Source organism: Delphinus delphis, chromosome 4 (assembly GCF_949987515.2).
Source record: "Delphinus delphis chromosome 4, mDelDel1.2, whole genome shotgun sequence".
Lineage (NCBI taxonomy): Eukaryota > Metazoa > Chordata > Mammalia > Artiodactyla > Delphinidae > Delphinus > Delphinus delphis.
In genome coordinates, this window is record NC_082686.1 from 25,205,546 (window position 1) to 25,277,634 (window position 72,089).

The following is a 72,089-nucleotide window of genomic DNA, read 5'->3' on the forward strand; positions in this document are numbered from 1 at the left end:
TAAAATCTTCAGTATTTATTGTGGTTACACGTTGGTTTGATATAGAGCAGCAGTGCCCTCTAGTGGCTACTTTCATTTAGGAAGCAGCATGGTTTTTTTCCTTAAATAATTTTAACCACTTTTGACTGACTTTTCATAAATGTTTTCTAGTGAAATGTGTCACAAATTATAATTGGATACACATTTTTTTCAAATTATCTATCCTTCCGAAAATATATCAAAACATATACGACCATTAATTTAATGATTTTCAAATATTTAACTTTTTTTTTAACGTGGAAATCAAATCTCTAGAATATTTCTGACAATTTTCCACCCGAACTGGTTTCAACTTCTTGCCAAATATGACTAGAAATTCAATATACATGCGAAACTTTGGGGCAGTTTGAAAAAAATATTTTTCATATATTTTATATATGGCAAATTTTAATATAAAATGGCTAAGGGGGCCATGAGGAAAAGGAACAGCCTGAGAGTAAGTTCAAATATTTACTCCTCCCCTATTACTAAGTTGCCCAGAATACATAAAGATGTTCAAATAACAATTCTTTTCCAGTGGCTTATATACCTAGGAAAATGAGCAGATGTCTATTGCTGTTTAATTCAGTTAAATAAATATTTATATCAGCACTGGGTGGTGAAGATACACTAATAAATGTGCTTCAGTCACAAACAGCATTTCTCCAGCACTTGTTTTATTAAAATAATATCCTGTAGTAATTTCATCTGGTTCTTGGATATCAATAACCTTCCCGCCGAACCAGTAAAACAACTAGATTGTAGAAAGTTCAGAATGTGTCGTAGTGAATTTTGAAAACAGGAACAGAACCCTGGTAGGCATTCAGCATTTAAATCTTAGAATACCTGTCAACCTGTGTGATGTTTTAAAATATATAGTGTTTATAAACACAAGTAGACATACACTTTAATCAAAAATGTGAATAGTTCCATAAGAAGCAAGATTTTTAAAGCTTCCAGGGCAAGTCTATATTGTTGAGAATATGTTATACAAAACTTATGTTGTTTTCATTAACTCCTCAACTCCTTATGAAAAAAGGAGTTGTTAAAGACTTTATTATGCTGGACCTAGTTTACTGATGCCTTCAAACCGCAGAAGTGGCTACAAGTGATTTCCATGAAATAATGTTGAAATTTCATTTTTGCTGGATATCTTTCATTTGAGTTTTCACATCCTCTCTTGACCCTTCTCAACCTTGCTCTGAGTGCCAGAAGGCTGATGTGGATGCACTACAGAAGTGGTCTTCTGGCCTTCCTGTGGCTCCCAGGAGTCAAAGGGAAAGAAGAATTCACTCCCCAGCCTCATTTCCTCTGGGGCTTTGCTTTTTCTCTCACCAACACTCAGGTCCCATCAGGTATCTCTCTGCAAGGTCTTCTCTGTCTCTGGGTTCATGTAACTGCTGCTTCTCCTCATTTCTTCAGGCCTCGCCTTGCCGAGAGCACTGTTATGGACTGAATTGCGCTCCCCAAATTCATATGTTGAAGTCCTAACCCCCAGCACCTTAGAAGATATTTGGAGCAATGGTCATTAAAGAGGTGATTAAATTAAAATCCAACTGTTAGGGTGCGCCCTAATCCAATCTGCCTGGAGGTCTTCTATGAAAAGGAAATTAGCACAGACAAAAGAGGCACCAGGAATGCATGGGCAACTAGGAAAGACCTTCTGAAGACACAGCGGAAAAAGCAGCCATCTGCAAGCCAAGGAGAGACCCTCAGGAATAAAACAACCCTGCCGCACTTACAGCGTGGACTCTTATCCTCCAGAACTGTGAGAAAATAAACTTCTCTTGTTTAAGCCCCCCCAGTCTGTGGTATTTTGTTATGGCAGACCTAGCAAACAAATACCTGCAAGCTTTCCTACACCCTGATCACACCTTTATAAGGAGTCATTTTCTTATATTTTCTTGAATACCCTATTAGAATCATATGGTTCCTAATTGATTTACCCTTATGTATTAGTCCCGTTTGGGGCTTTTCGTTTGTTCGTTTGCTTGTATTTTTTTGTTTGTTTGTTTTCTGTTTTTGCGGTATGCGGACCTCTCACTGTTGTGGCCTCTCCCGTTGAGGAGCACAGGCTCCGGACGCGCAGGCTCAGGGCCCATGGTTCACGGGCCCAGCCGCTCCGTGGCATGTGGGATCCTCCCGGACTGGGGCACGAACCCATGTCCCCTGCATTGGCTGGTGGACTCTCAACCACTGCGCCACCAGGGAAGCCCCTTGTTTTTTTAAGTAGGCAGCAATGATAGCAGTCATTTCCTAGAATAGTTTTGGTGACCAGAAGTCTGAAATCAAGATGTCAACAGGGTTTGACCCCCTCTGGGGGCTCTAGGAGAAAATCTGTCCTCACCTCTTCCAGCTTCTATTGGTTCCAGAGGTTCCTCAGTGTTCAGGACTCCAGTCTCTGCCTGCTTTCACACAACCCTCCCCTCTATGTCTTCCATTTCCTTCTCTTCTAAGCACACTTGTTATTGTATTGAGAGCCAACCCTTAATCATCCAGGATATTCTCATTTCAAGATTCTTGAATTAATTACATCTACAAAGACCTTTTTTTCCTAAGAAAGGTCACCTTTAGAGGCTCCAGGTAAAATTTCTTTTGGAGGACCACCACTCAACTTACTACAGGTAGAAAAAAAAATCTGAAAAGGAACTTAATATCTTCTTATCTGATGTCTTTTATTCAGTGTAGGATCTCTCTTGAGAAGAATAATAGAGAAGTATCATTATTAGAAAGCATAGGATCCCATAGAATTAATATAGAAGTAGAGATTGCTATAATGTTCATCCTTGACTTTCTTAACTCAAAATAAGGCAAAAGTGTACTTGAGCATAGAAAAGTGTTAACTAAAAGAATCTTTGTAAATAGAACATAATACCAGTTAGCACATTTTAACAACTATATAAGGAACCATAGTTATTTAAGAAGAGCATCCTGTTGACTCATTCACAGGGTGTTTTTATGCCTACTATTTCTAAGACACAGCCTTTTCGAAAAAAAGAGAATAGTGGTTCTTAAGAATGTATATTATGAATCATAAAATAATAAGAATTAAGTTGAGAAGATGATTTAATGTAATCATTTATTATACACATGAGAAAATCGAATCTTTATTCATAAAGCTTTTAAATCTTGGCATGGGTTTCATATTCAAATTCCACACCACACATTAACTCTTTCACATTAGCTATCTTACATTTTTTTTTTTTGTCCATTGGGAAAAAGAGGATAGTCATAACTATTCTCTCTATATAAAAATTGATAATATCTTAAGAGACATATAGAAACACACAGGCCAAAATTGAGCTCTTAAAGCTGTACTTGGTCAATTATGGTCAGAAAATGTATCCTTAGGTAGTTTTCACATTTTTATTTTTTTGAAAGAAATCGAGAAATAATTTCTCTCTAAGGACTCATGGTCTAAAGGAGTCCTATCTGGTTTTTGAATATTATGTGGTTAAGAAAGATTGTTTTAAAACCTGATCATAGCATTTAATGAACCCATTGTGCACCAATTAGCAGTTCATAAAAATCTGGTCCTACAATGTTCATGACAGAAAAATGATAACTCTAAAGCATTCTTATCTCTGCTTCTTCTTTCTCTATAGTATTATGCCCAACTTACTTCCCTTTGTTTTCCAAATGGGGTGTAAAGAGAACGTTATTCTCTAATCTCTGAGATGTTTATTTTACATTAGAGTTGATGATGCTTTCACATTTCAATCAGACATAGCCTTTTACATTACAATTATTTTGAAAAGAATAGATTTGGCAGTTTTTGAGGAATGCTTAGTATTGCTTCATGACTACCTGACAGTGTAATTATTATATAATACAAGTTCTTCAAATAAAACTATCTTTTATCAATTTAAAACTTCTTTTGAAGATAGTAAACTTCATGGTGTCATTCCAAAAAGTAACAGGTTTAAGATATTTTCATTTTTATTTTATTTTTATGTGTCCCCTAAACATTTCCTTCCTCTCCAGGAGAATGAGATTCCAGCACTAAGCCAGTTTTATGCCTGATGCTTCAAGAAATGACCAGGCAAAAAGAAAAAAGTCAAAAGAAATCAAAGAATTTCCTCTTTGGTTTATATTTGATTCATACACAGATTCAGGCATTTCTATTACATTCATATTCATCAAAATGCCTGCTGAAAACCGATGCAAACGTTAAATACTGAGTATTCCACAGAAGGTTGCAATCCACATCAGGCGCTTGGTGCAGTAACTTTTCATGCTTAGTGTGACCCGTGGCTCACTAGGAAGGTGCCACATGATGATGGAGTCATTAAATTCTTCGCAACTGGACATGTGAGTTAATTTCATTCTTTATTTACAAAGAAATATGTCCGTTTAAGGAATTACTACTAAAGATTTGAAATCCAAGGATCTTAGAATGCAATCATCTATGTAGTAATAGAGATAGATGCCATCTTTAGTATCAAAACCAAGACTATGTGGACAGCCATGGAAGTCACTGATGCATTGAAAAGTCAAGGGCATGGAAGACATGAATCAAACAGGATGTCTTTCTTTTTCTCTATTATTTCGTAAAGTAAACTTTGCAATGATGAATGTGCAGAAGATACTTATTTCTGGAGGTATACAATGAGATGTGCTGAATATCTAAAAATTCCACATCAAAGCTAAGTGTCTGGCTTTTCTTCATCGTACAATGCAAATTGCAGGTAGGAAAGTTGCAGCTTTACCTTAATTGTGAAACTCAGGGTGTAAACACAGTTCACAAAAGTTGTAAGAGAATAGGCACATCTGGGTTAGTGACTTATACATTGCTGCACCATGCCCTGCAAAGACTCTGCAGCAAGCTTCCTGTTTTTCTTCCCAATAATGCCTGCTACTGGTTGTAGATATATCATTGTCCTCTAACTCTCTAATCAAAGTTAACAATTTCCTTCCTTTTGCTTCTACTTTCTTTAAGTCACTAGCAAATAATTATATACCCTGAAATAATTAGTGCTTATATATTTCTAAGTGTGTCTTTGTCTCTTAGCGTGATGCCTAACACAATGAATACTCAATACATTTTGCTGAATTGCTAGTAAACCTAACCATGATGAACTTTAGAGTTTGCTTTTATCTGAATGTTGTCCATAAGCAATTTTTGCACCTTGGGCAAGTAACTCATTTTCTCTAGAGCAAGCTCTTATTCAGCAAAATAAATTGTTTTAACCAGAACTAAAATTCTACAGGCCTAAGTTTTGAGCACCACAATTAAAAATGTAAAGAAATAGTCTTAGAATTTCAAACACAGTAGAATCTTGGTCTTTGGAAAAAGTATTCAAGATTGAGAAAAAATATTTTGTCTTTAAAACCCCGGAGAAAATCTATATCCTTAACATGGGTGCTTAAAATCAAAGGCCTAGTGATCATTAAAACTAGTAGCTACATACGCATTACATAGCAATACAGTGAAGGCTAATTGGTTTGGGAAAACAACATTTGATCATAACTGCCAAATGCATACGATATACAATGATGAGTGAAATAAACCTAGCACACGCTCCGTTCCCACTGTTTAGCTGTAATTATTAGTGGCTGCCTACCACCTTGCCCCCAGCGACATCAGCATTGCTACAGCCCCTGAACCCATTTACTCTCCATTCACTGTTTGCCTTGCTGCCTGCAGCTGTATTAATACATCACAGAAGAATTTGTTCCCATCAATTATAGTAGCAGCTATAGTCACTGTTCTGTGACACATCAGCACTACTTCAAGCAGACAAAAATGTATATAAAATAAATAAAATAAAAACAGACTCAGCTCATGAGTTAGTACAATTAAGATGCTGAGATATGAGTAGAAGAGAAAAATAAAAGACACCTCTACTTTACAAGATGAATTGATACTTAAGATATTGCTAGACAGAGTTTAAGAATGATTTCTGGAATAACCAATGCATTTAGGGTTAGTTAAATTTTCAGAGTGAGACTGGACAATCAGAATGAAAGATGTACAACACTGGAGAACCAGACTAATTATTTTGAGTCCTTACTTGTGACTCCCCTGAGTTTATTCTTAGAAGATTACTTTTTCTCTTTGGAATCTCTTGTTAAACTTGTATTCCTGCTACAAGAAATTATTTGTAAACAAGAAATGCCATGACTGATAAACATTATGGTGTTGCTAAGATTTGAATAATAGTCCTAGAAATAAAAAAAAACACTTTATGCATGTTTATTACTATGATTACTTATGACTTATATGGACTCACTGAATTTTAAAGGCCAAAGAAAATCTGGATTCACACAGCTACATCAATTCATTAATGAAGAAACTGAAATACTTTACCTGGGTACTAGAGGAAATTAGAGCCAATCATAATAGTATATTTAATACTGTAACCTGCTCGTGTCTCCCTGAATAACCCCGATCTCCTTGACTTCTACCTACTTTTTTTTTTGACTTACAAGTTTCCAATATCTTATCAACTCTACTTATTTATTATTATTTGTCCCTTCCTCCCATTATAATGGAGAACAGGTTCCTGTATCTATTTTATTTGTGAACATATACAAAATATTTGGTGTAGTATTAATACACAGTATTATGCTGAATAAATAATAAAGGAATGGGATACTTCATGGAAAAAAATCCTTTAAGGAAGTAAAGGAGGAAATACTCTCAGACACATAAGTGGAAAGACATTTTTACCAATAACAACAGAAGAATGAATTTATATAAGGGTAATGTGGCTACAGATGGGGGTCTTCATATTTCAATATAAAAAGTTGGTAGATTTTTGTAACCTAGTATTGTTTTATTTCAAAAGAAGTGGTTGGACAAGAATATTAGCTAAAAGTGAGAGTTGAAACATGGAATACAACCCTTGAAGAGCCCGTGAAAATTAAAATAAATAGCCAATGAGAAAATAGGAAAGAAATCTCCCAGTGAGTAGATCCCTTTAAGAAGCACTGAGAGGGTGGAAGATGAATATAGAGTGTCTGCAGTTCAAAAAGCTCTTCGATATTTTTCTGTATGAAAGCAACCCTTCCTGTGTAGTTGTAGAAAAGACAATCAGTACTGACAAAGACTCAGGACTTTGCTTTCCTCATATTGTGGAGATCAAAGGATACAGATGCTCTAGTGAAAATGGTTGATGTGGCCTTGACACTGAAGGCTACACTGCTGTCAAAGGAAATCTGCACTGGATGGAGAGCAATGATAGCTGCAAAGGGGGGAGGTTGTATTGAGAGCAGGATGTTGAAATTTGAGATAAGAAGTGTAAGAACCAAGGTTAAAGCAAGATACTTTGTATTTGTCTCTTCCTGGTCCTTTATACTTCATCCCATAAAAGCTTCCTGCCTTCTGTCCCATTTTGCAATTCTGTGAATGGAGACTGTCTGCTTCATGAGGTTCAACAATAACGTTTGTATTATATAAATCATCTTTAATCATTTTTCAACAATTTATACAAAATGCTGTGAAAAAGTCCTTTTTATCATATTAAATATATACCTCTTTACCTTGATTAATACCCCTTTAACTCTGTCAATACTTCATTTTGTCATTTTTTCACTTTATTTATTGAGATATAATTGACATATAACATTAGTTTCAGTTTTAAAACACAATGATTCTATATATGTGTCTATTGTGGAATGATCACCACAGTAAATCTAGTTAACCACACATAGTTACATTTTTTTTCTTCTTGTGATGGGAACATTTACAATCTACTCAATGTTTTCATTTGACAGATAAGGAGACAGTGTCTATAAAAATGTGATCTTTTACTAACTACCTGTGTAACTTTGGGCAAGTTGTTTGTCCTCCTTAAACTCCAATTCCCTGGGTTTTTAAAATATCGCTAATACCTCATAGAGTTTCTATATAGATGAAATAACATAATCCATCTTAGTGGTTTTCCTGCAACAAAATAATACCTCACTATGTTACCCTGTAACATTTACTACAAGTAGTAGTTTAAAAACTCTGGTCCAACCCTAGAATCAGAAGGATTCCCTGGAGACTTCTATAAGATATTTAAAGAGGAATAAATACAAATATACAAACTCTCCAAGTGTTTTTGCAAGAACTTCCAGAGTTCTAAAAAGTTATGAGACTAGCATCATCTTAATATCAATATCTGAAAATATGTGACAGGAAAGGGAACTACAGATTTATCTCATAAACAAAATATTATCAAATATAGCACAACAATATACACAAAAGATGATAAATTATAACAAAGTATGGTTTATTTCAGGAATTCAAGGAAAGTTAAAATTCACAAATCAATTAATATTATTCACCATGTTAACAGAATAAAGGAGAAAACTTAATTATTTTAATAAGTGCTGAAAAATGATTTGACAAAATTCTGTACTCATTCACAATTAAAAACAAGTAAAACAAGCAAAATAACTTAGCACATAAGAATAGTGTGGAATTTCTTTGATATGAGAAATGGTACCTACAAAAGACCTATAGCTAAGATTATACTTGATGACTCTTTGCATTGACTTCAAGAATAAAAAATAGAATGCCTGCTATCATCCCTATTTATTCTTCATTATAGTGAAGGTTTTAGAGAGTTATAATATGGAAGGAAAAAAATACATAAAGATTTCAATAAATAGAAAATAAAACTATCATTGTTTAGGGATGAACTGATTCTGTACATAGAAAATCCAGTAATTTAGCAAATGTATGGGATACAAGTCAATATGAAGAAAACAATTATACTGATTTTGTTTACTAACTACAAACACATGAAAACTGAAATTGTAAAAGATACCATTTATAATAGCAACAATATACCAAACAAATTATACACAATTTTAACAAAATGTGTAAGAACTCTATATTAAAACAGAAAGAGAGAGAGAGGGAAAAGAGAGGGGAAGAAAGAAAGAAAGAAAGAGAAATAGAAAGAGACAAAGAAAGAGAGAAAGAAAGAGAGGGTGGAAGGAAGGGAGGGAGGAAGGAAGGGAGGAAGGAAGGAAGAAAAATACGACTTAAGTAACTCAATATATTGGAGGGCTTCCCTGATGACACAATGGTTGAGAATCCGCCTGCCGATGCAGGGGACACAGGTTCGTGCCCTGGTCCGGGAAGATCCCACATGCCATGGAGCGGCTAGGCCCGTGAGCCATGGCCGCTGAGGCTGCACATCCAGAGCCTGTGCTCCACAATGGGAGAGGCCACAACAGTGAGAGGCCCGCGTATCGCAAATATATATATATATATATATATATATATATATATATATATATAGAAACACTCAATATTATAAAGGTGTCAATTCTTCCTAATCCGATATGCAAGCCCAATTAAAAATCTCTCATTTATGAGGAAGATGACAATTGATTCTAAAATTTATAAATTAATGCAAAGTGTTGAAAATAGGCAAGATAATCTTGAAGAATAAGAACAAAAACAGAAACATGCACACTTGCATATATTTTAAAAACATAGTAATTAAGACTGCATGATGATGGTGCTAGATAATTATGGTAGAAATAGATAATAAAAACAGAATATAGAATATGGAAACAGACCAACACATATATGATCACCTTACTTATGTCAACGACCTGCAGTATAGTGGGGAAAGGCAATTCTTTTTAATAAATAGTGCTGAGTCAATTGGAAATCCAATTGGAAAAATATTATATCTTGATGTCTATATATATCATATTATGCATAAAAATATACCAGATGGTTTGCATATCTAAATATATAAACCTTATGAATGAATGAATAGATAAATAGACAAATATAAATATTTTTCTGCATGAGAAGGATAGGGTTAAAATTAAAAGCAGGTTTGTAACCTATTTTCTTGCTTTACTAGGACACTTGAGAAATAGTCTGATCAAATCCTCTTGCAATTATGCCATTAAACAGATGTACTTGTAAAGTCATTGCATAAGCATCTCATGTTAAATCCAAACCAGAGCATGTCTGAATACAAGAGATGAAGAGCATTTGGGGAGTAACATTGACAATTTTGGACCTTCCCAAAGCCTAGTCATGTCTTTTGCTACTTCCTGTATCCTCTGAATCATTAGTAATTTGGTACTGGGTAAGATTTTTTAAAAATTATATTGCATCTGATATGACAATTTGACCCTTATTGTAAGTGAAGACTTCTTAGTTCACCAGGTAGCAAATCCCTTCTAAGAATAGATAAATACACTATGTATAGTCACACATGGTATACTACGCAGAACATGAATGAATACATTCGTGTATTCGTGTATACAACCATATGCAACAATATAGATAAATATTACAAAGATAATTTTTTAGGAAAAAAAGAAAAGGTAAAAAGTCATATATACTATGATTCCAATTATATAAAATTCTAAATCAAGGATTAGTTAAGAAGATTAATCTTTGGGGTTAGATGTCAGAATATTGTTATAATTGAGGATTAGCTACTGGATGTGGACACAGGAGAAGTTTCTGGCATGCTGGTAGCAGTTTCTCTATTGGATTCTGCTTACTTGTGTGTGGTCACCTTGTGAAAATCCATCAAGGTATACGTGATGATTTGTGCATTTGGGGGGGGTATAAATGTCATGCTCCAATTTAAAAAAAAAAAAAGAGTTAAAAAAACAAGATCTAGAAAAGTGAGGTGGGTTGTTAATAATCACACAATTGCTTTAAGGAAACAGGCTGAAATAATATCAGCCTGGTCTTGTCCTACCATTTTAATAATGAACAAATATGAATAACACACACCTACTATACAAATTCACAAATCTTCAAAGAAAATTTGTGTATGCAACTTTCTAATAATTTTGATAGGTTTGCTAACTAAAAATATTGTGCTATATAAACACTACTAAAAGGGAAAAAGTTACATAGAACACCTTAAAAGACTTGCCCAGGGTTTCAAAAATATCATGATGTAGCAAATGTTAAAACCAAAACTCTGACATTAGAACCAAAGGAATGAATCACAAGCAGTTGCTAAACATCAGAGTACAATCTGTTTTAGTTGAGAAATAACCCAATGTACAAAGAACCTAACTGCTAACTTTGGAAAAGTAATAAATAACAGTGACAAGTAAAGACTACCTATGCTTTCCCCTGCTTGAAAATCACATTTCATCTGGACTCTAGTGTGCTTTGAACAAAATTATTTTTAAGAATTACAAAGGAAATTAAATGTTACAAATAAAATACTAATAAATTTAGAAGGGAATGTAGAAATTTTATGGTAACTCTAATGAGGTAAATCAGGAATTTCTATGATTAAAGCCTATCTGGTACTATAGATGCTAATAGTACTAACCATGGCTGTTTGAAAAGAATGAACTTTTTGCTATTTGAGGCCCAAGACTTTAGAGATAATCTAAAAGTATGGAGAAAAATAAAAAGTGATAGAAGCACATTAGGATAAAATAAATTATTAATGAGAAAGTATTTAAGTTGAATTTAGGAATTACTCCTTATAGAAAAATATTGTATATTGAGATGTTAAATTGGAATAAAGGGGTAAGTATTCTTGAAAGAAAATAAATATAATTCATAAAATTCCAGACCAGATTTCAAATATTTTTTTAATATTTAAATGGGTTTGGAAATGCTTACCTAGTTTATTTATTTAGCATTTGGACTTCAGAGGGATAGTAAGAGAAATGAGAAAGAAATACACTGAGTCACAAAACTTTAAACAATCTTCATTCTAGACCTTTTAAAAGAATCACATAAAATATTTTCCTTGGAGTTTAAAATTATATCCTTTGTCTTATACACATTCCAACCAAAATTGCAATTACCAAAAAAAAAAAAAAAAAAAAAAAGGAGTAAATATAAAACTGAATAAAATTAGGAAATCTGATTTGCAAATATATTCTCTCATTAGGTAGGTTATCTGTTTGTTTTGCTGATGTTTTGTTTTGAGTTTTTTTTTCAGTGCAGAAACTTTTTTGTTTGATGTAGTCCCATTTGTTTATTCTTGCTTTTGTATCCCTTGTCTGAAGAGACATATCCAGAAAGACATTGCTAAGACCCACGTCAAAGAGCATACTGCCTATGTTTTCTTCTAGGAGTTTTATGGTTTCAGGTCTTAACATTCAAGTCTTTAATCCATTTTGAGTTGATTTTTTATGTGTGGTGTGAGATAGTGGTCTCGTTTCATTCTTTTGCTTGTGGCTGTCCAGTTTCCCAGTACCATTTATTGAAGAGACTATCCTTTCTTCATTGTATATTCTTTGTTATTTGCAAATCATATATCTGATAAGGGGTTAATATCCAAAATATATAAAGAACTCATACAACTCTACAACAGAAAAGTAAACAACCCAATTAAAAAATGGAGAGAGGAGCCTAATAGACATTTTTCCAAAGAAAACATAGAGTTAGAATGGCTATTATCAAAAAGGCAAGAAATATCAAATGTTGGGGAAGATGTGGAGAAAAGGAAACCATTATATACTATTGGTGGGAATGTAAATTGGTGAAGCTGCTATGGAAAGCAATATGGAGATTCCTCAAAAAATTTGGAATAGAACTACCATATGATCCTCCTATTACACTTCTGGATATTTATCTTAAGATTACAAAAATACTGAGTCAAAAAGATATATGCACCCCTATGTTGATCACAGCATTATTTACAATAGCCAAGATATGGAAACAACCTAAGTGCCCATGGACAGATGAATAGATAAAAAACAGATGTGATATATATATCTCACATATATGTGTGTGTGTGTGTGTATATATATATATATGTATATATATATATATATACATATATATATCACGTATGTGTGTGTGTGACAATACAGACAGAACCTGAAGGTATTATGCTAAGTGAAATAAGTCAGGTGGAAAAAAACAAATACCATATGATTTCATTCATTTGTAGAATAGAAGAAAGAAAAAGAAATAAATAAACAAATCAAACCAAACAAAAACAAACACGTAGATACAGGGAACAGAGTAGTGGTTACTATAGGTGAAGGCTGAGGGAAGGGTCAAATGAGTAAAGGGGTCAACTGTATGGTGATGGATGGAAACTAAACTTTTGGTGGTGAGCATGCTGTAGTATATACAGAGGTCAAAATGTAACATTGTACATTTGAAACTTATATAATGTTATAAACCAATGTTACCTCAATAAATAAAGCTAGGATAAAACTTATGTTTTTAAGAATATATGGTTATTTGTAAACACTTTGTGATATACTGTTCTTAGAAGTGTGAAAATATTGATTTAAATACATACTTTCTGAAATCAAATTTATAAGGGTGTCATCAAAATCAGTGTTCAAACTGGATAATTGTTAGTTAAACTCAGTTTATCAATTATTTACATTATGATTCAAATTCATTAATATTAATAATAAAAAGTGAATAAAATAAACTGAAATAATATCAGTTTAGTTTAAATACATTCACAAGTGTTTATATATAAAATTATTGAAATCATAGCTATCATAGATAAAATTACAACATTAATATAGTTTCCAAAGCAAAATAAAATAATAATTAATTGTATTACACAAAAATTATTAGTATTTAATTATATCTGAAGAAAAACATGTTTAACTTATGAAACAAGTATTTTCTCAGAGTTCACTTTCATGATTTTTCTTTTTCCCCCACTGCATTTGATCAGATATATTAAGATTAATTCCTACTGGAACCAGATCTGCCTTGTGGTTATAAAGCCTTGAAATAGGCCCTTGATTAAATGATATTTGTATTGTTTTGTCTGCCTGTTGCTGCTATACAAAGTTCGGGGACGGTTGTTTTAAGTTAAAATAGGAAAAAAGAATAAAAAAATAATTAAGAGATTATAAAGACAGAACTGTATATAGGGCTGGGAAAATGTCAATGATTAAGGCTTGACTTTTTATTTTATCTCAAGATAAAAATTTTTATTTTCTGATCTATCTTCCTTAGTTTTGCTTTTGACAGGTTGATAATTTGAGTACAAAGTTCATGAGACAACACCCCTCACCTTTGACGTCAAGCAGGAATCAGCAAAAGAAAACATCAAGGAGCAACATAGATTATCCTACAAATGAAAATTATGTGTAACTTAATAAACCAGATCTTTCTTCTTTGATTTATTAGGATAAAACAGATTATACATAACACCTGTATAACCTAGTGAGTTCGATTAGGAACTTTATATACTTTATTTTATTTCATCCTCACAAATATAAATTGATGCTATCAAAGTCAGTATTTCATAAATGAGCAAAAGGAAGCTCAGAACAGTCAAGAAAACAGACTTAAGTCATCTGACTGATCAAACAAGAGAGGAACTGTTTACAATACTACTTTATACATCAAAAAGCAAAGTCTCAGAAAGGTGAAGTAACCTTCCAAAGGCCAGTTATCAAATAGTAGAGCCAGGATTCAAATCCTGATATGTAATTTGACCCCAGAATTCACTACAATTGGCCCTCAGTATCTGCAGATTCCGCATCCTTGGATTCAACCAACCACAGATGATGTACCATGTTTAGGTTCTGTGTTGGCTGAGTCCAAGGATACAAAAGGCCAACCATGAGGCTTGAGTATCTGCAGATTTTGGTATCTGAGGAGGGTCCTGGAACCAATCCCCAGTGGATACCCAGGGACAACTTTATATCAGGTGTTACTCTGTGCTTCTTCCCATTATATTTCTCTTGGGATTGACATGTACACACTGCTATAAAGATACATGCACCCCAATGTTCACTGCAGCACTATTTACAATAGGTAGGACATGGAAGCAACCTAAATGCCCATCAACAGAGGAAAGGTTGAAGAATATGTGGTACATATACACAATGGAATATTACTCAGCCATAAAAAAGAATGAAATAATGCCATTTGCAGCAACATGAATGGTCCTAGAGATTGTCATACTGAGTGAAGTAAGTCAGACAGAGAAAGAGAAATGTATGATATTACTTATATGTGGAATCAAAAAAAGGCTACAAATGAACTTATTTACAAAACAGAAATAGAGTTACAGATGTTGAAAATAAACTTACAGTTACCAGGGTGTAAGAGTCGGGGAGAGGGACAAATTGGAAGATTGGGATTGACATATACACACTACTATATATAAAACAGATAACTAATAAGGACCTACTGCATAGCAAAGGGAACTCTACTCAATACTCTGTAATGGCATATATGGGGAAAAAATCTAAAAAAGAGTGGATATATGTATAACAGATTCACTTTGCTGTACACCTGAAACTAACACAACATTGTAAATCAACTATACTCCAATAAATTTTTTTAAAAAATAAAATAAAATAGCTAACGAACAAGGACCTACTGTATAGCACAGGGAGCTCTGCTCAATACTCTGTAATAACCTAAATGGGAAAAGAATTTGAAAAAGATTAAATACATGCATATGTATAACTAAATCATTCTGCTGTACACCTGAAGCTAACACGACCTTGTTAATCAATTATACTCCAATATAAAATAAAATATTTTTTCATTTTTGAATCCAAGACTATAATATTCAGACCTGATTAAATTCTATTAATGGGACTACTGATGACTCATAATGTTAATTAGAATTAGTCATGTTTCATTTTATTCTTTCATTATGCTATCTTGTTGATAAGAGTCAGTCATTTTAGGAATAATGACTGGATAGGTAACCTCCACCAACCCTTAGTAATATAACAAGAGCACATGAAAATGAGGTAAGAGTTAATATTCTTTACCTTGTTCACTTGCTTTGTGTTTAGTGTTAATGAAGCAGAGTCATGAATTTAAATCCCATTTGAGTCACATAAATTTTCTAGACTTGATAGCTGTCTATTGCCCTCTCAGATCCAAGCTAGTCATTTGTTTTCTGAAAAATAAGTAAGGCTGGTCACAAGAGATGCAAGATAAGAGATTATAGATGAACCCTCATCATCACACTGGCCAAAGAACTAAAGTCCATCCATCGATGTCGTTCAGTCATTTTATCTTTACTTAAAAACTAAACTTGTAGGTCTTGGTAAAATTCAATTCTACTTTAAGAATATGTCATATATGCCTTCAAACTTTTGTATATGCATAGTTGACATGACATAACCTGGCCTGGTTAGACTGTAGAAAGCTTATTAAAATCTCCTGGAGAATCTATTGTAAAAAGCTGTTATCAACTTAAAACGTCACTCAAAAGAGAGTCAGAAAGACAAGTAAGCACCCAAGATGAACTGGACTGAGAAGTTTCTCAGGGTGTGAGAATCCCAGTGCTAAAAGCAGCATAGTCCAGCACTGACTGGGACGGCTGGCCACCATATTATTATGACGAGCAGTTGAAAGAATTGGAGAAATTTAATGTGAAATAATTCAGAGAAAACCGATGCTGGATTAGTTTCCTCTGGTTGCCATAAAAATTACCACAGACTGGGTGACCTAACAGAAATTTATTTTCTCACAGGTCTGGAGGCTAGAAGTCTGTGATCAAGGAGTTGGAAGGTTTGTTCCTCTCTGAGGTCTCTCTCCTTGGCTTGCAGATGGCTGACTTCTCCCTGTGTCTTCACATGGTCATTTCTTTGTGCATGGTTGTCTCCCTTGTGTTCAAATTTCCTCTTATAAGGACACCAGTCATATTGGATTAGGCCCAATGTAAAGGCCTCATTTGAACTTAATCATCTGTTTAAAAACCCTATCTTCAAGTACAGTCACATTCTGAAGTAATGAGGTTAAGGATTTCAATATATGAATTTGTGAGGAACACAAGTTAGCTCATAATAAAAACCTTCCAGTATTTGAAAGACTCTAATTTTAGATAGGTTTTTAAATGTTCTTTTAGGCCTCAAAAGTGAGAACTGACCATGAGAAAAAATTACCGTAAATGTATTTGTGACTCAAAACTATACAACTTAATATGCTTCCCTGTCAGGTAGTTAACAAATTTTAATCACCAGATACTTGGCAACCTGTCACAGAGCTGTCTTCTCTAAAAGGAAATTTTGACTTATTTACCAGTACTGTCATTTCCTAAGAGTTAGTGAATTCTGAATAGAACACATCTGACATTAAAAGTCAGGGTATACATGTTATGGGGTTTTTGTATAAATGTATGTATATGCATGTGTTCAATCATACAGAAACTTCAAATTTAAGGGCCATTGATATATGAAAGCATTATACAAAGAGAAATTATAGCTTAAGATTGAAGCTGATATATGTAAAGATAGAGATATAGAGATAGCCATACTTTCAGAGAAGGGAGTACTGAAAGGGAAAAATAGTAATTTTACAGTGAAGAAACCTGAAAAAATTACCTGAACCAAATGATGAAGGTTAACATCGCCAGTAATTTTATGACAAAATCCTGCATTCCCTGATATTACGTAATGAGATCACTTCGTATCTGTGTCATTCTTTCCAAAAACCCATAACCCCAAGTTAACCATGAGGAAAACATAAGAAAAAATCCAAATCTGGGGATATTCTATACCATCCCTGGCCAGTATTCCTCAAATCTGACAAGGAAATGAAGAAAGACTGAGAAATTCACACAGACCAGAGGATGTTGGAGATACATAACAGCTAGATGCCGTGCGGTATCCTGGAGTAGATTCTGAAACAGAAAGAAGGCATTTGTGGGAAAAGTGGTGAAACTCAAGTAAAGCCTGGAGTTTAAATAAAGTCATGTATCAATGTTGATTTCTTATGTGGTAAAATGTACCGTGGCCAGGTAAGATGACACTGAAGGAAACTAGTTGAGGGGTACACCGTGACTCTCTGTATTACCTTAGTCATTTTTCTGTAAAGTTAAAATTATCCCAAAATAAAGAGCTATTTTTAAAAATCTGATAGCCTATAAAATAGATAATAGAAGGATTAAGCTTAATGAGGGGGAGGCAAAGCAAAACCCAGATGAGAGATCATGGAATTCGTTTGGGGTAGTGTGGAGGGAGGGATGAAAATAATTCATTTGAAAGTTAAATGTTACAAAGGACATAACTCAGTGACACTGTGGTTTTTCTGGTTTTTTTTTTTTAATATTTTCAAAAGCCTCATTACTTTTTCTAGCTAATGTATCACATGGTTAATGTATATGGAATTTACTTTGGAAAAAATTCATTAGCCTTTCCACAATCATAAATCAGAAATTTCAACATCCTCTATAGCTACAGCTGCATTTATGAACTCAAGTATAGGATCAGATATTACCCTTATGAATTCAATTCCTCATGGATAACTTTACAGATTTGAATGGATATTACTTACTTTCATCACTCAAATCCATCCACTGTTGTCCTGGAAAGAGGACCTCTCCCAAATTATGAGTGGTAACCACATCTCCCCCATTCTTAAGCATGGAACTGGAGCATAAATCCAGTCTAAGAATGGGCATGTAATTTAGACCTGAGCCAAGCCATCTAAAACAATATCATGGTAAAGATGATTAACACAGAAAGGATAAGTGACCCACCAAGGCATACAATTTTAATCATACTCTTAGGAAAAGGAAAATAAACCTTGTATTTCCTCTAGACCTGCACTTTAGTAAATGAAGTCCTGGAGTTCATAGAAACAAAATGCCATGACTGAAGTCTGCATGGAAAAGAACAAGTCAAGAGAGACCATCTACAACTGTATCACTTAATGCTTCTCAAATCCTACAAGACCTGATTTATGTGATTCACTTTTCTTTCCCTTTTCTGCCCATACCAGTTCAATCTTCATGTTTGTTACTTGCGACCAAAAGCCCTAAAGGATAAATGATATCTACGATAATGAACTCTATCATTTTATGCACTTCATATCTGTAGATTTGATGGCCTTTTATGACTCCTAATTCTTTATTTAGATTATGAAAAAAATGTAGAAAAGCCCAGAGATCAGTGAGAATTCTGAGATGAATGATTAGAAACCTCACTCATTCATATCCAGCCTCCAAGAATGAATCATGACCGGTGTAAGTCAGTGATTTTCAGACATAATACATAAAACTACCTAAAGATCTTGGTTATCCTCTGCAGACTCCAATGCCGGAGTCTCTGGCAGAGAATTGGTTTGGGACATGAGAATTCGGATTTGTAACAAGTTCCTAGAGATGGCACTTTGAGAACCACTGGTATAGGCATATAATTTTTATGTTGGGACTTCATTACTCTCTGTAACTCAACTAGGGGCTTTCCAGGAACACTTTTCACTGATTTAAGAAAGACATAGGGTAACAGAGCCCTCATTTTCAAGTTGTTTTCTTCCAGTGTTGGACACTGTGATGAGAGATGTAGTGCTAGGAGTTGACACAGTCACATGGGAATCAAGAGACAAAGCCAAGGGAATTACATCTACGCAATGCCCTGACCAGCCCTGGGACTAACATCTTTCAGAGTTCTTGTTAGGACAAGCAAATCAATGTCATTATTATTATCTAACCATTAGTCAGGCACTGTTACTTTTAGCTGAATGTTCTGCTTGAGATGCTTATAATGGCCTGTTTGTAGGGCAAGAATAGAGACATAGATGTAGAGAATGGACATGTGGACACAGGGGGCAAAGGGGATGAATTTGGAGATTAGGTTTGACATAAATACACTACTATGTGTAAAATAGATAGCTAGTGGGAACCTGTTGTATAGCACAGGGAGTGCATCTCGGTGCCCTGTGATGACCTAGATGGGTGGGATGGGGAGTGGGAGGGAGATCCAAGAGGGAGGGGATATAGGTATACATATAGCTGATTCACTTCATTGTACAGCAGAAACTAACACACCATTGCAAAGCAATTTTACTCCAATAAAAAATTTTAAAAAACGAAAGAATTCTTATGGTTGTAAGTTATTTTAGTGCAGCAATGTTTTGCTTTAGATTCTATAAACCCACAGCACACAGCACAATTTCTTTTTTTATTTTCATTTTTTTATTAGAGTAATGGATGTACATGGTTTGAAAAGCCAGTTAATATTGTAAGGCTTTAAGGAAACCCAGCAGGCCCTGCCTCTCTCCTCACTGCAGAGCACAATTTCTTGAACACAGTAGAAGCTCAATAAATATTTGCTAATTTAATGATAAATGACAGCAATTGTTTGGCTTCAGTCTAAAATAGTTTGCAGTTTTAAGCATGAAAATTTTTTATGTAATATTTTTTTCTATCCCTCCCATTAGTTACACAAAATTGTAAAAATCATTTATCTGTTTCTGATATTGTAGTTCATTCTCCCTTTTGAGAGTATTTCTCTCCCACAAAGATTTGAAACACATTTTCCTACCACATATCTAAAAATAATTTAATATGGGGAAGAATCTGGGGTTGCAGTTTGAAGTCATAAAATAATGCATGCTAAAAATGTGGAGTATATGTATCTTTTCTTATCATGGAATATTTATAAATGCCACCTACAAGGACATCATTTCTCAGGATGGTCTAAGGCCCTAAGTCAGCTATTTAATGGAGAAGAATACTAAGAAATATGATTCAGATAAAATAGTTTTATGGTATATAATTCTTTTCTCATACATAATTTCTTAATATTGTGTGCATGTTCCTATAATTCAGACTTGCACATGTTACATCAAACACTTTTTTGGCTTCTTTGCAGCAGAGTAAGATACAATTTTCATTAATACTTAACTTACTATAATCTGCATCATCAAGCTTTTTGTAATTAATGTAGCATTTCTAGAATTCTGTCAATAAAATTAAATCTTATATTTAATAGATGTAGATAAGGATCATAATTTTATGTGAGCAAATAAAATCTGTACAAAGTCCAAAAGTGATCTTGTTTAAAAAAAAAGCCAGAAGTTCAAACTATTACAAGCTATAAGTCAAAGCAATTGCTCCCTTGTTTGTAGTACATGTGCTTTATCTTAAAAGTTATAGCACTTGCTGGTAGTGCCTGATAAAGTTAGCAGTTTTCAGCCTAATAGCACTGCTATCATTATTCAAAATAATTTATAATTTATTATCACTTATTCAAAATCAGAAGAAAAATCAGCATTTTTGAAATTAAACCTCTTCTCTTTTCCCTTCATTTTGAAGTGATTGGGAGGACAATTATATTTTAAGCATAAAAAAAATTGATACTAATTCACTGTTTTTACCTCTTTTTGTTTAATAATAGCAAACATTCTAAAGACAGACTTTTATTTTAGCTTCCAGTTTGGAATTTTTTTAACATTTGTGTGAACAAAAATAATAATTTGGAATTGGCATTTATACATGGTTCAAATCAAATTAAAAAATGACTAATTTTTCTACTGGGCTATTATATGAGTCCATAATAATTTACAGCCTCTATTGGAAAATAAGGCAAAGCAATACACTTAGGTTTCAGCTCCCTTAGAAATAATGTTGCTATTATAAGGGTCATTATGAGTGGCATGCTCACATGGAGACACTCTACACCATTGTCTCACATCTTTCCAGTCCAGGTAACTGCATGGTCTCATCCTACTCACATGAAGCAGGTATCTCTGGGGAGGCTGCCGAATTCATCATGATTTCAATTCTGTGACAGGGCATACTTGGGCCTGTGTTTGAGCTCCATGACCTTTGCTCCTCTACCACGGAAGATGAAGGTACATTTGTGTCTTAGATTAGGCTAATCTGCTTCTCCCCACTCCATCCTATGAAATAGACAATTGGAATGGAGAATCATGAACCCAAATAGTGCTAAAACCTAATAACATCTTTTGTTGACACTATGAAGAGTCTGTGAAAAGCTGTTTTTGGTACCTCCAGAACTTCCCTCATCCTTGACCTTTCTAGCGCTTGGCTAATTAGCTCTTCCTAGTTTCTCTGCAAAATTCCTTTTTGTTGATCACAATAGCCAGTTCACATATCGTACATCATATCCATAGCAAAAATATATATCTTTCTTTATATTGTTGCCTACATACTTATCCATGTACCTCTGTTGATATATGGATAGATGGCTAGATGATAGGTAGGTGATAGATTATAGGTGACATATGGATATCTTTATATCTCTGTATATATGATATATATTGATATATATGACATTTTATATATTTCATAATACACATAGGGTTACAGTGGACTTAAGAGCTGCCCCTTTAAAAATAAAATGTCCCTGATCACATTGAATAACTTAATGGTCATTGGCTTATGACCTCTGTTTAATACCATCTATCTGTACCAAAAGACTCAATCACATGCCAATGAGGCTTTGACCAAGATAGCACAAATTCGTGAGAGCAACCTAGCTGGTATAGTCTAGAAAAAGTAGATAGTAAATTATATCAATAAAATCAACTTTCCTGTTCATTAATGAAAAAAGTACATTAACAAGAAGGTTGCCATTTACAAAAAATTGCCTTACTCAATAATTAATTATAATATGCAGTCAATAAGATGGAAGAGAGAAATTAGGAATGGATATTCTCAAGGTGTGAAATGCGTAGTATAATCAGTTGTATAACCAGTTTTCTTTATTAGAAAGAGTACTTGTCTTGTCCAATTCCCTGCAGCTGCTATAAGAATATTTCCTAGATAAAGATTGATTTATTCAAAATATTTATGTGAAGAACAGATAACTAAAAAGGGATTAAAACACACAGACACACATATGCATTTACAACAGATATGAGGAAAGAAAAGATAGTGAAAACAATACAAGATTGTTGTAAAAAAAAAAAAAAGTCATAGCTGTGCCTGTATGGATACAGCCTGCAGACTTTATCAATTAACGCAAGGACAAATTTAAGGATCATAATCACAAAATGCACATTTTATAAAATAACATTCTGCTAACCAAGCTGACCTGAATTTTCAAATAAGCATAATATTCCTTCCATGGTCAATGACCTCTCTTGTCTTTTACACAAAGTAACTACTCAAAGGCAGAGAGAAACGTGTGCTTTGATAAAACTGCTCATTCTTAAAGAGCTTCCGATTTTTATGCTGCACCAAAAACTCAGCTTTAGATAAGAGTGTTTTATTTCCATTTAACTTATTTATTACCTTTCTCCCTTGGGACTTGAAAAATTAGGCTAGAGCTACAACTTGGACAGATAGATTCCTTACCTAGCCCTTAACATGATTTCGATAGAATTTTATTTGGATACAAACAACATCCATCTCATAGTTCTCATTACTATAATCACATGCTTTGTTAAAATAGTCTTACCAAACTTATATGTTACTGTGCCCTCTTATTGAACTGCCTCTAGAATTCACATTTTCAGTGAGGTCATTCATATTCTAAAGTACTTCTAGTGTAGTTTTTCTTATTGCCCCAACCTCACACATTCCCATTTATTGATCTAAACATTTATGCAATTTCTTTTTCTTTCCCCACGGAATTACTGTATGTAAAATTTTGTGTATTATTCCTATTGAATCTCTGGGCATATTTCCTCTTCCTAACTCCTACTTCTTGTCATGAGCTGCTCTATTATTGGTTTCATTTCTTGGTTGTTTTGTGTGTGTGTGTGTGTGTGTGTGCTTGTGCCATTCGTTTAAATTCATCTAATACTTTATTTCGGTGCTTTGTGACATAATTTTGAGCTACTTTGCTATCATGAAGCTAATAGAAACCTAGCCAATTAGATGATTAGATATGTATCACTCATTTAGCTTTAAATTTTTCACATTACCCTGTTTTCTATGCTATGAGAAATATCACACCAATAATTGACTGAGTTGAGTTCCACACATGAAAAGAAATAAGTTCACCTCTAGAACATGACCCATTTATTTATTTTCAGGCTAGTTTCTGTTAGAATATGATATATAAACTGTGAGACTTATTCATTATTTTTACCTCCAGATTTCTTTTCACTGAGAGAAAATGTTTGTTTAGTGATATGAAAATAAAATTGCAGGCAATCACACAAACGGTAAGCATCACTCATTCAACAATTATTTCTTAATATTTAATCTAAATTTTCTATCCTTGATAGTTATTTCTCTATTGAGTGATACCCATTTCCAAAGCAACTTCTGACTGAAGCAACAATATCTTCAGAGAAAGATGAATTGTGCTGTCTCTCTCTAGGAGCTTTATTTTACTTCCCATTTTATCAGTTTGTTTCAGCCACGGTTACACAAAGGACAACTGCCCGTATTGCCTGCCCTTTGCTCTCACCCCAGCAGGCCGACCACAGTGATTGTGTTGTCTTGACCCCCATAATGTTACTGGATGTATTTAATTCTCCTGTCTGTCACGCTGATAAACTTCCTTGGCTTCTGCCTTGCAGAGCGAGACCTCAAAAATCTACCCTAGCTGAAAATAGCAGCATAGATACTACAGATAGAAAAAAGGTATAGTTAATTCATAGACATGAGATTCCAAAACCACAAATAGAATACTAAATTCTTTTTTTTTATATATATATCAAAACAGCCTAACTTCTTTTAGGAGACAATGTGTAAACTTGATACTGTTCTATTGAACTTCAGACTACTGAAACCCAACATTTCTGCCCTTGACAGTAAGAAAAACTGAGTTCCATCTCTTCTAGTTCACTCTGTAGTGTGTTCCACTATAGACAATGGTGTCCGGGTACCTGCTTTTGTATATCAATCATCCCTGGAAATAGAGATTTAAGAAGTCTTAAAAACAATGATGCTAACTTTTACAAACTTTGTGATTTCTCTACTTCCAGACTAATCTTTTTAAAGATACAAAGATTTGTTTCCCAGAAAAGCATTTTGTGGGTATTTAGCACTAAAATATCTATTAGTGGAAAAGCCTTATCTTATACCAGTACATTTCAAGTTTTTGAAATAGAGGAAATAAAGCCTCTCTGGCTTTGTTTTTTTTACAATGTTAAATACTTGAGATAAGATTATTTACCCTTTGTTTCCCCCATTCTTTCATATTTCTTTTCCTCTCTTCCAAAAGCCTTAATATTAATACAATAAAGTTTATCACTATTGGCAACTTCTTCAAAAACAAAAAAAGAAAAAGAAAATAAAGAATCTGTGCAACTCAAGTGAGACATATGTGAAATCAATGAGTAGAACTTATTAATTTGCATTATAAATGAACTTTAAGACTTTAAGCTCTTCTTTTTCTGCTTGTTTTATACACGTTGATCACCTTCACAAAGAGATATAGGTCAGTGTAGTCTAGGCCTAGAAGCACCACATGGTAATATTGAAATGTGTAATTCTTAGTCACTTTCTACAATATTCTTAAAATTTTACAAGAACAAGGAAGCCCTTAAAAAAGCATTCTAATTTTTGTTTTGTATATGAGAAGGGAATATATGAGACCAAGTATTGGGATCTGGAATTATATGTAAGAAAATCATAGCTAAGGATGACTTGGAGTCACAAAGAAAAGTTGGAGGGAAATGAAAGAAATGGAGAGTGAGTAATACAGGTGCTTTAGTGTCACTTTCTCTGGGAGAGGACAAAGGATATTCCCTAACTAATCCTTACTTGTTCCACAAAGTAGAACGATGACTCTAGTAGATTTGTTCACCTGAAAATTTACTAAAACACGCAGCTACCCTTTGTTTCAGACCCAAGTAAATAACAAAATAAAATATATTTAGGACAATTTACCAAATTTACTAAAAGCTAACAATGTTTCTAGTTCAATTTTAGTTTTCACGGTAATTGAAAATTCAGAATCATTTTACTTACTGTAACATGAAAAAAAAACAAAGTTATCTTTAACTTTAATAAAGATACAGGACTATACTGCATTTGCAGAGATAGTATACAGTACTGAGTCTGAGTTAGTCCTGTGACTAAAAGAAATAAGACTGATTACTTAAAATTTTACGGCATACTTGTGTTGTCATTCCCACAGGATTACAGAACAGAGTTTATAGGAGACTCTCCAAATTAATTCTGCCTATTAATAACATTAAATTCTCACCAAAATCTGTTAAACTATGTGGCTCTTGCACTATATACTTCCTCCCTTCCTTATATAAAGATTTTAATTATTATAAAGAATATTATAATAATAATTTATGAGGAACAAAAAAACAAAGACCCAGATGGAATTACATGGTGATTTATTACACAGGATCCAAGATTTTCACAAAATTTTTAAAATGCTATGTATAAAATTTATTTTTTGTATCTCCTGACAAATAACAAATATTAATAATTTATCCCAGTGATTCTTTTTTTATGGTAAAAATGCTTCAAGGCCCAGGAATGCAAACTGAATTTCAGGGAAATTCCAGAACTTAAGGTATCAAATTATGTAGTTAAATTGAGATAAGAAATTATAGGGGGACGAGGGGAAGATGGCGGAAGAGTAAGATGCGGAGATCACCTTCCTCCCCACAGATACACCAGAAATACATTTACACGTGGAACAACTCCTACAGAACACCTGCTGAACGCTGGCAGAAGACCTCAGACTTCCCAAAAGGCAAGAAAGTCCCCACGTACCTGGATAGGGCAAAAGAAAAAAAGAATAAACAGAGACAAAAGGATAGGGACGGGACTTGCACCAGTGGGAGGGAGCTGTGAAGGAGGAAATGTTTCCACACACTAGGAAGCCCCTTCACGTGTGGAGACTGCGGGTGGCTGAGGGGGAAAGCTTCGGAGCTGAGGTGGAGAGCACAGCAACAGGAGTGTGGAGAGAAAAGTGGAGAGATTCCCGCACAGAGGATCAGTGCCGACCGGTACTCACCAGCCCAAGAGGCTTGTCTGCTCACCCGCCGGAGCGGGCAGGGCTGGGAGCTGAGGCTTGGGCATCGGTCGGAGCGCAGGGAGAGGACTGGGGTTGGCGGCATGAGCACAGCCTGCAGGGGCTAGTGCGCCAGGGCTAGCCGGGAGGGAGTCCGGGGAAAAGTCTGGACCTGCCGAAGAGGCAAGAGACTTTGTCTTCCCTCTTTGTTTCCTGGTGCGCGAGGAGACGGGATTAAGAGTGCTGCTTAAAGGAGCTCCAGAGACTAAAAGCGTGGCTAAAAGCGTGGACCCCAGAGACGGGCATGAGATGCTAAGGCTGCTGCTGCCGCCACCAAGAAGCCTGTGTGCGAGCACAGGTCACTATCCACAACCCCCTTCCGGGGAGCCTGTGCAGCCCGCCACTGCCAGGGTCCCGTGATCCAAGGACAACTTCCCCGGGAGAACGCACAGCGTGCCTCGGGCTGGTGCAACATCATGCCGGCCTCTGCCACCGCAGGCTTGCCCTGCACTCAGTACCCCTCCCTCCCCCCGGCCTGGATGAGCCAGAGTCCCCGAAGCAGCTGCTCCTTTAACCCCGTCCTGTCTGAGCAAAGAACAGATGCCCTCCGGTGACCTACATGCAGAGGCGGGGCAAAATCCAAAGCTGAGCCCCTGGGAGCTGTGAGAACAAAGAAGAGAAAGGGAAATCCCTCCCAGCAGCCTCAGAAGCAGCAGATTAAAGCTCCACAATCAACTTGATGTACCCTGCATCTGTGGAATACATGAATAGACAACGAATCATCCCAAACGGAGGAGGTGGACTTTGAGAGCAAGATTTATTTACTTTTTCCCTTTTCCTCTTTTTGTGAGTGTGTATGTGTATGCTTCTGTGGGAGATTTTGTCTGTATAGCTTTGCTTCCACAATTTGTCCTAGGGTTCTATCTGTCCTTTTTTCTTTTTTTTTTTTCTTCTTCTTTTTTTTTTAAAAAAAAATCTTTATTCTTAATATTTATTTTTTATTTTAATAAGTTTATTTTATCTTTATTTTATTTTACCTTTTCTTTCTTTCTTTCATTACTTCCCTCCTCCCTTCCTTCCTTCCTTCCTTCCTCCCTCCCTCCCTCCCTCCTTCTCTGCTTGCTTTCTTTCTTTCTTTCTTTCTTTCTTTCTTTCTTTCTTTCTTTCTTTCTACTTTTTCTAAAAATCTCCCAGAGATCTCTATCTCAACACCAGCACTCAGCTTCACTCAACAACCAGCAGGCTACAGTGCTGGACACCCTATGCCAAACAACTAGCAAGACAGGAACACAACCCCACCCATTAGCAGAGAGGCTGCCTAAAATCATAATAAGTCCACAGACACCCCAAAACACACCACCAGATGTGGACCTGCCCACCAGAAAGACAAGATCCAGCCTCATCCAACAGAACACAGGCACTAGGCCCCTCCACCAGGAAGCCTACATAACCTAATGAACCAACTTTAGCCACTGGGGACAGACACCAAAAAAAATGGAAACTACGAACCTGCAGCCTACAAAAAGGAGACCCCAAACACAGTAAGATAAGCAAAATGAGAAGACAGAAAAACACACAGCAGATGAAGGAGCAAGATAAAAACTCACCAGACCTAACAAATGAAGAGGAAATAGGCAGTCTACCTGAAAAAGAATTCAGAATAATGATAGTACAGATGATCCAAAATCTTGGAAATACAATAGACAAAATGCAAGAAACATTTAACAAGGACCTAGAAGAACTAAAGATGAAACAAGCAATGATGAAAAACCAATAAATGAAATTAAAAATACTCTAGATGGGATCAATAGTAGAATAACTGAGGCAGAAGAACGGATAAGTGACCTGGAAGATAAAATAGTGGAAATAACTACTGCAGAGCAGAATAAAGAAAAAAGAATGAAAAGAACTGAGGACAGTCTCAGAGACTTCTGGGACAACATTAAATGCAACAACATTCGAATTATAGGGGTTCCAGAAGAAGAAGAGAAAAAGAAAGGGACTGAGAAAATACTTGAAGAGATTATAGTTGAAAACTTCCCTAATGTGGGAAAGGAAATAGTTAATCAAGTCCAGGAAGCACAGAGAGTCCCATACAGATAAATCCAAGGAGAAATACGTCAAGACACATATTAATCAAATGGTCAAAAATTAAATACAGAGAAAACATATTAAAAGCAGCAAGGGAAAAACAACAAATAACACACAAGGGAATCCCCATAAGGTTAACAGCTGATCTTTCAGCAGAAACTATGCAAGCCAGAAGGGACTGGCAGGATATATTTAAAGTGATGAAGGAGAAAATGCTACAACCAAGATTACTCTACCCAGCCAGGATCCCATTCAGATTTGATGGAGAAATTAAGACCTTTACAGACAAGCAAAAGCTAAGAGAGTTCAGCACCACAAAACCAGTTTTACAACAAATGCTAAAGGAACTTCTTGCGGCAAGAAACACAAGAGAAGGAAAGACCTACAATAACAAACCCAAAACAATTAAGAAAATGGGAATAGGAACATACATATAGATAATTACCTTACATGTAAATGGACTAAATGCTCCCACCAAAAGACACAGTTGGCTGAATGGATACAAAAACAAGACCCATATATATGCTGTCTACAAGAGACTCACTTCAGACCTAGAGACACATACAGTATGAAAGTAAGGGGATGGAAAAAGATATTCCATGCAAATGGAAACCAAAAGAAAGCTGGAGTAGCAATTCTCATATCAGAAAAAAATAGACTTTAAAATAAAGACTATTAGAAGAGACAAAGAAGGACACTACATAATGATCAAGGGATTGATCCAAGAAGAAGATATAACAATTGTAAATATTTATGCACCCAACATAGGAGCACCTCAATACATAAGGCAAATGCTAACAGCCATAAAAGGGGAAATCGACAGTAACCCATTCATATTAGGGGACTTTAACACCCCATTTTCACCAATGGACAGATCATCCAAAATGAAAATAAATAAGGAAACACAAGCTTTAAATGATACATTAAGTGAGATGGACTTAATTGTTATTTATAGGACATTCCATCCCAAAACAAAGGAATACCCTTTCTTCTCAAGTGCTCTTGGAACATTCTCCAGTATAGATCATATCTTGGGTCACAAATCAAGCCTTGGTAAATTTAAGAAAATTGAAAATGTATCAAGTATCTTTTCTGACCACAACGCTATGAGACTAGATATTAATTATAGGAAAAGATCTGTAAAAAATACAAACACAGGGAGGCTAAACAATACAATACTTAATAATCAAATGAACACTGAAGAAAACACAGAAGAAATCAAAAAATACCTAGAAACAGGGCTTCCCAGGTAGCACAGTAGTTGGGAGTACGCCTGCCGATGCAGGAGACACGGGTTCATGCCCCGGTCCTGGAGGATCCCACATGTCATGGAGCGGCTGAGCCGGTGAGCCATGGCTGCTGATCCTGCACGTCCAGAGCCTGTGCTCCACAACGGGAGAGGGCACAACAGTAAGAGGCCCATGTACCACACACACACAAAAAAAAAAACCTAGAAACAAATGACAATAGAGACACAACGACCCAAAACCTATGGGATGCAGCAAAAGCAGTTCTAAGAGGGAAGTTTATAGCAATACAATCCTACCTTAAGAAACAGGAAACATCTCAAATAAACAACCTAACCTTGCACCTAAAGCAATTAGAGAAAGGAGAACAAAAAAGAAAAACCAACTTTAGCAGAAGGAAAGAAATCATAAAGATCAGATCAGAAAAAAATGAAAAAGAAATGAAGGAATCAATAGCAAAGATCAATAAAACTAAAAGCTGGTTCTTTGAGAAGATAAACAAAATTGATAAACCATTAGCCAGACTTATCAAGAAAAAAGGGAGAAGACTCAAATCAATAGAATTAGAAATGAAAAAGGAGAAGTAACAACTGACACTGCAGAAATACAAAAGATCATGAGAGATTACTACAAGCAACTCTATGCCAATAAAATGGACAACCTGGAAGAAATTGACCAATTCTTAGAAATGCACAACCTGACAAGACTGAATCAGGAAGAAATAGAAAATACGAACAGAACAATAACAAGTATTGAAGTTGAAACTGTGATTAAAATTCTTCCAACAAAAACGCCCAGGACCAGATGGCTTCACAGGCGAATTCTATCAAACATTTAGAGAAGAGCTAACACCTATCCTTCTCAAACTCTTCCAAAATATAGCACAGGGAGGAACACTCCCAAACTCATTCTACAAGGCCACCATCACCCTGACAAAACCAGACAAGGATGTCAAAAGAAAGAAAACTAGAGGCCAATATCACTGATGAACATAGATACAAAAATCCTCAACAAAATACTAGCAAACAGAGTCCAACAGCACATTAAAAGGATCATACATCATGATCAAGTGGGGTTTATTCCAGGAATGCAAAATTCTTCAATACACACAAATCGATCAACGTGATACACCACATTAACAAATTGAAGGAGAAAAACCATATGAACATCTCAATAGATGCAGAGAAAGCGTTTGACAAAATTCAACACCCATTTAAGATAAAAACCCTGCAGAAAGTAGGCATAAAGGGAACTTTCCTCAACATAATAAAGGCCATATATGACAAACCACAGCCAACATCGTCCTCAATGGTGAAAAACTGAAAGCATTTCCACTAAGATCAGGAACAAGACAAGGTTGCCCACTCTCACCACTCTTATTCAATATAGTTTTGGAAGTTTTACCACAGCAATCAGAGAAGAAAAGGAAATAAAAGGAATCCAAATCAGAAAAGAAGAAGTAAAGCTGTCACTGTTTGCAGATGACATGATACTATACATAAAGAATCCTAAAGATGCTACCAGAAAACGACTAGAGCTAATCAATGAATTTGGTAAAGTAGCAGGATACAAAATGAATACACAGAAATCTCTGGCATTCCTATACACTAATGATGAAAATTCTGAAAGTGAAATCAAGAAAACACTCCCATTTACCATTGCAAAAAAAAGAATAAAATATCTAGGAATAAACCTACCTAAGAAGACAAAAAGACCTGTATGCAGAAAATTATAAGACACTGATGAAAGAAATTAAAGATGATACAAATAGATGGAGAGATATACCATGTTGTTGGATTGGAAGAATCAACATTGTGAAAATGACTCTACTACCCAGAGCAATCTACAGAGTCAATGCAATCCCTATCAAACTACCACTGGCATTTTTCACAAAACTAGAACAAAAATTTTCACAATTTGTATGGAAACACAAAAGACCCCGAATAGCCAAAGCAATCTTGAGAACAAAAAATGGAGCTGGAGGAATCAGGCTCCCTGATTTCAGACTATACTACAAAGCTACAGTAATCAAGACAATATGGTACTGACACAAAAACAGAAAGATAGATCAATGGAACAGGATAGAAAGCCCAGAGATAAACCCACACACATATGGTCACCTTATCTTTGATAAAGGGGGCAGGAATGTACAGTGGAGAAAGGACCATCTCTTCAATAAGTGGTGCTGGGAAAGCTGGACAGGTACATATAAAAGTACGAGATTAGATCACTCCCTAACACCATACAAGAAAGTAAGCTCAAAATGGATTAAAGACCTAAATGTAAGGCCACAAACTATCAAACTCTTAGAGGAAAACATAGGCTGAACACTCCATGACATAAATCACAGCAACATCCTTTTTGACCCAACTCCTAGGGGAATGGAAATAAAAACAAAGATAAACAAATGGGACCAAATGAAACGTCAAATCTTTTTCACAGCAAAGGAAACCATAAACAAGACCAAAAGACAAACTTCAGAATGTGAGAAAATATTTGCAAATGAATCAATTGACAAAGGATTAATCTCCAAAATTTATAAACAGCTCATGCAGCTCAATAACAAAACAACAAAAAACCCAATCCAAAAATGGGCAGAAGACCTAAATAAACATTTCTCCAAAAAAGATATACAGACTGCCAACAAACACATGAAAGAATGCTCAACATCATTAATCATTAGAGATATGCAAATCAGAACTACAATGAAATATCATCTCCCACCAGTCAGAATGGCCATCATTGAAAAATCTAGAAAAAATAAATGCTGGAAAGGGTGTGGAGAAAAGGGAACACTGCTGGTGGGAATGTGAATTGGTACAGCCACTATGGAGAACAGTATGGAGGTTTCTTAAAAAACTACAAATAGAACTACCATATGACCCAGCAATCCCACTACTGGGCATATACCCTGAGAAAACCATAATTCAAAAATAATCATGTACCAAAATGGTCATTGCAGCTCTATTTACAATAGCCTGGAGATGGAAACAACCTGTGTCTATCATTGGATGAATGGATAAAGAAGATGTGGCACATATATACAATGGAATATTACTCAGCCATAAAAAGAAATGAAATTGAGCTATTTGTAATGAGGTGGATGGACCTAGAGTCTGTCATACAGAGTTAAGTACGTCAGAAAGAGAAACACAAATACTGTATGCTAACACATATATATGGAATTAAAAAAAAATGTCATGAAGAACCTAAGGGTAAGACAGGAATAAAGACACAGACCTACTAGAGAATGGACTTGAGCATATGGGGAGGGGGAAGGGTAAGCTGTAACAAAGCGAGAGAGTGGCATGGACATATATACACTACCAAACATAAAATAGATAGCTAGTGGGAAGCAGCCGCATAGCACAGGGAGATCAGATCGGTGCTTTGTGACCACCTAGAGGGGTGGTATAGGGAGGGTGGGAGGGAGGGATACACAAGAGGGAAGAGATATGGGAACATATGTATATGTATAACTGACTCACTTTGTTATAAAGCAGAAACTAACACACCATTGTAAAGCAATTATACTCCAATAAAGATGTAAAAACAAGAACAAGAAATTATAAACAATAACCTCTCAATATATGAAGGCTATATTTAGGCATTCAAACACTTAAGAAGGAAGTGACCTCTTTCTTTTATTACAAACATTTATTTACATCCAAAAGCATTCTGTAATCACCCATGTCCTACTCCTGCCTCCGAACTGTAGTCGACAAATAAAAGGAAACTGCTGGAAATGCAACTGTAGTGAAGCCTATGTTCATTAGTCAGGTGGACCCGAGAGCCAAGGCTTTCAGCAGCCAGCTGCAATTGCTTTTTCCTCTGACATTTATGTTAAAGCATTTGATTTTCTACTTTATATACATGCAAATGTTATTAGCACCAGAATGACTTCCATTCAGAGGAAGTCATAACTTAAGACATGCCTGAATACTCCGTATTTTGTTTTGCTTTTTCAAAATGAAAGTTATTACTAGAACACATTTACTGAACCTTACAGGGTGCAGCTTGCTCTGTGAAAGGTAGAATTACATATGGTACCACCTGGAGGTCTTGAGAGGGTAAATTAAAAGGCAGGGAAATAAGTATACATACAAAGCATATGAAATACAGTTACTCATTTATTGTAAATGAAATAAAATGAAACACTGACTGTGGGTAAAGGAAGCAATTATCCACTTATGAAGCAGGTCTTATATTTTCAAGCTTTGCCTCATTTCTCAATGTGTAACTTAAATATGACTTATAAAAGTATATAATGAAAAAGTTCTTAGAAATAATTGATGAAGCAGATAAAAAGTATGCAAAACTCTCATTGATTACCTTTTTGATAGAAGGACTATATGTTTCCCTGGTTTGTTCTGTTCTATATATGCACCAAAATTAAAGGTTCCAGAGAGCTTTGGAAAGGAAGCCAGTAAGAGACATTGCACCCAGTGAACAAGAGAAATATCTCCTTCATTAACCAGCAATTACATAGCAATTATATATCAATCTGAATTGGCTGGTGTATTCCCATAATGAAAATAAAGCAATTGTTTATTGTTTACAGCTTCATTGAGGTATGATTGGTAAATGAAAATCATATATATTTAGGCTGTATTACATGATGTTTTGGGTTTTTGTTAGTGTATAATGTGATTATTTCATATACCTTTCCATTCTGAAATGATTACCACAGTCAAGTTAACACATCCATTAACTCACATAGTTAACTTATGTAGTGTATGTGTGTGTATGTGTGTGTGTGGTGAGAATAATTGAGATTTACTCTCCTAACAAATTTCAAGTATGCAATACAGTATGATTAACTATAATCACCACGTTGAACATTATATCCCTAGAACTTATTCATCTCATAACTGAAAATTTGTACGCTTTGACCAACATCTCCTAATCTCTCCGACCACCCAGCCCCTCACAACCATCATTCTCATCTCTGGTTCTGAGTTTCACTATTTTACCCTCTGTATGGAAATGACATATGAGAATATTTGTCTTTCTTTCTCTGGTTTGTTTCACTTAGCATCATGTCCTCCAGGTTCATCCATGTTGTTGCAAATGGCAGGATTTCCTTCTTTTTATGTTTGAATAATATTCAATTGTGTGTATATATACCACAAAATGGCCAATGGTACATGGTAACGTGTTCAACATCACTAATCATCAGGGAAATACAAATCAAAACTACAATGAGATATCACTTCACACCTGTAAAGATGCCTAGTGTCAGCAAGACAAGGGGTAACAAATGTTGGCAAGGGTGTGGAGAAGAGGGAATGTAAATTGGTATAGCCATTATGGAAAACAATATGGAGGTTCCTCAAGAAATTAAGAATATAAATACTATGTAATCCAGCAATCCCACTTCCAGGTGTATATCCAAAGAAAATGAAATCCATGTGACAAAGAGTGATCTGAACTCCCACGTTCATTGCAGCATCATTCATAGTAGTCAAGATATGGAAACAACCAAGTATGGGTACATGGATGGATAAAGTAATTGTGTATTTTGCCAGTGAGTGTGATAGCCTGGAAAGAGCATAGAGGAAAAAAGCTATAGCACTAAGGCTAAATCACCCACTGAAAGGATTCTCTTTTTTCATTGTTTGTAAATGAATGGGTTCGAAAAGAGAAGGTCAATTATCCATATACGCTTTCTAAATCTCTAAAGAGCTAAAAATGAAAATAAAATCTCAATTTTGTAACCACTGTGAAAATAGAAATCTGTAGAATTTGTTTGAATTACTCGTGTATATTCTATAATTTTGTTATTTTTATGTAAATATGTTCTCATTGTAATTCACACAATTGGCCTGAACTTTCCAGTGAAACTCTCACTCGTTCTTTTTCTCTTTTTCTCCTTAGCCATCATCTCTCTCTCTCTCTCTCTCTCTCTCTCTCTCTCTGTCTCTCTCTCTCTCTCCCATCTCTTTCTCTTCTGTCTTAAGAAAACTAAAATTACAGAAACTCTGGATTCTGAAATATTTTCCTTTTTTCTGGGATTATCCAAACATAATCTTCCTTTTCTGTTTACTCCCTTATCTTTTTAGCTTAATTTATTGGTAGCATCCACAGGGCAATATTATGAAATAATATCTTCATCATATTGTCTTCCTTGAAACATAAATCTTACATCCTGGTCTTCTGGTCCTGATTGACTCCCATCCTCCTCTTCATACAGACACAGGACTTCTCTCTCATGATTAAACCTGTATTTCTCAGGTTCAAGAACTCTACTCTGTTCCTCCTCTTTTCAACTCTACTCTAAAACATTTTCCAAGAAAAAAAAAAAAGACTTTTTTCAAACCCTGGTACATTACTTATTTTGTATTAAATTAATTAAAGGTAAATTACTCTGTGTCATATTTGCATCTCAACATTGGATTCATCAAGGTTTATTACTCAACAGATTAATTGTTCTCACATTTTAGCTCCATGATAGGAAAGTAAGAATTTGTTTTCCTTTAACCTGAGATTTTAAGCTGTGATATTTAGGCAAACATTTCTCTTTAACTGAAAGCTATTTCTACAATCAATTTTTTTTTCTTGCTGTCACCTCTCATTTTTATTTTCCTTAGACCAAGTTCAAGTTCTCAACATCTTAAAAGGTAAATTTTAAGTATATTCTACCTGTTTCAAAATTTTTATTTTATTTTAATAATGTGTGAGACAGCAAGCAAAGACTATGGTGTTCTTTCTGTTCTTTCCTCATATGTGACCATTTACAAATACAATAGTTACTTGATTGTGTCTAACAGTGATTTTCCTCACAAAATGGATTTCCTTTCTAGGTATAACATACCCCCTCAGGTGAGAGACCTGCATTAGAGACGTCATGGATAAAACAGCAAGTCCAAGCAGAAATTGTGAGACTATATCATACTCTGATAGAGCAAAGGTTTATAGGAACAAACTATTAGAATTTATTGTAATTCACCACACTGTGTTTTATACCGCTATTGTACATAATCATGAATAATATTTAATGCAACTTTTAATCTTTTAAGACTTCATTTCTCAAAAACTCAATTAACTGCAGCATTCTATGACCTTGAGTGCTAGCAATTTTGGCTCTTTTTAGGGTGGAAATGTATTTTCTTTGTGTTATCAACACTGTAACAACATTAGTTGTGACTCTTTCCCTATCACTTGAATGTGTACAACTGCATTAGGAAGAATAAATCCAAGTCATATCAGAATTATAAACAAAAACAGAACAAAATATAATGACTCTCACAAAAACTTAACTTTTAAAAACAATATATTTGACCAAGGCAATTTTGCATAGGAAGTTTATAAAATTTTGCAAATAATTTTAATAAACAAAGATATAGAAAGAAATTCCTCTTCCCAGAAAGGAAGTTTATGCCTATTTTAGAACACATGGAAGTAAATTCCAGACAACCCCAGTAGCGAAAGATAATTGATAACTTTAAAAGGGCACTGAAAATAATTCATTTTAAGTTATGACTAACATTCCATAGTAAATAGTTAAAAAGAGGGGAGGGATGTCTGAATGAAATATTATTGTAAAAGAAGAAACTAAAAATTATGAGACATTTTATTTCATAAGCTATTTCATAAAATTTTGCTTAAAACAGAAAATATGTATTATATCTGAGAGTGGAAACAGCATTAATGAAATGTTGATTTTTCCTTCCTATAAAAAGGGAAATGTTGGAGATTTTAGTTTTTCATGATGTCTAGCTATTATTAATGATACAATCTACATAAGGTATATTAATATTCTTTTTTCTTAATTGAGGTAACATTTATAACATTATATAAGTTTCATGTGTATACACTACAGCATGCCCACTACTGAAAGTTTAGTTTCCATCCAACACCATACAGTTGACCCTCCTTTACCTACTTCACCCTCCCCCCCACCCTCCTTCCCCCTGGTAACCACTACTCTAGCTTGTTTTTTTTTTTTTTTTGGTTTGATTTGTTCATTTACCTTGGGTTTTATTTGTTTGTTTGCTTATATTTTACATATGAGTATAATAACACAGTATTTGCCTTTCTCCCTCTGACTCATTTCACTTAGGGTCATCCATGTTGCAAATGGCAAGATTTCATCTTTTAATGACTGAATAGTATTCCACTGTATATATATATACCACATCCTCTTTATTGATTCATCTATTGATGAACACTTATGTTGCTTCCATATCTCGGCTAGTATAAATAATGCTGCAATGAACATATGGGTGCACATATCTTTTTGAATTAATGTTTCTGTATTCTTCAGATTAATGCTCAGAGTGGAATAAACACATCATATGGTAGTTCTATTCTTAATTTTTTGAGAAATCACCATAATGTTTTCCGTTGTGGTGCAGCTATTTTGAGTTGACTTTTGTGTATGATGTGATATAGTGGTCTAGTTTCATTCTTCTGTATGTGGCTCTCCAGTTCTCCCAGCACCACTTACTGAAGAGACACTTCTTTCTTCATTGTAGGTTCTTTGCTCCTTTGTCATAAAATAATTGTCTGTATACGAGTGGGTTTATTTCTGGGCTCTCAATTCTCTCCCATTAATCGATGTTTCTGTTTTTCTGCCAATACCATGATTACTATAGCTTTTTAATATAGTTTGAAATCAGGGTGTGTGATACCTCCTGCTTTGTTCTTTTTCTCTCAAGATTGCTTTGGGTATGCAGGTCTTTTGTGGCTCTATATAAATTTTAGGATTTTTTGTTCTATTCCTGTGAAAAATGTTATTGGGATTTTGACAGGGATTGTATTGAATCTGTACATTGCTTTAGGTAATATAGACATTTTAACAACGTTAATTCTTCCAATTCATGAGCACAGAATAGCTTTCTATTTATGTCTTCTTCAATTTCTTTCAACAATGTCTTAGTGTTTTCAGTGTACAGATCTTTCACCTCCTTGGTTAAATTTATTCCTAGGTATTTTATTATTTGTGTTGCTATTGTAAATGGAATTGTTTTCCTGATTTCTCTTTCTTCTAGTTCATTGTTAGTTTATAGAAATGCAACAGATTTTTGTATATTAATTTTTACTCTGCAACTTAACTACTCATTTATTACTTCCAAAAGTATTTTGGTGGAGTCTTTAGGATTTTCTGTATATAAAATTATGTGATCAGCAAATAATGACAGTTTTACTCCTTCCTTTCCAATTTGAATGCCTTTTATTTCTTCTTCTTGCTTTTTGCTCTGGCTAAAGCTTCCAATACAATTTTGAATAGGAGTGGCAAGAGTGGGCATCCTTGTCTTGCTGCTGATCTTAGAGGGACAGTTTTCAGTTTTTCACCATTAGATATGATGTTAGATGTGGGTTTGTCATATATGACCTTTATTATGCTGAGCTATGTTCATTCTATACATATTTTATTGAGAGTTTTTTTTTATAATAACTGGATGTTGAATCTTGTCAAATGCTTTTTCTGCATCTATTGAGGTAATCATGTGATTTTTTTATCCTTCATTTTGTTAATGTGGTGTATCACATTGGTTGATTTACAGATGTTGAACCATCCTGGTATCCCTGGAATAAATCCTAATTTATCATGGCATATGATCTTTTTAGTGTATTGTTGTATTTGGTTTGTTAATATTTCATTGAGGATTTTTGTGTCTATGTTCATCAGAGATATTGGTCAGTAATATTCTTTTTTTGTGCTGTCCTTGTCTGGTTTTTGTATCAGGATAATGTTGGCCTTGTAAAATGACTTTGGAAGCATTCTCTCCTTTTCAATTTTTTGGAAGAGTTTAAGAAGGATAGGTATTATTTTTTTTTTTTTTTGAATGTTTGGTAGAACTTCACCTGTGAAGTCACCTGGTCCCGGACTTTTGTTTTGGGAGAGTTTTTAATTACTGTTTCAATATCCTTCCTAGTAACTAATCTATTCAAGTTTTCTATGATTCAGTCTTGGAAGTTTGTATGATACTAAGCATTTGCCTGTTTCTTCTAGGTTGTCCAATTTGTTGGCATATGATTGTTCATAATATTATCTGATAATCCTTTGTATTTCCTGGTACTCCTTGTTATTTCTCCTCTTTCTTTCTGATTTTATTTATCAAAGCCTTCTCTCTTTATCTGTTAGTGAGTCTAGCTAAAGGCTTGTCATTGTTTTTATCCTTTCAAAGAACTAGCTCTTGGTTTCATTGACCTTTTCTTTTGTCCTTTTAGTTTCCATTTATTTCCACTCTGCTCTTTATTATTTCTTTTCTTCTACTGATTTTGAGCTTCATTTGTTCTTCTCTAGTTCCTTTAGGTGTAAGGTCAGATTGTTTATTTGAGATTTTTCTTGTATCTTGATATATACCTGTATTGCTATAAACTTTTCTCTTCATATCACTTTTGAGACATCCCACAGAATTTGGAATGTGATATTTTCATTTTCATTTGTCTTCAGGGAATTTTTGCTTTCTCCTTTGATTTCTTTGTTGACCCAATAATTGTTTAGTAGCATGTTGTTCATTCTCCACATATTTGTGATTTTTCCAGCTTTCTTCTTGTAGTTGAATTCTAGTCTCATATCATTGTGATCAGAAAAATGCTTGATATGATTTCAATCTTCTTAAATTTAATGAGACTTGTTTTGTGGCCCAACATATGGTCTGTCCTTGAGACTATTCCATGTACAGTTGAGAAGAATATGTATTTTGCTGCATTTGGATGGAATGGTCTAAGTAAATCTATCAAGTCCATCTGTCCTAATGTTTCATTTAAGGTTGCTGCTTCCTTGCTTACTTCCTGTCCAGATGATCTATTGATTGATGTAAGTGGGATATTAAATCCCCCTACTATTATTGTGCTGCTGTCAGTTTCTCCTGTTTGATCTGTTAATAATTGCTTTATATATATTAGATCCCCAATGTTAGGTGCATATTTATTAATAACTGATGCTGTGAGTTCGTCATCAAATTGAAGACCTCTGTTAAGCAAGAAGGAATTCTGTAATACATAGCCTTCAGACTTGAACTGCAACATAGACTCTCTTTTGAGTTTCCAACTTGGTATCTCACCTTGTAGGTTTGGGACTTGCTGGTCTCCATAATTATGTGAACATATTCCTTAAAATAAATCTCTCAATCTCTCTCTCTCTCATATATATACACACACACACACACACACACACACACACACACACACACATTCTATTGGTTCCATTTTTATGGAGAAGATGATGAATACATAGTGTAAATAAATAGTTTAATAATTTAAGTAAAATGTTATAATGCTATTACAGGGGCTTATTCAAAGAACCATTGAATTCATCATCTAAACAGAATAAAAAACAAAAATCATACATTCCTGTCAATAGATAGAGGAAAAAATATGTAGCAAAATTCAACAATTTATTATAAAAAAATTTAGTGAATTTAATTTGATAAATGGTATCTATGAGAAGCCTACTGTTATACCATATTTACTGGTGAAGTATTGAACTCATCCTTGTTATGACTGAGAACAAAACAAGGATATCTTTCCTTACAATATATTTTTCAACATTGTGTTGGTGATCCAATCCAATGCAATGAGGTAAGAAAAAGAAATATATAACGTAAATATCAAAAAGTACTAAAACTCCTTTTGTGTAGTGCATTCATAGCCATTCAGTTCTACAAGTGTTTTAATTTCTATTATGATTTTCTCTATGAACCATTTAGGAGTACTTTTTTTTCTTTCCAAACATTTTATTCTTGAATTCTAATCTTTTTTATCCTGGGCAGAGAACATGTTTTATGCATTAGCTGTTCTTTGAAGTCATTGAACTCTCTTTGGTGATGTAATATGTGGTCATTAAAAAGAAAAAAAATATGTGTACTTGAAAAAAAAAAAAAGTAGTAAAACTATCTCTGTCCCAGAACACATAATAAAAAAAAAAAGAAATCTATCAGGAAACTACAGCAATTAATAAGTAAATTTTTAAGAGTCACAGAAGAAAATGTCAAACTTTAAAAATCAATTATATTTCTTTATGCTATCAATAATGTATCTTTTTAAAATTCACATATAAATAGCATCAAACAAAATTCTTAGAAATCAATTTAACTTATTATGTGTAAGACCTCCAAACTAAAAATTACAAAATCTCTCTGAGCTAATTTATGACAAATTAAATAGATGGAGAGATGCACCATATTTATAGATTAGAAAAATCAATATGTTTAGTTGTTAATTCTCCCCTGATTGATTGATATAGTCTCACCATAATTCCAGCAATTTTTAAATAGAAATAGGAAAGCTGATTGTAAAATTTACATAGAAATTAAAAAGACCAAAAATATTGAAAACAGAGCAATACATGGGCAGGATTTACACAATTTGATAAATATTTACTTTAAAGCTATAGTAATCAAGAGATGAGATATTAGCTTAAGGATAGACATATAGATAACTAGAACAGATCGGAATATCCAGAAATCGATGGATACTTATAAGATACAATTGGATACAATTTTTGATAATGTACCAAGTTCATCAGGAAAAATTGATTTTCAACAAATCATACTGAAAAATGTATATCCATGTAGAAAAAAGCAAACCTGACTTTATACACACTATGTACTTCACACCATGCACACATTAAAAAAAAGACATATTATTGACATAAACATAAATGATAAACTATAAAGGTACTAGAAGAAAACAAAGGAGACCATCTTCACCATTTGAGTTAGACAAAGAAATAAGACAAAAATTCAACAACAAAAGAAAAAAATGATGAATTTGATTTTGTGAAATTTTAAATGGTACAATTTTCCATTATAAGATGTTTTCCACTACAGAAAGCTTGCATGATCAATAGGAATACTGCTCATGATATTTGTGGCACCTGTTTCAGTCTTCATATTTCTCAGTTAAGAATTTTATTTTGAGAAAAAAAGTCATGGTCTGGTAGGATTGAGTCTCTTTTATAGATATTACAGAGGTGACATTCAGAGATCACCCTTAATCCCTCCCTTGACTATGAAATGTATAGCTTTTGCAGTAGGATGTTAATTTTGAGGCTTCCTATTCTTAGAGATAGGTTCACTTCTCACCAGTTTATCTACTGCCACATGTCAGAAATTTCCTGAATGGAAATTTTGTCCAACCACTTTCTAAAAACAGTCCCAACTCTTCTGAGCACTACTCTGACATTTATTAAAAGATATCCAGCTACCATTATTCAACTTCATCTATTTAGTAAGTGCTTGAGATTTTTATTTTGAAATCTGAAAGTTCTAACAGCTCTGGCTCAGTGTGCATTCAACTTTTCTGAGTCAAATGTCTAAAATTTCCCAACCTGAACATGGATGCCAAAAGTAGACTTTATCATGCCTTCCCCATGGTACCACTCTCAATTTTTGCTGGAGAATGCCCGAGCACTTCATTACCTCTAATTCTTTTTTTTTCCTCATGCAAAGATTCCAATAGCCATTTCCAAATAGTGTCTGAATTAGCTAAATGACAAAATAAGAGTGGGGGAATAGCTTAATCTCAATCCTCCTTACCCTGTCATTCTAACTGAACTGCTTTAATAATATAAGCCTATTAAAAATAGGTTTATTTGCTTCTGATTAGTGAACAAAGAAAGAGGTAGCTGCACCAGCTATACTTCCATTAAACTCCTGGCCTTAGTCTCAAAGCAGTATCCTCTCTCAGTCTGGATTAAATCATTTTTAACAAAGGATATTACTGACAATATAAGGACATAATAACAATGTAAGTGGTCACTTCTCTAGAATCAAACATTATAATTTCGGGGCTCCCAAACTAATTTGGTTGTCCAAAGTTTATCCAAGTGTTCAGGCTACAAAATGTTAAACAAAAAAATGGCTATATCAATTATGGCCCCATCCATTGATAAGGATTCTTAAAAGTTGTCACCTGCATCGTTAATATCTATCCTCACTAGAAATGGAAAGCATAAACTTGCTGCCTGCTTACTATCAAGTTCTTCACCTTAGAAGTGAGAGCCTACTTTTTAGCCCAAATGTTTTACCTTCTTTACTGAAACTAAGTTTTGTACTTCAGGATTTTAAACTCTTGCATTATTAATGACTAGTATAAGATTTTTACTTTCAAAAATAAAACAATGCTAAGCACTGTTTTATACTCCTAAACCTCCAGGGTGAGTGGTTGTGAAGCAATCTCCTGTGCATAGGAGATACTATACCACCTAAGGTTCTTAATCAGCACCCATTCCAAATTAAGTGGAAGCATAAAAAGTTGCTTATGTGTGCATGTTCTGAGACATAACTCTATTCCTCCCAAGGGAGTTAGGGTAAGAGAGAAACATATGTGTCTCCAATAGTGGCCTAGTTAAGGAGAAAACACTCAAATATTCTAAAGCTGACACTATCCACATGCTTACTTTCCTTCTTCATGTGTAATCCTGTATGAAAAATCATTGTGATAGTAGACCACACAGATTGAGGCATTTGGTATAAACACAGTGCTCAGCAAGTTACATGTAATTTTCCCAATGCTTTCAACAATCTTATGAAATAGTTACAATTACTCTACAATTCACAGTGAGGAAACTGAGGCTTAAATGAGTCAGGTGCTTTACTGAAAAGGTCACACAGTAAGGAACACAAAACAAATTCATGTGCAAATCTATCTGATTCCAGAGCTCACTTTCTTAATCACAACATGATATTTCCTAAAAGTGATGGGCTAAAATATAGAATATTTTATTGCCTAATTCAGGCTACTTAAACATTTTATTGTGAGGAGCAATATATCTTACACTAAACAATGTTACTTATCTTTTGTAATAACTGTTCACACCTTTTTTAAAGAGAAAAATACAAATCTCTGGGGAAATCTCTTTTAATTTTGAAGTATGTGTATCAAGGATAATATGTTTATTCCAAGTATAAACTTTGCTGACTCTTATAAGCAGCAGTAGCACTACTTATGTATTAAATTATTCATTTATGATTTAAATTCATGAACAATATCCAGCTCTAATTAACAATTCTAAACAGCTCTGCAGTAAGAATCTTGCTAAATATTTGTACTGTTTCCCCATGCTATTTTAAACAAAGATTATCTTAATTTAGTGATTTGAGTATCATATTGGAATTTAGAAAACTATATAGCTCTCTTCAGCTCCATTACTAAATTTCTCCTAAAATATGAAGTTGTTCAGTTTAAATGTCCTAAACACTGAGAGATGTAGCTGGCAGAATAAGTGGACTTTATTTGCTGTATATGTCTTATTAAACTGAATTCTAAATGACATAATTTTAATTGTTAACTTTTTAAACCCTATTTGACTAACAATTTCTAAGATAAAAATAAATTTGCCTAAAGAGTTGCTCAATGAAACTGAGTTTGCACAATCATTCCATTTTAAGATTTGGAAATAAATGCTGAAGTTCTAAGGAATCTCTTGTAATAGAGAGTTAATCCCTGAATGCCCTGTACATATTTTACTTAGTAAAATTTCCTTCTGTGGGCTCTTTAAAGTTATCTATTAAATAATTCTGTAGTATCTGTTCAAAAAGTAATTGCAGTAATTTTATTTCTTTGAAGAAAAATAATTATTTGACTTTTCTAATTAAAGGATTTATTTCCCATGTTAATTATATTCATTTGATTGTATTCAAGAAATTCATTTTACTTTAAATAATTTGCAAAAGGATTCGTTTATTCATTTTAGTGATCTACAAGTAGCCAGAACTTAATGCTTCTGAGGAAACCAAATCAAATTGTGTCTAGATTGTTATTCAAAACTATACAAGAGGAGACATTTTACTTTTACTCCCCTTTGGTCCTGATTTCATCCTCTCAATTGCTAAAATTAGTAACAATTATTTGTTATCTCTTGTCTCCTAAAGTATTTTATTGAGTTAAATGACTATACTTCTTTCCCCAAGACTCACTGATTTTCACTTTAATAACTGACATAAAGCAAGAGTCTCTTGCTGAGGAATTTAAGGAAGTCTTCTCTCCCTAAGCACAGGACTAAAGGATGAGCAGCCATTCCCTTGTAATGAGAAAATGTTCAAAAGTGAATTTTGATAAATGAATAATTTCAAGGTATGGGAAGTTTAATAGGGATTTAGAAACTGAAGTTCTGATATTTCTGGTAAGTAGAGGTCATGACTTCACCAGATCAATTATTTCCTAATAGCAGATATATTTTTTAACTAACTCACATTTTGATGAGGAAATATCTGGAACATATCTAAATAGCTTTCCATGAAGGACTACAATTACACAATTCCATTGGCAATAATGAAGCCTTATCAAAACATTAAAATTAATCTCACATGCTCCTAAGAAGAGCCACGTATTTTTATATTAAAATGGCTTTGGGGGCAAAAGACAATATTCTACCCTAATTGAAGAATTTAATCACTTGTAATTCCAATTGAAGGAAAAAATCGCATCAGGATAAAATGGTATTACATCAACAAGGGGAAAAATATGATGCATTCAACATCTAACCAGTTTTTCTAGAAAATGATTTTCAGAATGCCCAAATTTCTAATTAGAGTTTATTTCATAATTACGAGTATCCTCTTTGAAACTTTGCAAATTGAGTTCTTTATATGAAATTGTCTCCATTATAGAATAAAAGACTTCAGATATTCCAATATTAATTTTCCAATACTCACATTTCTACCTTTGATAACTAGGTCTCAAGAAACAAAGGATAAGTTTGAAAATGCTTTCTGCTGGCTTAGAGTATCAACTCTGTATTGAAATTTTATCAATTAGTTCACATTTATCTGTATTCCTATTCAATAATACAGCACTCAAAATATCCTACTGAATCATAATGTTGTATAATATGCACCTTCTGTGTGTGTGTGTGTGTGTGTGTGTGTGTGTGTGTTTGAGTTGTAAGCAGAGAATAACCTAAACAAGTTATTGCTACTCCTCATACCTATATGTGCTAATTTCAACAAACCATGCTTAGGAAATTGTAAATCCAAAACAAAGAATCCCAAAGTATGGGGAAAAGCTTAACTAAGTTGCTAACTCATTCAGTCCCTATGTATTTGGAAGTGTCATCACATTAATATTAGCTCATTTATTGCCAGCTGATCTCTCTCCAAGAGCCACAAAGTAGGAGATAGTTTTTCCATCCTGCACTGGTTTCCAGAAGTCCAGAGACAATTTGTCTCAAGTAAAAATCATAACAAATTTTTTTTTAATTCAATTGCCTCAGTTGGAAGCAAAAATCACAATGAATGTATAAAATCACAACTAGGAGAGTGATTGCTTTGTGCATGCCATGTGTGTGAACCTTGACATTGGATTGACAGTAATGATTGCCTCTAAATTCACCTGAGCCAAAACTTATAGCCTGTTATTCTGTTTTCATCTTGAACTGCCATATGAAAAGTGAAACTTTTCCTTCAGGGGAGTATACAAAGCAGAGTGGAAACAAAAAACAAAAGTAAATTTAATAACAAGTAAAATATGTTAGTGTCTAGAAAAGCACAAGCTCTGCTGCAAAGATTTTTTTGTAATTGCAGAAAACTGTTGTAAGGAAGACAAACCAGAGCCTAGGTAAGTATATAGGACTCTGTTTGTTTAGGAGTTTTTTTTAAATTTTTATTGGAGTATAGTTGATTTACAATGTTGTATTATTTTCTGCTGTACAACAAAGTTTATCAGTTATACATATACATATTCATTCTTTTTTTAAGATTCTTTTCCCATATAGGCCATTACAGAGTACTGAGTAGAGTTCCCTGTGCTATACAGCAGGTTCTTATTAGTTACCTATTTTACATATAGCAGTGTTGTATATGTCAATCCCAATCTCCCAATTTATCCTTACCCCCACCCCTATCCCCTGGTAACAATAAGTTTGTTTTCTACATCTGTGACTCTACTTCTGTTTTGTTAATAAGTTCATTTTTCCCCTTTATTTTAGATTCCACATATAAGAGATATCATATATTTTTCTTTCTCTGTCTGACTTACTTCACTCAGTATGACAATCTCCAGGTCCATCCATGTTGCTGCAAATCGCATTCTTTTGTTCTTTTTGTGGCTAAATAATATTCCATTGTATGTATGTACCATATCTTCTTTATCCAGTCCTCTGTTGATGGACATTTAGGTTCCTTCCATGTCCTAACTATTGCAAACAGTGCTGCAATGAACATTGGGATGCATGTATTTTTCGAATTATGGTTTTCTCCAGGTATATGCCCAGGAGTGGGATTGCTGGGTCATATGGTAGCTCCATTTTTACTTTTTTTAAGGAACCTCCATACTGTTCTCCATAGTGGCTGTATCAATTTACATTCTCACCAACAGTGTAAGAAGGTTTCTTTTTCTCCGCACCCTCTCCAGCATTTACTATTTGTAGATTTTTGGACTCTTCTACACTGGAGTCCCCAGTTAGCTTGAAGACCTCAGTGTGGCATATTGGGAAACCAAGATTTATCCATCTTAATTAGAATATTGGCTTTCATTTTGAGGAGTTTACATCTAAACAAGATTATACATTTGCAGTTTTGTACAATATCATGACTTAACATCTTATAAAAGAGTTGTGGCAGAGAAATCCATGATCAATCCACTAAGATTAAAAATGGACATTTAATTCAGTAGGTTTTTTGGTGAACTGCCTGCAGTTAAAATAACTTCATAACTTTCGGTAACCTTATAGTAGCATTTGGCACATTATTTCATCTTACCTTTTTCGTTTTCATCATGGACCTTTCATTAAGAAATGTCCTTTTACATAGGTCCAAACTCCCAGGAAACTGAAGAACTGTATTATAATAAAATTCCTAACAAAATCACTGCATCAGAAATGAAAAAGAAGCATTCAGTGTTTTTTGAAAAGTAGGTCAATCATCTGCATAAATTTGATAGAACATTGCACTGTAATGTTGTGCCAGTGATTAATTGTGGATTATCTTGAAATGAGTAGGATAGAAATAATCAGCCAATTTGTAATGAATATCACACATAACTATAGAATTTATTTTACAGCTTCAAATATTAGAATGTCTCCCTGGCTTTGTTATTGTTTACCATGTATACATGGACTAAATATTTATAATCCAGGTCTGTATTAACTTCTATTTCACCTGACAGATGTAATAACTTCCAGTATTTTATTTGAAAAGGCCGGAATTTATATATACACATGACAATCTAACCCCTGAGGCTGATACCAGAGGGTGCCAGGAGAATACTGACATTCAAGGCTGCGTGGATTTTTTTCCCAGCAGAAGGAGCATTTAAGTGGGTCATGGCCCAAAGGTATTGAACTTCTTCCCTGGCTGACAGCTATTTACCAGAGCACAGTAAAGTAAAGGAAGAGGATTAAAGAGCTCCAATTGATCAGAAAATAGCATTAAAAGTTGAAACCTGTCTCTACTCCCAGGACTCAGCTTTTGAAAATCTTTTAGTGAAACCATTGTCAAGGGATGGCATAATCACAGAATGAAGTAAGAAGATTTAAAATTCTTAAGCAGACAAAAATGCATTGAGAGTCTTAGTTTTAAGGGCCCGTAGGAAAATAGCCTTGTGAAACTGAATCACAGGGAATAACAGGGAATCATTGATCCTTTCAAACTATGACAAAAGATTTCAGGAGAAAATAGATCCTTCCATTTCACAGCCCCAGATGGAATAGAATGTTAGAGAAACATGTGAAATAATGGAATATGCATTTTATTTAATTTGAAATAATTCATACAAGCAATAAAAAAACATAAGGTTATTTTCATTAACTTGAAAATGAATATGCATTGTATATAAAAGAATGCAAAAAGTGTATATAATGAACTATTTTCTATGGCTGTATATTCCCATGGAGTTTCCATTCAACCAATTTCTGCCACAAGTTGAAAATGAAAGACTTAAATGAAATGTAAGTGATGGAAAGCTGAAAAGTACATGTTTTAAGAAAAAATTGGGTGGAATCTTATAAATGATATATATCTTATTTTGTATTTTCTAAGGGTTATCATTCCAGTTTGCGTGGATTTGTCTTTGGGAAGAGAAGATTGGTGAGTTTCCTGGGTCACCTCAGAGTAAGATATTTCCCATTGAAGCCTATGTAAAAAAATCTGAGAGTCGTTCAAAGATTTCAGTGAAGGTCTGGACATTTCTCATTGCTAAAATACTCATAATTTTGAAAGTTTGGTTTAAAAAATGAAATGACAATAGTAAGTGGGAGGCATTGAGTGCTAGTCATGTGCCAGGGACTTTTCTAAACACTTTACATAAATTGACTCAATTACAGTCACAAAGACCTATGGAAGGAAGTTCAATGAGTAGCCCCATCTTATTCAGGAGGAAACTGAAGTACATAATAGTTCAATAATTTGACCAAAGTCACACAGTCAGTAAGTGGTAATATCAGGAATTGAACTCAAGAATGTTAATTCTTGTTTACACAAGGGAAAAGGATATTGATAGAACTTGTAGAGTGATCCTGAAGTAAGAAGACACACATGCATGTAGTACTTTGACAAATCACCCCAACTCAGAGCTACTTTTCACCTGTGAGATTGCAACTAAGCAGGACCCTATGGGGCCTTCCCGAGACAGACCCCTCCCCCATATCTTCTGCTTTAGCTTCCCTCTGAAGTACCTAGATAACAGTATCTGAGGCACATTTCCTGAGCTGTTTTACAGATGCTAAAACCATCACCAAATGGAAGAAATTAACTACTTGATGACCAGGAGCACATAGAGCCCCCCCACCCCAGACCTACTGATGCCTAAGGATTGATAATGTTAACCCTTGTGACACCACCCTGGTACCTCACCATCAACAAATCAGAGAATTGTGCAGGAGCTGATCACACACCCTGGGACTCTCCTATCTCACCTTGCCTCTAAGAATGCTTTGCTGAAACCCATTCGGGAGTTCAAGTTTTTAGAGCATTAGCTGTCCTGCCCACACTCTTTGCTTGGTGCCTTACAATAAATGCACTTTCCTTCACAACAACCTAGTATCAGTAGATTGGTTTTACTGCACCGGGGTGAGAGGACCCGTTTTGGTTCATTAACAAAATGGATTAGCAGTCTCCATCTCACAGCATTACTACATGCATGAAATAGAACAAAATACATGAAAGGTTGTTTTTTGTGAACTGTTAAATTTTGTATAGAAATTCTATTTTTTGTATAAAATACATTTTCAAAAGCTCTTGGAATAAAGTCATAATTCATTTGATAAATATTAGCCTCTTCCCTTCCTTTTCCCAAATGAAGGTACGAAAAGAGCAGCAACTCACCTCAGTGTGACCTTTAGGTCAGAAAAGCAAATTATGTTTATATATTTTAATTACTCAAACATCTATTCTTCATTTACCAAATTGGCTCATATAACTCACCTATACAAACAGCATAATTATCAAATATATTTTGAGTCAGTTTTGTTTAAAAAAAAAGAATAAGACATGCTCCATATATTGTAAAATTATCAGGCAACTTTCAAATCATTGATAGAAATCTTTTATTTATGTTAATATGTAGTAGTTAAATTTTATCTAAACAATAGTTTTTGACATTTATAAATAAAAATTGTAAAACAAATGCAAATATAATGGATTCTGGGAATCTGAATATCATAATGGGACAACATTACAACATGATATTTAAAATTATATAAATATATCATGTTGTCATTATAAGGCATATACTAATAAATTTGTTTTATCATATTCTATACTTAGAATTTTTTCAAAAACCAACCAAGCAAAAAGAACCAAACTTTACTGATTCCTCAAAATGCATTCTTAGTGTGTTGCATCTATTGCCTTATTCAAACAGCAAATAGCTTTATTCAGAAGGTGCTATTATTACCTCCACGGTGAAGATGGTGGAAATGTGGCAGGAAATTTACCTAATCCCCCAAGTTCCCAAAGCTTGTGTCAAATAAACTGGGCTGTGCAATGAGGAAATCTGGCTCCAGACTCAGCATTCTTAGTGACCCTCCTGTAGTAAAGTGTATTAAGATCTAAGATCAGTTAGACACAATGTCATAATCCTTTTTGCTGATGCATAGACCAGTATTCTCAAAATATACTAAGAAAACCAAAAGACTGTGGACCATGTTGGGAGACTGTGTTATAAAGCATCTTCTTGGATCACCCAGGGCCAATGAAATCAGAATCCTTTGTGATGAGTCTAGATATATTTTTTTTAACCTAACTTTAACGAAATCCCCAAATGATTCTCAAATCCATGAAACTTGAAGAAAACTGTGTGCTTTTTAAATAGGATACAGTCTGTGTTCTCAGCCCCTAAAACAGACACAGTATGCAAGCTCAATAAATATGTTAAATAAAATAAATTATAAAAGGATAAATGTGTATCAACAAATCCTTTTCTGCACAAATCAATAATAAATAAAAGCAAACATATTTGCCATAGCAGACACTCCATGCACATACGTTCAAACCAGCCTTCTTGGTTTCTTTCTTCTCTCATTTTGCTTCACCTGTTCCACCACTCTGACAATCACTCCTGCACACCATTCTAGGATTGATGAAATATAAGTGTGAAAGACTTTGGAATTTTCTTAAATGTTGGTAACTGCTTTGAAAAACAAAAGAGAAGCTCCTGAGGAGCTTATATATGTCCAAAGCACCAAACTTAGTGTTTTTTTAGAATTAAACATAGAGAGGGAAAATATAAATATTCTCATTTTTAAAGATAAAAATACTATAATTTTCACTGTCAACTTTCTCAAGCAACTAACTGTGTTCCTCATTTTCTTTTCATTTCTCCAATAATTCCCAAAGTTGCGTTTACATATACAACTAAGAATCCCAATACAAAAATGTCACATGACTCTAGGTGGTAGCTCTAGGCTTCTGTGATAAAAGAACTGTTCCCTTTCCCATTAGATATTTATGTCTGTTTTATATGGATGTTTATTATGCTATATTGATAGGCCACATATCTATGGTTATCTGTAGCTTTCCCTAAAAGTGATTGGGTTAATCATATGTTAGATGTTGTGTGAAGACAAGGAAATACAAATTTGAAATGCCAACCACGGAAAAACTGTTTCCCTAGATAATGGGTTTGAGTATCAAAGATGATTCTGCTTGTGCCCAGATGGTATTGATTAATGACAGCCTCTGGTTACCTGGCCATGTAGATTTTCCTTTCTTGAACTGTAAGTTTAAAATAGTTGCCTTAGACTGTTCAGGCTGCTACAAATAGTGAAAGACCATAGTCTGGGTGGGCTTATAAACAACAGAAATTTATTTCTCACATTCTGCAGGCTGGAAAGTTCAAGATCAAGACATGTGCAGATTATGTCTGGTGAGACCCCCTTCCTGGTTCAGGGGTGGCTGTCTTCTCCCTGTGTCCTCACATGGCAGAAGGGATCAGGGAGCTCTCTGTGATCCCTTTTACAAGGGCATTCATCCTATTCATAAGGGCTCTACCCTTATGACCTAATCACTTTCCAAAGTCCCCACCACCAAATACTATCATGTTAGGGAATAGGTCTCAACATACGAATTTTGCATGGACACAGCATTCAGTCTATAGCAGTAAGTTATTTAAACCAGATAATTCTCTTTGAGAAATTTTGTGTTAAGCTGCTGTTAGTGGCTATTAACTGTTATGTACAAGTTCTAGACTTAAGTTGTGAAATACAGTGTTAAAGAGCTGCTCCCCTTGAGGCCAGGTTTGATGGTAAGAGCAGCAATTAATATTCAGAGGAAATTAGCCAAGGGAGAAGGGGACTCATGGGACAAATTGAGAATCTTCCCGCATTTCCAATAGAAGCTTTGGAACTTTATTTTAGAAAGACAGCAGTCTTGTATGTTTTTTCCCCTCTAGCTTTAGTTCTTCCTTTTGTCTCTTCTCCTGTTCTGTTTCCTCATTTCTTATTTTTCTACACTTATTTAATTAGAGTTAGCTTGATGATTTATTCTTTTTTTTTTTTCTTTTTTGCGGTACACGGGCCTCTCACTGTTGTGGCCTCTCCTGTTGCAGAGCACAGGCTCTGGACACACAGGCTCAGCGGCCATGGCTCACAGGTCCAGCCACTCCGCGGCACGTGGGATCCTCCCGGACCAGGGCATGAACCCGTGTCCCCTGCATCGGCAGGCGGACTCCCAACCACTACGCCACGAGGGAAGCCCCGATGATTTATTCTTAATTGTAAATATACACAAACAAAATGTTCATGGATAGTCTTGGGGTAAAGGTCAGGGATACACAAGGCCAACATATTTGAACTTAATTCTTACCAACATACAGAGTCACCTGTTTCTCCTAACCTGTTCAATAACTTCTTTCATAATATCTTGTGGTGACTAACTACACTTATCATCTCCAAAGTTGATTTTTTTTCAGCTAAATAGAATTTATAAATTAGAAACATAATAAAATATATTCTACTTTTGCACTTATTTTATTCGTTCAGAACATTGTCTTTGTGGACCCCAGAATGAAATAGTCACAATAAACGTTTTGATAAACACTTTGATTTTAGCTTAGGAGGAATTACCATTGACTACCTGGATAGGAAAATAAACAGTAATATTTTGTATTCTTGCTCAGCTAGCTGAACAACTGGAGAGCCTCATAAGCTGTCCCAAACTCACTCCCAAACTCACTCTAATAAGAAATGCTATTTTCAGGGTTGTGGGGCTTTGGCCTTGTGTGATGGAGGTGAGTTTCCTTTCCCAACGATGCCTAGAGAAATTGTGTCATTAAAGAAAACCTAGTACTGATGAATTTGAATAATTTCTTTAAAATTTTTACTATTTTATAGCTTCATTTCCATTTGGAATAAAAGTTTGAAAGAGTGAATGAAAAATACATATGAGGAGAAAAAAGCACAGAAAACATTTGTTTGTTCACATAAACAGTCATGTAGTGCCAGAATGTTTTATTACTTATAGCAGATAATCTGCTAGCAAACACATCAAGCGTGTCCATGCCAAGAGCTAATGATAGGAAAAGTAGGATAAATATAATTCTGGGAAAGATTTGTATTTGATGGAGATGAGGCAGGAGACAGATGGGCCCTCAGGGAAAACGGTTTAAGTTCGTTCCCTGTGGACCGAAACTCTGAGAGGAGAATAACAGGACAGTTGAGAGAGGAGGCTGAGCCCTGCCCAGATAGAAGATAAGTGACCACATATTCTCGAAGTCAGGAGACCTACCCAACTACACATGTGCAGAAAGACTCCTTGGAGGTCAAAAGGGGAGTGATTCCATCTGATGCTCTCTACTCATAGGCCTCTTCGGTAGAATCCATCTTGGCTAACAGTTGCATGCGCACACATGGGAAAATCCTGAGATACACAAAATATGGACTCTGAACCAGGCAAATCAAAATGATTGGTCAAAGGAAACATGGAAGAAATGCCCCTTAAAAGTGATTCAAACTGCCACGAGGGTGCGACTACTCTCTGAGCTCACCCATGTGTCTATCCACATGTACTGTACTTCTTTTTTCCTAATAAATACTTTACTTGTTTCACTACTTTCCGTCTTTGTGGGAATTCTTTTTCTGCAAAGCTGTAGGGCCAGGGCCTTGTCACTGATGACTGGTCTAGCGGCCAGGATTCAGTGCTCTCACCGCCTCGACCCAACCTCAGTCACTGGCCAGGAACTGAAACCCTGCTTGAAGGCGCTGCAGGCCGAGGCCACCCAAGAACAGAGAGAGCAGAGAAGATGTGGGAATAATTTTTTTAATGAAATTAATGAAAATAACGCTCAAAATAACTAAGAAAGAATGCTCATTGATATTAAAATTTAAGCTGTATCATTAGAGAGATAGGAATTTTAATAACAGAAAAGACAATTGTAGTGAAGTAAGAATACAGGAAGAGGAGGATAAAATGAATAGGAGATTGGGTTAAACTAAAGAAGAATTTGCTCACTGGAGGAGGGAATTTAGTAAAATCAAGGTATCTTAAAGCTGACAACTTTTATAATCTCACTTTTCTGCAAGAGTCTCCTGAATGTTCAATTGTTCAAATAGTTCATCTTAACTCTTGCTTTTGGGCAGTGCCTTGATCATTTTGCAACATAGAAATAGTTACCATTTAAGCAGAAAAAAAAACATATTATTATCAATCATTATAGTACACTGATTTCCTTTCTAATCAGGTCCTTAAAGTATGGCAGAAAAGATATTACAATGAACGCCTAGCTAACATTCATATGAATAGGTCATGACAAGAATTTAACAAAGCATTATTTGAAATTTTAAAATACACAATTATTCAAAATGCATGAATATTGGCTGCTTGTTTAAAAAACTGAAGTGTTTTTATTACTTAATTTCAAATTTAAACATTTTAGAATTTAAAAAACATACATCCAGGATTCTGATATACACCAGATCTGTGAGTTGGCAAGGAAATGCAGGTTCCAAGTGCTCATAATCTCAATTCTTTCTCCTATCAGGTTATACAAACTCTTTGTATTGACCCCCATAGAAAGATGTATCACCACAGTTTTGTCTAAGTAAATCCACATAGGTAAGATTTGTCTATAACTTTCCCTAAGCACTTTCCCTGGGAACCTAGCAACCCCATGCTCTTTAATTACAGGACTTCATGATAACTCCCTGCCCCCTTCACAGCTATCCTACATGAAAATATTCTGTGCCATTTAAGTCATTATCTCAGACCTCAACTCTCAGTTCTTAAGTGATTTCTGGCTTTGGATAAACATCTCTGAACTGGGTTGCACTGCTATCCACTCAGAATATTTTACACTCTAATAGGAGATTTAAAGATGATATCGTTTCTCCCCATGCTATAATTTTCTGCCTTTAAACCTAACTAATCTGTTCTTGTCCACCTATAAATCCTACTTAATATACACTTCTCCTTAACCTGCCTTACTGTTATTGATTGTTGCTCCTTTGATCATGATGCTTTTATAACTTACATCCTTTCAAAACCCTATTTCTCTAAGAAAATATGATGAATGTTATTTGAATTGGAAAAAATAATGCAGTAGGTGTGAAAATTCTCAGCTCTATATTTTATACTCTGATAACTCTAATACTTTAAAGTTTTTTATTAAAATAAAAACTGCATTCACTATTTTTGTCCAAAATTCTTTCAAAACTTTATTGAACATACTGAAAAGAATACTGCTTCAAAGAAAGAATGAAGACTTCTGAAAAATAAGTGTTCCTGCCTTGTTATCATCAACTAAATTATTCCGTTGCTGACTATCTCTTGGTACATCTTTTAAACCCCCCGAACTACAGTTTCTCCATCAATAATATGGTCACAGAAATCATTGCTTCCTTTTGGAGATATTAGCAGAATTACATTAATTTTTAAATGTAATGAACTATTTAAATGCAAAGCATTATAACGAAAAAGGCCATTTGCTGTGGGTAAATTTGTAAAAGCAAATTCAGAGATGAGTATGTGTAAACCTCAAATGGCCAGCAGTAATTCCTGAGAAGCATATGAGAAATTTTATCTGGAATTGGATATAAAGGGAGAATTGACTTTTTAGAGCAGATTGCTTTCAACATTAACCATAAGAAAAAAGATTTATGAGAAAGAATGCAGAACAGATTAATTAAAAGATTTCAGAGAAAACCATATGGATTTAAGGGCTTCGTGACTCTAAGAAAGAACAAATGAATGATCTACAACATTCTTCATTAAAGCATTCTTTCATGATGATTTGAAGTTGTTAATTAAATCTAGTTCAGTGTTCTCCTAGTGAAATTTCAACTTCCTTTAAATGGTGGCTGCAAAAAGAAACATAAGTTGATGTGCATCCATGCCTGACACAGAGGTTTTCTGCTTTAGATTTATTTTCTAGGCCAATGCTCACAGTGTGTCAATTTTCAATACCACACTACCCAACCAAATTTCTACCAAAAAAAAAAAATTGCATACATGTATGCACATGTATTTTGTATATAATTAGAGTGTGATTTGTTATTATTGCTGTTTCTGTTAAAATCCCTACTGTGACTCAGAACCATGTTTATAGTGTTGGCAGTAATTTTTAGTAATCACTGATATGAAGGTCCTTGAAAAAAATAGCATAAAGCACCATACAAATGTAAAGAAATGTTTATGGTTTTTGCTTAACCACTTTTCTATCCTACAGCTTACCATGTGCTGGTAAAAGGGATAATCTGAAGAGGAATTAGCAATTATGTTTACCTTTCCTTGAATAACTGTAATTTTTGGATTTTATTTGAGGAAAGTGGGATAAAATGATGGACAGATGTTTTCAAATGTTCAAAAGGAGAGAAAAGTTAATTACAAAATTTCTGCAAGACTCCAGAACAAATTGTTAAATCACAAGGTTTTATGAAAATGTGTAAAGTTAATGTCAGTGACAAGAAGGTACATCGGAATGTATTTGGCCCTTATCAAAATCAGAGGTAATTATCTTTTGGGGAAGATAGGCTAAATCTTTATTACTTTTAAGAGAAATGATGTGGCAGAAATTCCAGAACATTAATCAAAGAGTTTCTCCTGCTCCTTTATTTTCAACATGAGAGTGTGCAGCATGTGGATAGAATCAAACTAGTTTCATTCCACTGTTCCTGAAATCTCTTCTTGTTTTATCAGTTGGGGGGGATCAGACCACTCGTCCCCATGAGTTGGAGTATTGGACGGCTCTAAAATTAAAAGGACAGATATTCCTGGCAATGGTAAGGTCAGACAATATCTCCATTGTCCCACTGAAGGCAGGTCTAGTGGGCAAGACACTCCTTATTATTTAATATTAACATTTTAAAGAGTAAATTTATATCTTTTATGAATTGAGGTTTTCACCAGGTTGTTTTAAGTTTCACATCTTCAATTTCTTTCCAGATAAGAACTTTGTCTTCCTAAGAAAAGTACACAGAAATTTTTGTGTGACTTACTTGATAAAAATAAAGTCATAAATAATTACTCCCAACTTTTTTCTAAGAGAAAAAAAATTTGTGATAATTTATTGGTATAAAACAATAAAAGAATCTGACTATTTCCATAATACCTAAGATATCTAGATGTATCAGTTTCCTAGAGCTACCATAACAAAGTACCACAAAGTACGTGGCTAAAAAAACAGAAATTTATTCTCTTCTTCTGAAGGCTAGAAATCCAAAATCAAAGTGACAGCTAGGCTGTGATCTCTCCAAAACCTCTGAGGGGAGGATCCCTCCTTGCTTTATCCAGCTTCTGATAGCCTCAGGCATTACTTGGCTTGTGGCAGCATAACTCCAATCTTTTTCTCTGTCTTCACATCATATCTTCCCTGTCTCAGTGTCTTTGTATGTCCATCTTTCTTATAAAGACACCAGTCATATTGGATTAGGGGTCCACCCCCTCCAGCATGATCTCATCATAACTTTGCTATTTACATCTGCGATGACCTTATTTACAAATAAGGTCATACTCTGAGGTATTGAGGTTAAGATTTCATATCTTTTTAGAGGTGAGACAATTCAATCCAAAACATGACACAAAACTAAGCTTACATCCTTTTTAAAGGTTATTAAATATTGGATAATTAGATCAGAAGATTGATGAAGACATAGTGTCTCCAACTAATAAAAGAGTTCAGAGAATTCTTAGCAGAGGAGAAAATTATTGAAATATGTCTTAAAGAATACAAGGAGGGTTCTAGTAAGGAAAGAGTGTGTGTCATGGTCCAAACTCTGAAAAGAATTTCCAGACACAAGGTAGAATGTAAAGAGGATAGAATTTATTAGAGGGAGTGGTCGCTGCCAGAACAGCAGGCTGACTTCCTAGTAGTCTGGGAGAGCCGACCCCGAACATATGCTATTAGTCAGTTTTTATAACCAGAGAAAAAAAAGGAATAGTCCGAGGTGAAAATTTCGTTTACTGATTGGTCGAGGCACATATACCTTCCTTCTATAGTCTGGGAGTGGGACAGAGCATATGCTTTTCCTTATTTGGGATGAGAGAGGAACAGGTCCTGTTGCCCAGGTGGGCTCAGGTATTTCGTATCCATCGTAACAAGGTGGGGAGGGCGATGAGAGTCTGGTACGGTGTGTAACGCTGAAACTTTTTCAGGCAGGGTTGTCCTTTGTTCTTGAAGCACCATTGCCCTTGGAGTGCCACAGAGTGGAGAAAAGGATAGCTGTAGACTAAGAGAATACTTTATACTAAGGAGTGATGTCGTGAAAAAGCAAAATATGTTCATGAAACTACAAACTATTCAGAACTAAAATTTCAGATAAGTGGCAGGAGCTGAAGCTTAAGATAAACATAGGAACACTTATTAAAATTCTTTGCATCATATTCCAAATTTTTCAACTTATATTTCTAAAAGCAATGGAAATTCATTAACACACTTCAAATAATGGAAATATAGGTTATCTTTGTGTTATAAAAATCCAATCTTGTAGAAGTGCCAAGGATTAACTGGAAAGCATGTTTATCAAATATTCAGAAAATATACTGTGGAAATATTGTAGACATCTAGTAGGTATTGCTAATTATGTAGATAAAGCCTATGCTTTCTAAAGAGGAAGAACTTATAAAATTATATGGAAATTGCAGTAAGTAATATTATATATATGAAACTTTTAAAAATAAATTATTCAAGTTATCCAACAATGGCTCAGGTTGCCTCATATGATGAACACTTAAATATATTTGGGAAAGTTTTCTTATTAAAAAAAAGAAGGAAAGATGTACACAATAATTAAAAACAAAATTTTAATTGCTATTCAGGATGGTGGTTTGAATCGATCTGTTTACTCTCCTTGAATATTGTCTTTAAAAAGACAAAAAAATAAAGAAATGGGTGGAAAATTCTGAAACTTTTACTTGAAAAGGATGTAATCAAGGGAGAGAACCATAAAAATACTTTACATGGTATTGTCAATATAAGACTATATTGAGGAACATGTCAACCTACTGAAATTCAGCATGTGCAGGAAAACTCTGTCTGGGTTGGAAGGGCACAGGATCTTTAACATTATCTGAGTCAGGCCAGGATAAAGCAATAAGATCCTAGTCTAGGCCAGCTCTTGGGGCACTTGCAGCCCAGGTGGATCACATATTTCTATTCCATAATTTGATGCAGCAGGTATACAACCCTTTATCTCTCTTTACTGGTCATCTACTCAAAAAAGAAAGGAAGCCACCTGGACAATTTTCTTCTAAACACATTAATAAAAAATCAAAGGATAGCCTTGCTACTGGAGAGTCCCATCCTATAGACTACTTTGAGATAGATTGATGTGTGGTAGGACTGTGTATGGTAAGCAAATCTTGTTTCTATGGATATATGGAGCATTGCTTGGAAAATGTCACATAAGTTATACAGCTTATGAGAATCAAATGGAGATGTTTCAAGATCAAAAGAACTCTCTTTTGTGTAAGTAATGTAACTGCATACATTATTAGAGATTTCATATACTAATGTGGATCAATTCTTCTGATGCAGCAAGAAAGCACTACAGGTGTTGCACTGGTGACCCAGGACCTCTCCCTGCTTTGCTTGTGCCTCATGATTACATGTATCCTTGAAATTATTAGGAAACCTTGAAAGTAGGTAAGATGCTAAATGTGTGTGAGGCTGATTTTGACAGTCCAATAAGGTGTTATCTCACCAGAATATAGAGCAGCAGATTTTGACAATCGTGATCATCTTTCATTTGAAATGTATGGCATAAGTGAAGTAAGAATACTGCCAGAGATTACACCTAATTAAGACACACCAGTTGGACAAGTGAAAAATGCTCAGATGTATTTGAAGTACTACAGCAGAGATGAAGAATGGACCAATCCACTTAGAAATGAGTCTTCCGTCTAGGTCATCACCAGTATATTTCCTCTCCCCAAATCATAACCAGACCCATAATCAAGTAACATAAAATTACCCAAAGGAAAAAATAATTTCCTTTTCTGTTTTAACTGGAACTAAATGTTTTGAACAGAGACTCATACGTCCTCTGAGAAAAACTATTTCAACTATCAATATCAGAATAATGTGGAACCTCATTTAAGGAAAAAAAATCACTTATTATGGCATACGATATTACTCATTAACATGGATACACATCTAATAAGGGGCTTAACACAGAATCCCAAATTTTATTGCCTCCTTTTTAAAAAATTTACTAAAAACAGAGGTTTTTATAACTACAGCTGTGTAAAGTTGATGGGAGCTAAGGCATATCAGTCAGTGACGATAAACATAACAGGATGATTCATGAGCTGAAAACACATACATGCACACATACATATTTTTAATTACTTGGCATCATCCTCTGGTGAGTTAAAACTATATCTAAATCAAGAAATGATTTCATAGAGAAGGAAGCTGAAAAGAGGGAACATGAAAAAGACAGGGTCTTGGTGCTCTGGCTGGGTGTCAGGCCTGTGCATCTGAGGTGGGAGAGCCGAATTCAGGGCATTGGTCCACCAGAGACCTCCCGGCTCCATGTAATATCAAAAGGTGAAAGCTCTCCCAGATATCTCCATCTCAATGCTAACACCCAGCTCCACTCAACGACCAGCAAGCTAAATTGCTGGACACCCTATGCCAAACAACTAGCAATACAGGAACACAACCCCACCCATCAGCAGAGAGGCTGCCTAAAATCATAATAAGGTCATAGGAACTCCAAAACACACCACCAGATGTGGTCCTGCCCACTAGAAAGACAAGATCCAGCCTCATCCACCAGAACACAGGCATTAACTAGTTCCCTCCATCAGGAAGCCTACACAACCCACTGAACCAACCTTAGTCACTGGGGGAAGACATCAAAAACAATGGGAACTACAAACTGATAGTCTGTGAAAAGGAGAACCCAAACACAGTAAGTTAAACAAAATGATAAGACAGAAACACACAGCAGATGAAGTAACAAGGTAAAAACCCACCAGACAAAACAAATGAAGAGGAAATAGGCAGTCTACCTGAAAAAGAATTCAGAGTAATAATAGTAAAGATGATCCAAAATCTTGGAAATAGAATGGAGAAAACACAAGAAACATTTAACAAGGACCTAGAAGAACTAAAGAGCAAACAAACAATGATGAACAGCACAATAAATGAAATTTAAAATTCTCTAGAAGGAATCAATAGCAGAATAACTGAGGCACAAAAACGGATAAGTGATCTGGAAGATAAAAGACTGGAAATAACTACTGCAGAGAAGAATAAAGAAAAAAGAATGAAAATAATTGAGAACAGTCTTAGAGACCTCTGGGACAACATTAAATGCACCAACATTCGAATTATAGGGGTCCCAGAAGAATAGGATAAAAATAAAGGGACTAAGAAAATATTTGAAGTGAAAACTTCCCTAATATGGGAAAGGAAATAATCAAGTCCAGGAAGCACGGAGAGTCCCATACAGGATAAACCCAAGGAGAAATACACCAAGACACATATTAATCAAACTATCAAAAATTAAATACAAAGAAAAAATATTAAAAGCAGCAAGGGAAAAACAACAAATAACGTACAGGGGAATCCCCATAAGGTTAACAGCTGGTCTTTCAGCAGAAACTCTGCAAGGTAGAATAGAGTGGCAGGACATATTTAAAGTGATGAAAGGGAAAAATGTACAACCAAGATTACTGTACCCAGAAAGGATCTCATTCAGATTCGACAGAGAAATTAAAACCTTTACAAACAAGCAAAAGCTAAGAGAATTCAACACCACCAAACCAGCTTTACAACAAATGCTAAAGGAACTTCTCTAGGCAGGAAACACAAGAGAAGGAAAAGACCTACAATAACAAACCCCAAACAATTAAGGAAATGGTAATAGGAAAATACATATCAATAATTACCTTAAATGTAAATAGATTAAATGCTCCAACCAAAAGTCATAGACTGGATGAACGGATACAAAAACAAGACCCATATATATGTGGTCTACAAGAGACCCACTTCAGACCTAGGGACACATACAGACTGAAAGTGAGGGGATGGAAAAAAGATATTCCTTGCAAATGGAAATCAAAAGAAAGCTAGTGTAACAATTCTCATATCAGACAAAATGGACTTTAAAATAAAGACTATTACAAGAGACCAAGAAGGACACTACATAATGATCAAGGGATCAATCCAAGAAGAAGATATAACAATTGTAAATATTTATGCACCCAACATAGGGATACCTCAATGCATAAGGCAAATGCTAACAGTCATAAAAGGGGAAATCGACAGTAACACAATCATAGTAGGGTACTTTAACACCCCACTTTCACCAATGGACAGATCATCCATAATGAAATTAAATAAGGAAACACAAGCTGTAAATGATACATTACACAAGATGGATTTAATTGATATTTTGGGGACATTCCATCCAAAAACAACATTATACACTTTCTTCTCAAGTGCTCATGGAACATTCTCCAGGATAGATAATATCTTGGGTCACAAATCAAGCCTTGGTAAATTTAAGAAAATTGAAATTGTATCAAGTATCTTTTCCAACCACAACGCTATGAGACTGGATACCAATTACAGGGAAAAAAAAAAAAACTGTAAAAAATATAAACACATGGAGGCAAAAATATACACTACTTAATAACAAAGAGATCACTGAAGAAATCAAAGAGGAAATCCAAAAATTCCTAGAAACAAGTGACAATGAAAACACGATGATCCAAAACCTATGGGATGCAGCAAAAGCAGTTCTAAGAGGGAAGTTTATAGCAATACAATCCTAACTCAAGAAACAAGAAATATCTTTTATTTTTCTTTTTTTTAAACAACTTTATTGAGATATAATTTACTACCATAAAATTACCTGAAGAGTATAATTCAACACTTTCTGGTATTTACAGAGTTGTACAACCATTACCATAATCTAATTTTTGAACATTTTCACCACCCCTAGGTAATTCTTATACCCATTAGCAGTCACCCTCCATCTCACTCCCTAGCCCTTGGCAGCCACAAATCTACTTTGTGTCTGTATGGATTTGCCTATGGAATCCATATTTATAAATGCACTTCCAGGCAACTCCCATTGCATAGATCCATGGTCAGGCATTTGGGAGTCACTGGACCAGACTATTCCAAGATCATTCCTTAGTCTAAGCTTCCACAGCACAGGATGACAAGTGTTGACTACATCCAAGTAGCAAGCACTTTGCTCAGTGCTGGGGCTCCAAAAGAAATACAGTATAACCCTGCCCTTCAGAACCTACAGATGGTGGGAAAACCAGAATATACAAATAACTTTTCTTTGAGGTAAGGGGAACTATTCAAAACTATTATTGCAATGAGGGGAGGAAGACTACTACAAAAGGAGAGTGCTCTGTTAACAGGCTGTAAGATCTGCGAGTACCTCCTAAGCTGATAACCTTCATACAGTGTGAGAAGTACTGTAATAGCACATGCATAAGAAAGAGGCCTAAGACAGAGACGAGGGGGTGGTTAATTCTGCAGGTACAGAAAGGCATAGAGCAATGGGAACAAGTGAACTGGGTCTTGAGAAGTGAGAAGTCATCCTCAGAATTAACAGTGGCTTAGCATTTAATTTTTGAGGGCTTACCACACGCCTATTATGCTAATTGCTTTCCATGCATGATCTCAATTATTCCTCACCAAACTCTTGAGTCAGGTATCAATTTATTTCTGCTGAATTTTGATTAAAGGATCTTCCCAATAAAGCACAAAGACGCTGAGGCAGGAAGGTGGTAGCTTTGGGAACAGGCAGAAAAGCAGGGAGGGGGAAATGCTGAAGCTGCAGAGCAGAGGTTTCCTCATCAAGCTCTTCTTTAGCCAAGGCTTCCTGAGCTGTTGACTCCAAAGGAATAGGGGGCACGCTGTCCATTCATTCACGTATCTATTCAATCATCTTCTATGTGCCAGGCATTGAATTAGGTGCAGAGACTACAACCGGTGGACAAGAGAACATGGTTCCTACCACTGTGGAGTTAACATTCTGGTAGGGGAGACACACAGGCCAATTCCATCCCAGTGTGATAAAGAGGAATGAGAGGGTGCTGAGAGCAACTCCTGTTCTTGCAGGATGAAGGGGGGCTTACTGGAGGACCTCGAGCTCAGGGTAGCTGAGCACCACCAGTGAGGCACAGGCACTGACACTATCTCCCTTCACAAAGGACACATCCACAACCCTGACCCTCTGCAGACCTGAAAAAGTAGGGTCCCGTTGCCACGCCTCCGTGTCCCGGTCCAAGACAAGTGTCTTCAACAGAGCTTGTTCCCTGAGGGAAGAAACAGGTCCAGTGGGCTGTCCAGCCCAGATCTCCCCACCCCGCTGTCCGGCTGCGACCAGCCACACACGGAGCATCCAAGCCTGGGGGTCAGGGCTCTACCTGGGGACCCTCCTGGTCTCACACCCTCCCTTCCCTGGGACCCAGATGCATCACCAAGAAATATCTTAAATAAACAAACTAACCTTACACCTAAAGCAATTAGAGAAAGAAGAAAAGAAAAATGAAAGAAATCCAAAGTTAGTAGAAGGAAAGAAATCATAAAGATCAGAGCAGAAATAAATGAAATAGAAACAAAGAAAACAATAGCAAAGATCAATAAAACTAAAAGTTGGTTTTTTGAGAAGATTAAAAAAATTGATAAACCATTAACCAGACTCATGAAGAAAAAAAAAGAAGACTCAAATCAATAGAATTAGAAATGAAAAAGAAGTAACAACTGACACTGCAGAAATACAAAGGATCATGAGAGATTACTACAAGAAACTCTATGCCAATAAAATGGACAACCTGGAAGAAATGGACAAATTCTTATAAAAGCACAACCTTCTGAGACTGAACCAGGAAGAAATAGAAAATATAAACAGACTAACCACAAGCACAGAAATTGAGACTGTGATTAAAAATCTTCCAACAAAAAAAAGCCCAGGACCAGATGATTTCACAGGCGAATTCTATTAAGCATTTATAGAAGAGCTAACACCTATCCTTCTCAAACTCTTACAAAATATAGCAGAGGGAGGAACACTCCCAAACTCAATCTATGATGCCACCATCACCCTGATATCAAAACCAGAAAAAGATGTCAAAAAAAAGAAAACTACAGGCTAATATCACTGATGAACATAGATGAAAAAATCTTCAACAGATTACTAGCAAACAGAATCAAACAGCATATTAATAGGATATTGCACCATGATCAAGTGGGGTTTTTCCCAGGAATACAAGGATTCTTCAATATATGCAAATCAATCAATGTGATACACCATATTAAAAAATTGGAGAAGAACCATATGATCATCTCTACAGATGCAGAAAAATCTTTCGACAAAATTCAACACCCATTTATCATAAAAACCCTCCAGAAAACAGGCATAGAGGGAAATTACCTCAACATAAAAAAGGTCATATATGAAAACCCCACAGCCAACATCGTTTGAAATGGTGTAAAACTGAAACCATTTCCTCTAAGTTCAGGAACAAGACAAGGTTGTCCACTGTCACCATTATTATTCAGCATAGTTTTGGAAGTTTTAGCCACAGCAATCAGAGAAGAAAAAGAAATCCAAATCAGAAAAGAAGAAGTAAAGATGTCACTGTTCGCAGATGACATGATGCTATACACAGAGAATCCTAAAGATGCTACCAGAAAACTACTAGAGCTAATCAATGAATTTGGTAAAGTAGCAGGATACAAAATTAATGCACAGAAATTTCTTGCCCTCCTGTACACTAATGCTGAAAAATCTGAAAGAGAAATTAAGGAAACACTCCCATTTACCATTGCAACAAAATGATAAAATACCTAGGAATAAACCTACCTAATGAGACAAAAGACCTGTATGCAAAAAACTATAAGATACTGAGGAAAGGTATCAAAGATGATACAAACAGATGGAGAAATATAACATGTTCTTGGATTGGAAGAATCAACATTATGAAAATGACTCTACTACTCAAAGCAATCTACAGATTCAATGCAATCCCTATCAAACTACCACTGGCATTTTTCACAGAACTAGAACAAAAAAAATCACAATTTGTATGGAAACACAAAAGACCCCAAAGAGCCAAAGCAATCTTGAGAAAGAAAAATGGAGCTGGAGAAATCAGGCTCCTGGACTTTGGACTATAATACAAAGCTATAGTAATCAAGACAGTATGGTACTGGCACTAAAACAGCAATATAGATCAATGGAACAGGATAGAAAGCCCAGAGATAAACCCATGCAAATATGGTCATCTTATTTTTGATAAATGAGGGAAGAATATTCAACAGAGAAAAGACAGCCTCTTCAGTAAGTGGTGCTGGGAAAACTGGACAGGTAGATGTAAAAGAATGAAATTAGAACACTCCTTAACACCATACACAACAGTAAACTCAAAATGTATTAAAGACCTAAATGCAAGGCCAGACACTATAAAACTCTTAGAGGAAGTCATAGGCAGAACACTCTATGACATAAATCACAGCAAGATCCTTTTTGACCCACCTCCTAGAGAAATGGTAATAAAAACAAAAATAAACAAATTGGACCTAATGAAACTTCAAAGCTTTTGCACAGCTAAGGAAACCATAAACAAGACAAAAAGACAACCCTCAGAATGGGAAAATATATATGCAAATGAAGCAACTGACAAAGGATTAATCTACAAAATATACAAGCAGATCATGATGCTCAATATCAGAAAAGAAACAACCCAATCTACAAATGGATGGAAGACTTAAATAGACATTTCTCCACAGAAGATATACAGATCGCCAACAAACACATGAAAGGATAGTCAACATCACTAATCATTAGAGAAATGCAAATCAAAACTACAATATGGTACCACCTCATACAGGTCAGAATGGCCATCATCAATAAATCTACAAACAATAAATGCTGGAGAGGGTGTGGAGAAAGGGAACCCTCTTGCACTGTTGGTGGGAATGTAAATTGATACAGCCACTATGGAGAACAAGATGGAGGTTCCTTAAAAAACTAAAAATGGAACTACCATACGACCCAGCCATCCCACTACTGGGCATATACCCTGAGAAAACCATAATCCAAAAAGAGTCGAGTACCACAATGTTCATTGCAGCTCTATTTACAATAGGCAGGACATGGAAGCAACCTAAGTGCCCATCAACAGATGAATGGATAAAGAAGATGTGGCACATATATACAATGGAATATTACTCAGCCATAAAAAGAAACGAAATTGAGTTATTTGTAGTGAGGTGGATCGACCTAGAGTCTGTCATACAGAGTGAAGTAAGTCAGAAAGAGGAAAACAAATACCAAATGCTAACACATATATATGGAATCAAAAACAAATGGTCATGAAGAACCAAGGGGCAAGACAGGAATAAAGACACAGACCTACTAGAGAATGGACTTGAAGATATGGGGAGGGGGAAGGGTAAGCTGTGACAAAGTGAGAGAGTGGCATGGACATATATACACTACCAAACTTAAAATAGATAGCTAGTGGGAAGCAGCCACATAGCACAGGGAGATCAGCTCAGTGCTATGTGACCACCTAGAGGGGTGAGATAGGGAGGGTGGGAGAGAGGGAGATGCAATTGGGAGGAGATATGGGGATGTATGTATAGGTATATCGGATTCACTTTGTTATAAAGCAGAAACTAACACATCATTGTGAAGCAATTATACTCCAATAAAGATGTTAAAATATAAATAAATAAGAGAAATTAAAAAAAATTAAAGAAATGATTTGAGCAAAAAAAAAATTCTGTCTTTAAAATTCTTAATGAATGTGAGAGATATCAAGAGGTTCAATGATAGTAAAGCACGTTGGATGATTTTAGGAACAAAACTGTGAAGCTGCTAGTACAGTTGCAAGTGATCCCAGCTCTCCAAAACTAGATTTGAAACTTGATTCATTTAAGCAGAACCTCAACAGGGGGCACACCAGTCATTTAAAAACAAGACGAAGAATTGTTACACCTGAAGAATCAATACAAATCTCCCACTACAAGATACAAGAGAAAATATTTTAAGTAGAAGATATGAATGAAATCCCCCCTCTCCTTGACCAGTAACAGTGGTCTTGAAAAGACTCATGAGACACAGTAAATGTCACCCAGTATCAAGTTGACTTACCTTTAAGAAAGAATCCAGGACAGGTCACACAGCATGCAGTGTGGAAGTCATGTGACTCCCAGGCACAGGTTGCAACATTTCTAAATCACTCTGCATTTGGGACATGCATGTGCTAATAAGAGAAAAGGCTGACTGGGTACCACTTCAGCACAGGTAGGTTGTCAACTCTGGAATCCCTTCCATCTTTATACCTTCTTCAGCACATGACTTCCTTGGGCTGTCTAGTGCCATTCTCCAGTGTGGCTGCATCTCATCCATTACTAGTTACTCAGTGCTTACAGAGCTCTCAGGAAGAAGTTTGGTGACACAAAACAGGCCCTGAATTGGCACAGATTATATTCTGCAATTTTTCCACAGTTCATTTTGATCCTGTGAACGTTCCTTAAGTAAGTGTTGCAACAGGCATTTCACCAGAGGAAATGTCACAGACCAAAGAGTAATTCTTTCTTTCTGGAGAAATATTGCATCATGATTTTCAATTGGATTAAATGAAAGAAAATTTTGAGACAATTAAACACTGTTTTCAGCTGAGCAACATCAGTTCCAAATTGAAAAGTTCAAAGAAGTGTATTGAATACTGAAGTCATATAAATCAAGGACATAAAAGACCAACTGAAGAAATTGGGACATCAGAAGAAAAAGCCTGTGTGTGTGTTTACATATGAATATCTATTAAGTACTAAACATTATACATATGAAAATAATTTAAAGTTTAAGAGGCATGGATACGAAAACCAGAAGTTTTCCTGTATGTGAACTGGGAATTCTAAAAAGAATTACATGGATGAAGAAAAGGGAATAATTAAATAAATAATAGACAAACAATTTCCTGATTTGAAGAATGATTTGAGCAAACACATTTATTAGACCAGTTTCATGAAAAAATGTAAATCCCCAGACACATTTTGGTGAAACATTTTGTATTTTAAAGATCTGGGAGGAGAGGACGTAACAGAGTAGCCATGGAAGAAGCACACGTGCAGGGAACAGTGCTTTGGTCTTGAATGTTGCCAAAATCTGTTCCTGGATAAGACAAAGGGGTTAAATCAAGAACAATTAGAACCTCGCATCTATGACATTTTCTTGAGGGAAAATAAGCTAGTGAATGGAAATGTGATGGGACAGCCTTTGGGGAAATAGAGCACCACTGAGTAGCTCTGCTTCTGGTAGTGAACTAGTAATAAATGACGTGACTGTAACTAAAGTCCTCTACCAGCTGTGACTAAAACAAATAGTTTTTATTCACATAGCACCATCCAAAAGGAGGGTCTGCCTGTATCAAAACACTGCTTAATGATATAAAAAGGTAAGAATTTTCTTTTGAATCTTTAACATATTGACTTTATTTTCTTAAATATAACAGCAAGTGAGTTGGGGAAATAGGTAGGTTGAAGGTTAGACTAATCGCGATGCTTTGTCGAGGGCTGCACACATTGACACCCTCATCAAAACTGGGGTTCTGTTAGCAAAGAAGAAGGGAAGCAGAATTTTGGTTATGCAACTAACACTGTCTGCCACAGACACACGCAAATAAGCAAGTGGCAAGTGGGGAGCTGAATCCATTCTCAGAGGACTGCTGCTAGATACACCTTGCCTGCTAACTTGATGCTTAGAGCCACTCTCTGTAAGAACCAACTAACCAACGAGCAAAACTAAGTTACAATGAAAGTGGTTCCAGTGGCATCATATTTTATCAAAAACTCCAGATAGGATTAATTTACTCTAAACCAGGCATGGTAGAGGATGGGAATGGGGAGAGGAGACTTTTTAAAATTTTTTATTTCACAACCTTTAAGTAAACAGTTCTGTTGTTGTTCTTTTAATTCCTGTGGTAAAAAGAACTCATATTATGACAAGTGGGTAAGCTAGGAAAAACTGAAATATATTATCATTATACTATTAGTATAATTGGTAAACCATTTGGCAACACATTTTCCTGCCTCGTTATTTTTCAAAATTTTATTTTTTGACCGCGCCCTTAGTTCTCCCTCCAGGGATCGAACCTGGGCCTACGGCAGTGAAAGCACAGAGTCCTAACCACTGGACAGCCAGGGAATTCCCTATTTTTCAAATTTTATCAATGAAAATGTACAGTGTTATAATGATAGAAATCTTTGGAAAGAAGGAAATAATATAAGCTGAGTTCAACAGACCTTAATAATGGAACACATTTTATTGAGATGGCCAATTTATGAGAAAGGATGTTTTAATAAAACCAAGAAATAGAAAGTTTTCTAATCAGAGAG